Here is a 72089-nt window from a genome sequence, read left to right as displayed (position 1 = left end):
CTGTTCCCGATCCTTTCCCCTGATTAGAGTCCCTATTTATTCCTTTGTGTTCCGTTCCTGTCCCGTCGGTTCCTTGTTTAGTATTCACCATGCTGTGATTGCGTTTCGCCCTGTCCTGTCGTGTTTTTGCTGTGATTGTGTATCGCCCTGTCCTGTCGTGTTTTTTGCCTTCATCAGATGCTGCGTGTGAGCAGGTGTCTCTGTCTACTACGGCCTGCGCCTACCCGAAGCGACCTGCAGTCTGTGGCCGCTTCTCCAGTTATTCCCCTCTACAGACTAGAGGATTTCTGTTATTCCCTGTTTGGACTTAAATAAACTCTGTTTCTGTTAAGTCGCTTTTGGGTCCTCTTTCACCTGCATGACAGTCTGCCTACGGCGGCCTTTCTCAATAGCAAGGCTATGCTCACTGAGTCTGTACATAGTCAAAGCTTTCCTTAAGTTTGGATCAGTCACAGTGGTCAGGTATTCTGCCACTGTGTACTCTCTGTTTAGGGCCAAATAGCATTCTAGTTTGCTCTGTTTTTGTTAATTCTTTCCAATGTGTCAAGTAATTATATTTCTGTTTTCTCATGATTTGGTTGGGTCTAATTGTGCTGCTGTCCTGGGGCTCTGTGGGATGTGTTTGTGTTTGTGAACAGAGCCCCAGGACCAGCTTGCTTAGGGGACTCTTCTCCAGGTTCATCTCTCCGTAGGTGATTGCTTTGTTATGGAAGGTTTGTGAATCTCTTCCTTTTAGGTGGTTGTAGAATTTAACGTCTCTTTTCTGGATTTTGATCATTAGTGGGTATCGGCCTAATTCTGCTCTGCATGCATTATTTGGTGTTTTACGTTGTACACGGTGGATATTTTTGCAGAATTCTGCATGCAGAGTCTCAATTTAGTGTTTGTCCCATTTTGTGAATTCTTGGTTGGTGAGCAGAACCCAGACCTCACAACCATAAAGGGCAATGGGTTCCATAACTGATTCAAGTATGTTTAGCCAGATCCTAATTGGTATGTTGAATTTTATGTTCCTTTTGATGGCATAGAATGCCCTTCTTGCCTTGTCTCTCAGATCGTTCACAGCTTTATGGAAGTTACGTGTGGCGCTGATGTTTAGGCCAAGGTATGTATAGTTTTTGTGTGCTCTAGGGCAACAGTGTCTAGATGGAATTTGTATTTGTGGTCCTGGCGACTGGACCTTTTTTTGGAGCACCATTTTTTTGGTCTTACTGAGATTTACTATCAGGGCCCAGGCCTGATACTACTGATTTAATAATGTCACATGTTTTTTCCCCAACACCACTTTCCATCAATTTGTATAGCAGACCCTCATGCCAAATTGAGTCGAAGGCTTTTTTGAAATCAACAAAGCATGAGAAGACTTTGCCTTTGTTTTGGTTTGTTTGGTTGTCAATTAGGGAGCGCAGGGTGAATACATGGTCTGTCGTACGGTAATTAGGTAAAAATCCAATTCGACATCTGCTCAGTACTTTGTTTTCACTGAGGAAATGTATGAGTCCGCTGTTAATGATAACGATTTTCCCAAGGTTACTGTTGACACATATTCCACGGTAGTTATTGGTGTCAAATTTTTCTCCACTTTTGTGGATTGGGGTGATCAGTCCTTGGTTCCAAATATTGGAGAAGATGCCAGAGCTAAGTATGATGTTAAAGAGTTTTAGTATAGCGTATTGGAAGTTGTCTGTATATTTGATCATTTCATTGAGAATACCATCGACACCACAGGCCTTTTTGGGTTGGAGGGTTTTTATTTTGTCCTCTAGTTCATTCAAGGTAATTGGAGAATCCAGTGGGTTCTGGTAGTCTTTAATGGTTGATTCTAATATTTGTATTTGATCATGTATGTTTTGCTGTTTGTTCTTTGTTATAGAGCTAAAAAGATTGAAGAAGTGGTTTATCCATACATCTCCATTTTGAATAGATAATTCTTCGTGTTTGTTTAGTGTTTTCCAATTTTCCCAGAAGTGGTTAGAGTCTGTGGATTCTTCAATTACATTGAGCTGATTTCTGACATGCTGTTCCTTCTTATTACCGCTGTGTATTTAGTGATTCACCATAGTGAATGTGTTTTTGGTTGGACAGGTTTCTCACTTCTTTCTTAGATTTTTGCATTTTTGGTCAAACCATTTGTCATTGTTCATTTTTTTCATTTTTCTATTGGACATCTTTTAGATTTGATAGGGAAGCTGAGAGGTCAAATATACTGCTAAGATTTTCTACTGCTCAGTTTACACCTTCACTATTACAGTGGAACGTTTTGTCCAGGAAGTTATCTACAACGTATCCAATTGACAACCAGAGACATTCTTCAAAGGACTCGGTTGGGCAACACGGCCTTCCATCTACCACCAACCTACTGAAGCGCAGCTCAGAGTAAATATTTATTGCATTTCCTTTTCCAAATGGGCGGTAATTTAGAATGCATAAGATACTGTATTTACGATAGCACATCTTCACCTTTGTTCTTCAGTCTTCCCGCTCCTTCACTCAAACCCAGCCCCTTTTCTTTTGTGTAACAAGCTGTCATATTTGTTCCGCCCGCTAGGGACGTTTTCCTTTATGACGTAACTTGTAATCAAGTTATGATTAATTATGTGTATGTGTAATTCTGTGTGATTATTTAGTAAATAAATAATGAAACCCAATTTTGTATTGCTGATTCATCTTGTTAGCCAGGGTTCGTGAAGATAACCAAGAATTTACAACTTTCAGATGAGACTGAATTAAGGTGACGATTAATATTGACTGCTATTGAGGTAAAATATTACTAAGTCATTAAGAGTATATTCGGAAGATAACAGCTCTATAAATATTATTTTGTGGTGCCCGACTCTCTAGTTAATTACATTTACATGATTAGCTCAATTACAATTACAGAGAAATTATTTTACAGAATAGCATGTCATATCATTAATCCGGCATAGCCAAAGACACGACACTGTCTTCATTAAAGTATGGGGATTCTAGTGGGGGTATATAGGTAGGACATTTTTCTCTGTTAAGATCATTTCCTTTTGAATTTCTAGGCAAATATCAAATGTTCCTGTTTTGATTAATTTAATGGAGGTCTGATCTGAGGGGGCCTAAATAGGGTGTGGGCATTGTTGACTTGGGGGGTGATGATTGGTGGTGGTGTGTATATGGCTGGTGGTTTTGTGGCCTGGATGTAGGTCCTCTCAGCGTGGGTCCTCAAATTGTCGGTCCAGGGGAGGGTCCCGCATGTCTGGGAGAGTGTCTCGCTGGTTTGGGCGGGGTGTCTATTGATCTGTTGCTCCTGTGTGAAGTGTTGGGGCTACGTTTGAGAGCGATATCCTTTAGAGTCCTGGCGAATGTGGGCTCTGCTGCCTTGTAGTGGTGGACCTGGTCATAGAGGCTGTTCAAGTCCAGGGTGGAGTGGTGGGCACTGCTGCCTTGTAGAGGTGGACCTGGTCATAGAGGCTGTTCAAGTCCAGGGTGGAGTGGTGGACCAGGAAAACATTTAGTTTTGAGGAACAGTCACGGGAAATATTTGCGTTTACACGCTGTGTGGTAGCAGGGTGGACGTCTTTTCGTGGTAGAAGGGTGGAGATAACCACTTGTGAATTGGGGAAAGTAGAAGAAGCTTTTTCAATCACTCCCTTCAGTGCTGTGGCCACCCTTTCCTGCTGTGTTCTCAGGTCTTTTGTGCCTGTGTGTATTATTATGTGGCTGGGTGAACCTAGTTGGTCCTCAGACAGAAGGTATAGGGTGCGCTGGGTGAACCTAGTTGGTCCTCAGACAGAAGGTATAGGGTGCGCTGGGTGAACCTAGTTGGTCCTCAGACAGAAGGTATAGGGTGCGCTGGGTGAACCTAGTTGGTCCTCAGACAGACGGTCTAGGCTGCGCTGGGTGAACCTAGTTGGTCCTCAGACAGACGGTCTAGGCTGCGCTGGGTGAACCTAGTTGGTCCTCAGACAGAAGGTCTAGGGCTCTGGGTGTATTATTATGTGGCTGGGTGAACCTAGTTGGTCCTCAGACAGAAGGTCTAGGGCTCTGGGTGAACCTAGTTGGTCCTCAGACAGAAGGTCTAGGGCTCTGGGTGTATTATCATGTGGCTGGGTGAACCTAGTTGGTCCTCAGACAGAAGGTCTAGGGCTCTGGGTGTGTGGACACCTGAGTTTAGACACACTGTGTTGGGAAAAAGTGTATTTTCTTGTATATACTTCCTGTTTGAGTCCATATAGAGTACAATTTGTGTCTTGTGTTTGTCCTCAGTGGGTGTGGGGGGGTTGTCAGAAGGGCTATCAGGGTGGCTGACAGGGGAAGGGGGGTGCTCAGAGGGGGTGAGAGCCCCTGTGCGTGGGATTCTTCATTTTTCTGTTCTGCTGTGGTGTCGACTCTATGGTCAGGGTCTGAGGTGGACTGTTCTGCTGTGATGTCGAGGCTATGGTCAGGGTCTGGAGTGGACTGTTCTGCTGTGGTGTCGACTCTATGGTCAGGGTCTGAGGTGGACTGTTCTGCTGTGATGTCGAGGCTATGGTCAGGGTCTGGAGTGGACTGTTCTGCTGTGATGTCGAGGCTATGGTCAGGGTCTGAGGTGGACTGTTCTGCTGTGATGTCGAGGCTATGGTCAGGGTCTGGAGTGGACTGTTCTGCTGTGGTGTCGAGGCTATGGTCAGGGTCTGGGTGGACTGTTCTGCTGTGGTGTTGAGACTTTTGTCGGGAGCTGAGGTGGGCTGTTCTGCTGGCTTCTCTGTGGGGGTGGCCACCTCTCTAGTAGGTTGTTCTCTGTCACACACCATCCCCCTCAACCACTCCTCCAGCAGTCTGATCCTCTCCTCCAGCAGTCTGATCCTCTCCTCCAGCAGTCTGATCCTCTCCTCCAGCAGTCTGATCCTCTCCTTTAGTGCTCTGTTCTGCTCCTGCCCCTGCTCTTTCTCATGTTGAAGTTGTCTCACCATTGTCCAGAGTGCAGATATGTCTCTGTCCACCTCCAGCTCTCCGGGTCTGGTTGAGGGGTGTTGTTGTGCTGGACTGTTGTCTGGGTCTGTGCTAACTGGAGTGTGATCACCTGCTGTTCCAGCTCCACCTGCCTTCCCTCCAGCTGGGTGAATTTATCCTTCATTTCAATGAGGGAGTAGTACTGTGTGCTGGGAGGTTGACTTTCCGCTTGGGGTTGCTCGTCTGTGGGGTTATATAATGAAGAGGTCTGGTTTGACCCGCTGGGGGTGGGGGCATCTTTCTCAGGGGAGAGTTTCTGCTGCAGAGCTAATTCTTTGATTAGGTGAAAGTCCAGCTGAAACTGTTTGGGAGTTGTCCTGTACCATTACTGTTCCAGACTTATAGAGATTTGCATTAGCTGAGTCCTCGTTGTCTAGTATCCTGAGTTTCCACCCCTCGTTAACACACCCCCCTCCCACTGTGCCATGCCAGGGGATGGTCTGTGTGGAATATGAGTTTGCTAATGTTCCCATTTTTATAATAGTCAGCAAAAAGTGTCTCTTGATTTTCCATAAGGAGCTTAATTTTGTGATATTTTCTTGCCTTATCATTCTTTACATACAGAGGGTACTGTATTTTAATTACCTCTGAAAAGCGGCAGGGAGCTTCTAAGGCCTCTCCATTTGGTTGGAGTAGACTGTGTGACTCTCCTGCCATTGTTGGGCTTAAGGGCTTTGACACCTCTCACTTGACAAGTCATCTCTAATTGAAGTTGTATCAGGGTTGGCAGCCTTCATTTAGCATTCAGTCCTTATTAAAACATGTATTTTTCTTCTTTGCTTTTGGAAATAAAACATGGCTTCAGACTAAACACTATCCACTCAGTCCCAGGTTGGATGGTGTTTTCAGGTTTCTGTTGTTTTCCCAGAGCATTTGCTGTAAATTAATTAATCAATTATAAATTGGAATGATAATCTTTGGTTGTTGTAAGCCTTCCAGGTGATTCTGTAATTCCGTCCAAAATCAGGTTGCATATTTTTCAGTTTTGATTTGGAGTGAAGGTTATGTTGTAAAGGGTAGCATCCTGCATGTGTTCCTGACAAACAATCCCATTTAATTAACTCTAAATCTATCTCTTTTTAAGAACATGCTGAAAATTGCAGGAGCTCATCTGATCTCTCTCTCTCTCTCGCTCTCTCTCTCTCTCTCTCTCTCGCTCTCTCTCTCTCTCTCTCTCTCTGTATCTCTCTCTCTGTGTCTCTCTCTCTCTCTCTCCGTCTCTGTCTCTCTGTCTCTGTCTCTCTCTCTCTCTCTCTCTCTCTCTCTCTCTCTCTCTCTCTCTCTCTCTCTCTATCTCTCTCTCTGTGTCTCTCTCTCTCTCTGTCTCTGTCTCTCTCTCTCTCTCTCTCTCTCTCTCTCTCTCTCTCTCTCTCTCTCTCTCTCTCTCTCTCTCTCTCTCTCTATCTCTCTCTCTGTGTCTCTCTCTCTCTCTCTCTCTATCTCTCTCTCTGTGTCTCTCTCTCTCTCTCTGTCTCTGTCTCTCTCTCTCTCTCTCTCTCTCTCTCTCTCTCTCTCTCTCTCTCTCTATCTCTCTCTCTGTCTCTCTCTCTCTCTCTGTCTCTGTCTCTCTCTCTCTCTCTCTCTCTCTCTCTCTCTCTCTGTTCCTCTCTGCCTCTCTCTCTCTCTCTCTCTCTCTCTCTCTCTCTCTCTCTCTCTCTCTCTCTCTCTCTCTCTCTCTCTCTCTCTCTCTCTCTCTCTCTCTCTCTCTCAACATGAGGTTTTTATTAACTCAACTTTATTTGAAGAATAGTTTTTTTTACACATCTGACATTTTCAAACACAACCGTCAAACCTGAATAACAGCACGTTCATTAGTTACAACAGAATGAAGTCATTTCACCAACCCGTTCATTAGTTACAACAGAATGAAGTCATTTCACCAACCCCTTCATTAGTTACAATAGAATGAAGTCATTTCACCAACCAGTTCATTAGTTACAACAGAATGAAGTCATTTCACCAACCAGTTCATTAGTTACAATAGAATGAAGTCATTTCACCAACCAGTTCATTAGTTACAATAGAATGAAGTCATTTCACCAACCCGTTCATTAGTTACAACAGAATGAAGTCATTTCACCAACCAGTTCATTAGTTACAACAGAATGAAGTCATTTCACCAACCAGTTCATTAGTTACAATAGAATGAAGTCATTTCACCAACCAGTTCATTAGTTACAATAGAATGAAGTCATTTCACCAACCCGTTCATTAGTTACAACAGAATGAAGTGATTTCACCAACCAGTTCATTAGTTACAACAGAATGAAGTCATTTCACCAACCAGTTCATTAGTTACAATAGAATGAAGTAATTTCACCAACCAGTTCATTAGTTACAACAGAATGAAGTCATTTCACCAACCAGTTCATTAGTTACAACAGAATGAAGTCATTTCACCAACCCGTTCATTAGTTACAATAGAATGAAGTCATTTCACCAACCCGTTCATTAGTTACAATAGAATGAAGTCATTTCACCAACCCGTTCATTAGTTACAATAGAATGAAGTCATTTCACCAACCCGTTCATTAGTTACAATAGAATGAAGTCATTTCACCAACCCCTTCATTAGTTAGAACAGAATTATAACATTCCTGTGTGACAATACTGAGTCTAGTCCAGTTAGTCTGATTTCTAACAGTGATCCATAGTACAGTATTGTAGCAAACTGCTAACCACCACTCCAATAAGGGCTACCTCTTTTAGGGAGGGGGGTAACAGAACTAGGTTTACAGACTCTAACATATATATACATATATCCCCACACACACCCCCCTCTCCCGCTGGGGAGTATGTGAATGAATGTGTGTATTGTATCAGTGTTCTGTTTGAATGTGTGTATTTTATCAGTGTTCTGTGTGTATTGTAACAGTGTTCTGTCTGAATGTGTGTATTGTGTTCCAGTGTTCTGTCTGAATGTGTGTATTGTGTCAGTGTTATGTCTGAATGTGTGTATTGTAACAGTGTTCTGTCTGAATGTGTGTATTGTAACAGTGTTCTGTCTGAATGTGTGTATTGTGTGTCAGTGTTCTGTCTGAATGTGTGTATTGTGTCAGTGTTCTGTCTGAATGTGTGTATTGTGTTCCAGTGTTCTGTCTGAATGTGTGTATTGTGTTCCAGTGTTCTGTCTGAATGTGTGTATTGTGTGAGTGTTCTGTCTGAATGTGTGTATTGTGTTCCAGTGTTCTGTCTGAATGTGTGTATTGTAACAGTGTTCTGTCTGAATGTGTGTATTGCATCAGTGTTCTGTCTGAATGTGTGTATTGTAACAGTGTTCTGTGTGTATTGTGTCAATGTTCTGTCTGAATGTGTGTATTGTAACAGTGTTCTGTCTGAATGTGTGTATTGTAGCAGTGTTCTGTCTGAATGTGTGTATTGTAGCAGTGTTCTGTCTGAATGTGTGTATTGTGCCAGTGTTCTGTCTGAATGTGTGTATTGTGTCAGTGTTCTGTGTGTATTGTATCAGTGTTCTGTCTGAATGTGTGTATTGTGTCAGTGTTCTGTCTGAATGTGTGTATTGTGTCAGTGTTCTGTCTGAATGTGTGTATTGTGTGTCAGTGTTCTGTCTGAATGTGTGTATTGTGTTCCAATGTTCTGTCTGAATATGTGTATTGTGTCAGTGTTCTGTCTGAATGTGTGTATTGTGTTCCAGTGTTCTGTCTGAATGTGTGTATTGTGTTCCAGTGTTCTGTCTGAATGTGTGTATTGTATCAGTGTTCTGTCTGAATGTGTGTATTGTAACAGTGTTCTGTGTGTATTGTGTTCCAGTGTTCTGTCTGAATGTGTGTATTGTGTTCCAGTGTTCTGTCTGAATGTGTGTATTGTATCAGTGTTCTGTCTGAATGTGTGTATTGTAACAGTGTTCTGTCTGAATGTGTGTATTGTATCAGTGTTCTGTCTGAATGGGTGTATTGTAACAGTGTTCTGTCTGAATGTGTGTATTGTATCAGTGTTCTGTCTGAATGTGTGTATTGCATCAGTGTTCTGTCTGAATGTGTGTATTGTAACAGTGTTCTGTTTGTATTGTAACAGTGTTCTGTCTGAATGTGTGTATTGTATCAGTGTTCTGTCTGAATGTGTGTATTGTATCAGTGTTCTGTGTGTATTGTGTCAATGTTCTGTCTGAATGTGTGTATTGTAACAGTGTTCTGTCTGAATGTGTGTATTGTAGCAGTGTTCTGTCTGAATGTGTGTATTGTAGCAGTGTTCTGTCTGAATGTGTGTATTGTGTCAGTGTTCTGTGTGTATTGTGTCAGTGTTCTGTCAGAATGTGTGTATTGTAACAGTGTTCTGTCTGAATGTGTGTATTGTGTCAGTGTTCTGTGTGTATTGTATCAGTGTTCTGTCTGAATGTGTGTATTGTGTCAGTGTTCTGTCTGAATGTGTGTATTGTGTTCCAGTGTTCTGTTTGAATGTGTGTATTGTGTCAGTGTTCTGTCTGAATGTGTGTATTGTGTCAGTGTTCTGTCTGAATGTGTGTATTGTGTTCCAGTGTTCTGTCTGAATGTGTGTATTGTGTCAGTGTTCTGTCTGAATGTGTGTATTGTGTTCCAGTGTTCTGTTTGAATGCGTGTATTGTGTCAGTGTTCTGTCTGAATGTGTGTATTGTATCAGTGTTCTGTTTGAATGTGTGTATTGTGTCAGTGTTCTGTCTGAATGTGTGTATTGTGTATTGTGTCAGTGTTCTGTCTGAATGTGTGTATTGTGTCAGTGTTCTGTCTGAATGTGTGTATTGTATCAGTGTTCTGTCTGAATGTGTGTATTGTGCCAGTGTTCTGTCTGAATGTGTGTATTGTGTCAGTGTTCTGTGTGTATTGTATCAGTGTTCTGTCTGAATGTGTGTATTGTGTCAGTGTTCTGTCTGAATGTGTGTATTGTGTCAGTGTTCTGTCTGAATGTGTGTATTGTATCAGTGTTCTGTCTGAATGTGTGTATTGTGCCAGTGTTCTGTGTGTATTGTATCAGTGTTCTGTCTGAATGTGTGTATTGTGTCACTGTTCTGTCTGAATGTGTGTATTGTGTCAGTGTTCTGTGTGTATTGTATCAGTGTTCTGTCTGAATGTGTGTATTGTGTCAGTGTTCTGTCTGAATGTGTGTATTGTGTTCTAGTGTTCTGTCTGAATGTGTGTATTGTGTCAGTGTTATGTCTGAATGTGTGTATTGTGTCAGTGTTTTGTCTGAATGTGTGTATTGTATCAGTGTTCTGTCTGAATGTGTGTATTGTAACAGTGTTCTGTCTGAATGTGTGTATTGTGTCAGTGTTCTGTCTGAATGTGTGTATTGTGTCAGTGTTCTGTCTGAATGTGTGTATTGTGTCAGTGTTCTGTCTGAATGTGTGTATTGTGTCAGTGTTCTGTCTGAATGTGTGTATTGTATCAGTGTTCTGTCTGAATGTGTGTATTGTGTTCTAGTGTTCTGTCTGAATGTGTGTATTGTGTCAGTGTTCTGTCTGAATGTGTGTATTGTATCAGTGTTCAGTACTTTTCTAAAAACCAAGAAACCTTTACAGCAAAAACAGACCCAGTAAAATATAGGATAAAGAAAGACAATCAAAATAATATAATATTTGAAGCTAATTACCTTTAAAAGTAATATTTCAACAAAAACCTTTTAGTTTTTTTGCATTTTGCATCATATGATGTTGTGTTTTGCTGGGCTACGCTGAGGAGAAAGCCAGACTGAGGAGAAAGCCAGACTGAGGAGAAAACCAGACTGAGGAGAAAGCCAGACTGAGGAGAAAGCCAGACTGAGGAGAAAGCCAGACAGAGGAGAAAGCCAGACTGAGGAGAAAGCCAGACTGAGGAGAAAGCCAGACTGAGGAGAAAGCCAGACTGAGGAGAAAGCCAGACAGAGGAGAAAGCCAGACAGAGGAGAAAGCCAGACTGAGGAGAAAGCCAGACTGAGGAGAAAGCCAGACTGAGGAGAAAGCCAGACTGAGGAGAATGCCAGACTGAGGAGAAAGCCAGACTGAGGAGAAAGCCAGACTGAGGAGAAAGCCAGACTGAACAGGTGGGTTTGAATCTGGTTTTGAAGTGGTGATGTCATCAGAGGTGCAGGTCGCTAGGGGAAGAGTTGTAGAGTTTGGGGGCAGCTGAAAGCACGACCCCCCCCCATGGTGCACAGTCTTGTTTTGGGGATGGTGAGTAGACCAGCGGGAGAGGGGGGTGTGTGTGGGGAGACATCGGGCTTAGGAAGTCAGAGAGGTATGAGGGGGCAAGACCGTTGAGGGCCTTGTAGGCGATGTGTAGTTCCTTGTAGGTGAGGTGAAGTTTCTTGTAGGAGTGGTGTAGTTTATTGTAGGTGTGGTGTAGTTTATTGTAGGTGAGGTGTAGTTTATTGTAGGTGAGGTGTAGTTTATTGTAGGTGAGGTATAGTTTATTGTAGGAGTGGTGTAGTTTATTGTAGGTGAGGTGTAGTTTATTGTAGGTGAGGTGTAGTTTATTGTAGGTGCGGTGTAGTTTCTTGTAGGCGGGGTGTAGTGTCTTGTAGGTGTGGTGTAGTTTATTGTAGGTGAGGTGTAGGTGAGGTGTAGTGTCTTGTAGGCGGGGTGTAGTTTATTGTAGGTGAGGTGTAGTTTATTGTAGGTGCGGTGTAGTTTCTTGTAGGTGCGGTGTAGTGTCTTGTAGGCGAGGTGTAGTTTATTGTAGGAGTGGTGTAGTTTATTGTAGGTGAGGTGTAGTTTATTGTAGGAGTGGTGTAGTTTATTGTAGGTGAGGTGTAGTTTATTGTAGGAGTGGTGTAGTTTATTGTAGGAGTGGTGTAGTTTATTGTAGGAGTGGTGTAGTTTATTGTAGGTGAGGTGTAGTTTATTGTAGGAGTGGTGTAGTTTATTGTAGGAGTGGTGTAGTTTATTGTAGGAGTGGTGTAGTTTATTGTAGGTGAGGTGTAGTTTATTGTAGGAGTGGTGTAGTTTATTGTAGGTGAGGTGTAGTTTATTGTAGGTGAGGTGTAGTTTCTTGTAGGAGTGGTGTAGTTTATTGTAGGTGAGGTGTAGTTTCTTGTAGGTGAGGTGTAGTTTATTGTAGGTGAGGTGTAGTGTCTTGTAGGCGAGGTGTAGTTTGACTGGGAGCCAGTTAAGGTGGTGCAGGGAAGGGCATTTCCTTCCTGGCCACATCAAGACATCTCTCCTCCATGCAACTTAAAGGGGACATCTGCAGTTCAAACATCAATGTGTTCACACCACCACTAAAAGTGTCTAGAAGATGGATGTAGCAATCACAGATTGTCCCCCTTTAACTGTGTGATCTTTTTCCCGGTTACATGAACACTGCTCCCCTCCAGGTACACCTTCTGCCTTAACCAATCAATTGGATATGGCAAGACAAGAGAGAGGACCGAGTTGAATTGCATCAGGGATGCAGGTCAACGTTTATTGTCATGAGTCCTTTCCTGGAGGCAGAACGAAGTGATTTTCCCCATAGATAGGCCAGCTGCAAAGTCAAAATTGTAAAGATTCAAGAAAACATGTTTTTTTTTTCTCCCTCCATCCTCCTGCTTCTCTCGCTCCCTCTCTTTCCTCCTCCCTCTCTTTCCTCCTCCCTCTCTCTTATCCTCCCTCTCTTTCCTCCTCCCTCTCTTTCCTCCTCCCTCTCTTTCCTCCTCCCTCTCTCTTATCCTCCCTCTCTTTCCTCCTCCCTCTCTTTCCTCCTCCCTCTCTTTCCTCCTCCCTCTCTCTTATTCTCCCTCTCTTTCCTCCTCCCTCTCTTTCCTCCTCCCTCTCTCTTATCCTCCCTCTCTCTCCTGCTCCCTCTCTCTCCTCTTCACTCTCTCTCCTCCTCCCTCCCTCTCCTCCTCCCTCCCTATTATCCTCCCTCTCTTTCCTCCTCCCTGTCTCTCCTCCTCCCTGTCTCTCCTCCTCCCTGTCTCTCCTCCTCCCTCTCTCTCCTCCTCCCTCTCTTTCCTCCTCCCTGTCTCTCCTCCTCCCTCTCTTTCCTCCTCCCTGTCTCTCCTCCTCCCTGTCTCTCCTCCTCCCTGTCTCTCCTCCTCCCTGTCTCTCCTCCTCCCTCTCTCTCCTCCTCCCTCTCTTTCCTCCTCCCTCTCTCTTATTCTCCCTCTCTCTCCCTCCTCCCTCTCTTTCCTCCTCCCTCTCTCTTATTCTCCCTCTCTTTCCTCCTCCCTCTCTTTCCTCCTCCCTCTCTTTCCTCCCCCCTCTCTCTCCTCCTCCCTCTCTCTTATTCTCCCTCTCTCTCCTCTTCACTCTCTCTCTCCTCCCTCCCTCTCCTCCTCCCTCCCTATTATCCTCCCTCTCTTTCCTCCTCCCTCTCTCTCCTCCTCCCTCTCTTTCCTCCTCCCCTCTCTCTCCTCTTCACTCTCTCTCCTCTTCACTCTCTCTCCTCCTCCCTCCCTCTCCTCCTCCCTCTCTTTCCTCCTCCCCCTCTCTCTCCTCTTCACTCTCTCTCCTCCTCCCTCCCTCTCCTCTTCACTCTCTCTCCTCCTCCCTCCCTCTCCTCCTCCCTCCCTATTATCCTCCCTCTCTTTCCTCCTCCCTCTCTCTCCTCCTCCCTCTCTTTCCTCCTCCCCTCTCTCTCCTCTTCACTCTCTCTCCTCTTCACTCTCTCTCCTCCTCCCTCCCTCTCCTCCTCCCTCTCTTTCCTCCTCCCCCTCTCTCTCCTCTTCACTCTCTCTCCTCCCCCTCCCTCTCCTCTTCACTCTCTCTCCTCCTCCCTCCCTCTCCTCCTCCCTCCCTATTATCCTCCCTCTCTCTCCTCCTCCCTCTCTCTCCTCTTCACTCTCTCTCCTCCTCCCTCCCTCTCCTCCTCCCTCCCTATTATCCTCCCTCTCTTTCCTCCTCCCTCTCTCTCCTCCTCCCTCTCTTTCCTCCTCCCCTCTCTCTCCTCTTCACTCTCTCTCCTCTTCACTCTCTCTCCTCCTCCCTCCCTCTCCTCCTCCCTCTCTTTCCTCCTCCCCCTCTCTCTCCTCCTCCCCCTCTCTCCTCCTCCCCCTCTCTCTCCTCCCCCTCCCTCTCTCTCCTCCTCCCTCTCCCCCTCCCTCCATGTCTCATAATTTCAGTTCCTGTCTCTGTGTAGTGATGGTTCTGCAGGCCAGCAGGAAGCCTCCTCCCTCTCACCTCCTCCCTCTCTCTCCTCCTCCCTCTCTCTCCTCCTCCCCCTCTCTCTCCTCCTCCCTCTCCCCATCCCTCCATGTCTCATAATTTCAGTTCCTGTCTCTGTGTAGTGATGGTTCTGCAGGCCAGCAGGAAGCCTCCTCCCTCTCTCTCTCTTCCTCCCTCTCCCCCTCCCTCCATGTCTCATAAGTTCAGTTCCTGTCTCTGTGTAGTGATGGTTCTGCAGGCCAGCAGGTAGCCTCCTCCCTCTGTCTCCTCCTCCCTCTCCCCCTCCCTCCATGTCTCATAAGTTCAGTTCCTGTCTCTGTGTAGTGATGGTTCTGCAGGCCAGCAGGAAGCCTCCTCCCTCTCTCTCCTCCTCCCTCTCCCCCTCCCTCCATGTCTCATAAGTTCAGTTCCTGTCTCTGTGTAGTGATGGTTCTGCAGGCCAGCAGGAAGCCTCCTCCCTCTCACCTCCTCCCTCTCTCTCCTCCTCCCTCTCACCTCCTCCCTCTCACCTCCTCCCTCTCTCTCCTCCTCCCTCTCTCTCCTCCTCCCCCTCTCTCTCCTCCTCCCTCTCCCCATCCCTCCATGTCTCATAATTTCAGTTCCTGTCTCTGTGTAGTGATGGTTCTGCAGGCCAGCAGGAAGCCTCCTCCCTCTCTCTCTCTTCCTCCCTCTCCCCCTCCCTCCATGTCTCATAAGTTCAGTTCCTGTCTCTGTGTAGTGATGGTTCTGCAGGCCAGCAGGAAGCCAGCAGAGGTGAATAGCTGTGTTCCACTAGAGATCCAGGACAGGACCAGAGACCAGCCAAACAGGATCTGGACCCCCTCCATATTGACCCCCATCTGCTCAGCCAGACACAGAGCCTCCTGGAAGACTGCAGCAGAGTAGGCCATGTACACACTCACCCCTGTTAGTGAGGACAGAGCTGGAGGGAGGGAGGGAGGGAGGGAGGGAGGGAGGGAGGGAGGGAGGGAGGGAGGGAGGGAGGGAGGGAGGGAGGGAGGGAGGGAGGGAGGGAGGGAGGGAGGGAAATGGGGGAAAGGAGTGTGTTTACTGAAACGGTGTGTTTACTGATAAAATACCAAATGGAGACACAGGGACAAACTGACCACTAGGGAGACACAGGGACATACTGACCACTAGGGAGACACAGGGACAAACTGACCACTAGGGAGACACAGGGACAAACTGACCACTAGGGAGACACAGGGACAAACTGACCACTAGGGAGACACAGGGACAAACTGACCACTAGGGAGACACAGGGACATACTGACCACTAGGGAGACACAGGGACAAACTGACCACTAGGGAGACACAGGGACAAACTGACCACTAGGGAGACACAGGGACAAACTGACCACTAGGGAGACACAGGGACATACTGACCACTAGACACAGGGAGACCACTAGGGAGACACAGGGACATACTGACCACTAGGGAGACACAGGGACATACTGACCACTAGGGAGACACAGGGACAAACTGACCACTAGGGAGACACAGGGACAAACTGACCACTAGGGAGACACAGGGACATACTGACCACTAGGGAGACACAGGGACAAACTGACCACTAGGGAGACACAGGGACAAACTGACCACTAGGGAGACACAGGGACATACTGACCACTAGGGAGACACAGGGACAAACTGACCACTAGGGAGACACAGGGACAAACTGACCACTAGGGAGACACAGGGACATACTGACCACTAGGGAGACACAGGGACATACTGACCACTAGGGAGACACAGGGACAAACTGACCACTAGGGAGACACAGGGACAAACTGACCACTAGGGAGACACAGGGACAAACTGACCACTAGGGAGACACAGGGACATACTGACCACTAGGGAGACACAGGGACATACTGACCACTAGGGAGACACAGGGACAAACTGACCACTAGGGAGACACAGGGACAAACTGACCACTAGGGAGACACAGGGACATACTGACCACTAGGGAGACACAGGGACAAACTGACCACTAGGGAGACACAGGGACAAACTGACCACAGGGACAAACAAACTGACCACTAGGGAGACACAGGGACAAACTGACCACTAGGGAGACACAGGGACAAACTGACCACTAGGGAGACACAGGGACAAACTGACCACTAGGGAGACACAGGGACATACTGACCACTAGGGAGACACAGGGACACACTGACCACTAGGGAGACACAGGGACAAACTGACCACTAGGGAGACACAGGGACAAACTGACCACTAGGGAGACACAGGGACAAACTGACCACTAGGGAGACACAGGGACAAACTGACCACTAGGGAGACACAGGGACAAACTGACCACTAGGGAGACACAGGGACATACTGACCACTAGGGAGACACAGGGACACACTGACCACTAGGGAGACACATACTGACCACTAGGGAGACACAGGGACATACTGACCACTAGGGAGACACAGGGACATACTGACCACTAGGGAGACACAGGGACATACTGACCACTAGGGAGACACAGGGACACACTGACCACTAGGGAGACACAGGGACACACTGACCACTAGGGAGACACAGGGACATACTGACCACTAGGGAGACACAGGGACATACTGACCACTAGGGAGACACAGGGACAAACTGACCACTAGGGAGACACAGGGACACACTGACCACTAGGGAGACACAGGGACATACTGACCACTAGGGAGACACAGGGACATACTGACCACTAGGGAGACACAGGGACAAACTGACCACTAGGGAGACACAGGGACAAACTGACCACTAGGGAGACACAGGGACAAACTGACCACTAGGGAGACACAGGGACAAACTGACCACTAGGGAGACACAGGGACAAACTGACCACTAGGGAGACACAGGGACAAACTGACCACTAGGGAGACACAGGGACAAACTGACCACTAGGGAGACACAGGGACATACTGACCACTAGGGAGACACAGGGACAAACTGACCACTAGGGAGACACAGGGACAAACTGACCACTAGGGAGACACAGGGACAAACTGACCACTAGGGAGACACAGGGACATACTGACCACTAGGGAGACACAGGGACAAACTGACCACTAGGGAGACACAGGGACAAACTGACCACTAGGGAGACACAGGGACATACTGACCACTAGGGAGACACAGGGACAAACTGACCACTAGGGAGACACAGGGACAAACTGACCACTAGGGAGACACAGGGACATACTGACCACTAGGGAGACACAGGGACATACTGACCACTAGGGAGACACAGGGACAAACTGACCACTAGGGAGACACAGGGACAAACTGACCACTAGGGAGACACAGGGACAAACTGACCACTAGGGAGACACAGGGACAAACTGACCACTAGGGAGACACAGGGACATACTGACCACTAGGGAGACACAGGGACATACTGACCACTAGGGAGACACAGGGACAAACTGACCACTAGGGAGACACAGGGACATACTGACCACTAGGGAGACACAGGGACAAACTGACCACTAGGGAGACACAGGGACAAACTGACCACTAGGGAGACACAGGGACAAACTGACCACTAGGGAGACACAGGGACAAACTGACCACTAGGGAGACACAGGGACAAACTGACCACTAGGGAGACACAGGGACAAACTGACCACTAGGGAGACACAGGGACAAACTGACCACTAGGGAGACACAGGGACAAACTGACCACTAGGGAGACACAGGGACAAACTGACCACTAGGGAGACACAGGGACAAACTGACCACTAGGGAGACACAGGGACAAACTGACCACTAGGGAGACACAGGGACATACTGACCACTAGGGAGACACAGGGACAAACTGACCACTAGGGAGACACAGGGACAAACTGACCACTAGGGAGACACAGGGACAAACTGACCACTAGGGAGACACAGGGACAAACTGACCACTAGGGAGACACAGGGACAAACTGACCACTAGGGAGACACAGGGACAAACTGACCACTAGGGAGACACAGGGACATCCTGACCACTAGGGAGACACAGGGACAAACTGACCACTAGGGAGACACAGGGACAAACTGACCACTAGGGAGACACAGGGACATACTGACCACTAGGGAGACACAGGGACATACTGACCACTAGGGAGACACAGGGACAAACTGACCACTAGGGAGACACAGGGACATACTGACCACTAGGGAGACACAGGGACAAACTGACCACTAGGGAGACACAGGGACAAACTGACCACTAGGGAGACACAGGGACAAACTGACCACTAGGGAGACACAGGGACAAACTGACCACTAGGGAGACACAGGGACAAACTGACCACTAGGGAGACACAGGGACAAACTGACCACTAGGGAGACACAGGGACAAACTGACCACTAGGGAGACACAGGGACAAACTGACCACTAGGGAGACACAGGGACAAACTGACCACTAGGGAGACACAGGGACATACTGACCACTAGGGAGACACAGGGACACACTGACCACTAGGGAGACACATACTGACCACTAGGGAGACACAGGGACATACTGACCACTAGGGAGACACAGGGACATACTGACCACTAGGGAGACACAGGGACATACTGACCACTAGGGAGACACAGGGACACACTGACCACTAGGGAGACACAGGGACACACTGACCACTAGGGAGACACAGGGACATACTGACCACTAGGGAGACACAGGGACATACTGACCACTAGGGAGACACAGGGACAAACTGACCACTAGGGAGACACAGGGACACACTGACCACTAGGGAGACACAGGGACATACTGACCACTAGGGAGACACAGGGACATACTGACCACTAGGGAGACACAGGGACAAACTGACCACTAGGGAGACACAGGGACAAACTGACCACTAGGGAGACACAGGGACAAACTGACCACTAGGGAGACACAGGGACAAACTGACGACTAGGGAGACACAGGGACAAACTGACCACTAGGGAGACACAGGGACAAACTGACCACTAGGGAGACACAGGGACAAACTGACCACTAGGGAGACACAGGGACATACTGACCACTAGGGAGACACAGGGACAAACTGACCACTAGGGAGACACAGGGACAAACTGACCACTAGGGAGACACAGGGACAAACTGACCACTAGGGAGACACAGGGACAAACTGACCACTAGGGAGACACAGGGACAAACTGACCACTAGGGAGACACAGGGACAAACTGACCACTAGGGAGACACAGGGACATCCTGACCACTAGGGAGACACAGGGACAAACTGACCACTAGGGAGACACAGGGACAAACTGACCACTAGGGAGACACAGGGACATACTGACCACTAGGGAGACACAGGGACATACTGACCACTAGGGAGACACAGGGACAAACTGACCACTAGGGAGACACAGGGACATACTGACCACTAGGGAGACACAGGGACAAACTGACCACTAGGGAGACACAGGGACAAACTGACCACTAGGGAGACACAGGGACAAACTGACCACTAGGGAGACACAGGGACAAACTGACCACTAGGGAGACACAGGGACAAACTGACCACTAGGGAGACACAGGGACAAACTGACCACTAGGGAGACACAGGGACAAACTGACCACTAGGGAGACACAGGGACAAACTGACCACTAGGGAGACACAGGGACATACTGACCACTAGGGAGACACAGGGACAAACTGACCACTAGGGAGACACAGGGACAAACTGACCACTAGGGAGACACAGGGACAAACTGACCACTAGGGAGACACAGGGACAAACTGACCACTAGGGAGACACAGGGACAAACTGACCACTAGGGAGACACAGGGACAAACTGACCACTAGGGAGACACAGGGACATCCTGACCACTAGGGAGACACAGGGACACACTGACCACTAGGGAGACACAGGGACAAACTGACCACTAGGGAGACACAGGGACAAACTGACCACTAGGGAGACACAGGGACAAACTGACCACTAGGGAGACACAGGGACAAACTGACCACTAGGGAGACACAGGGACAAACTGACCACTAGGGAGACACAGGGACATACTGACCACTAGGGAGACACAGGGACACACTGACCACTAGGGAGACACATACTGACCACTAGGGAGACACAGGGACATACTGACCACTAGGGAGACACAGGGACATACTGACCACTAGGGAGACACAGGGACATACTGACCACTAGGGAGACACAGGGACACACTGACCACTAGGGAGACACAGGGACACACTGACCACTAGGGAGACACAGGGACATACTGACCACTAGGGAGACACAGGGACATACTGACCACTAGGGAGACACAGGGACAAACTGACCACTAGGGAGACACAGGGACACACTGACCACTAGGGAGACACAGGGACATACTGACCACTAGGGAGACACAGGGACATACTGACCACTAGGGAGACACAGGGACATACTGACCACTAGGGAGACACAGGGACATACTGACCACTAGGGAGACACAGGGACATACTGACCACTAGGGAGACACAGGGACATCCTGACCACTAGGGAGACACAGGGACATACTGACCACTAGGGAGACACAGGGACATACTGACCACTAGGGAGACACAGGGACATACTGACCACTAGGGAGACACAGGGACATACTGACCACTAGGGAGACACAGGGACATACTGACCACTAGGGAGACACAGGGACAAACTGACCACTAGGGAGACACAGGGACATACTGACCACTAGGGAGACACAGGGACATACTGACCACTAGGGAGACACAGGGACATACTGACCACTAGGGAGACACAGGGACAAACTGACCACTAGGGAGACACAGGGACATACTGACCACTAGGGAGACACAGGGACAAACTGACCACTAGGGAGACACAGGGACAAACTGACCACTAGGGAGACACAGGGACATACTGACCACTAGGGAGACACAGGGACATACTGACCACTAGGGAGACACAGGGACAAACTGACCACTAGGGAGACACAGGGACATACTGACCACTAGGGAGACACAGGGACATACTGACCACTAGGGAGACACAGGGACATACTGACCACTAGGGAGACACAGGGACAAACTGACCACTAGGGAGACACAGGGACATACTGACCACTAGGGAGACACAGGGACACACTGACCACTAGGGAGACACATACTGACCACTAGGGAGACACAGGGACATACTGACCACTAGGGAGACACAGGGACATCCTGACCACTAGGGAGACACAGGGACAAACTGACCACTAGGGAGACACAGGGACATACTGACCACTAGGGAGACACAGGGACATACTGACCACTAGGGAGACACAGGGACAAACTGACCACAAGGGAGACACAGGGACATACTGACCACTAGGGAGACACAGGGACAAACTGACCACTAGGGAGACACAGGGACAAACTGACCACTAGGGAGACACAGGGACATACTGACCACTAGGGAGACACAGGGACATACTGACCACTAGGGAGACACAGGGACAAACTGACCACTAGGGAGACACAGGGACATACTGACCACTAGGGAGACACAGGGACACACTGACCACTAGGGAGACACAGGGACACACTGACCACTAGGGAGACACAGGGACAAACTGACCACTAGGGAGACACATACTGACCACTAGGGAGACACAGGGACATACTGACCACTAGGGAGACACATACTGACCACTAGGCAGACACAGGTGCATATTGACCACTAGGGAGACACAGGGACAAACTGACCACTAGGGAGACACAGGGACATACTGACCACTAGGGAGACACATACTGACCACTAGGGAGACACAGGGACAAACTGACCACTAGGGAGACACAGGGACATCCTCAGGTGGAAGGTAGCCTAGTGGTTAGAGTGTAGAGGCAGCAGGTAGCCTAGTGGTTAGAGTGTAGAGGCTGCAGGTAGCCTAGTGGTTAGAGTGTTGGGTGGCAGGTAGCCTAGTGGTTAGAGTGTTGGGTGGCAGGTAGCCTAGTGGTTAGAGTGTAGAGGTGGCAGGAAGCGTAGTGGTTAGAGTGTTGGGTGGCAGGTAGCCTAGTGGTTAGAGTGTAGAGGTGGCAGGTAGCCTAGTGGTTAGAGTGTAGAGGCAGCAGGTAGCCTAGTGGTTAGAGTGTAGAGGCTGCAGGTAGCCTAGTGGTTAGAGTGTAGAGGCAGCAGGTAGCCTAGTGGTTAGAGTGTAGAGGTGGCAGGGTAGCCTAGTGGTTAGAGTGTAGAGGTGGCAGGAAGCCTAGTGGATAGAGTGTAGAGGTGGCAGGTAGCCTAGTGGTTAGAGTGTAAAGGTGGCAGGTAGCCTAGTGGTTAGAGTGTAGAGGTGGCAGGGTAGCCTAGTGGTTAGAGTGTAAAGGTGGCAGGTAGCCTAGTGGTTAGAGTGTAAAGGTGGCAGGTAGCCTAGTGGTTAGAGTGTTGGGTGGCAGGTAGCCTAGTGGTTAGAGTGTAGAGGTGGCAGGTAGCCTAGTGGTTAGAGTGTAGAGGTGGCAGGTAGCCTAGTGGTTAGAGTGTAGAGGCAGCAGGTAGCCTAGTGGTTAAAGTGTAGAGGCTGCAGGTAGCCTAGTGGTTAGAGTGTAGAGGTGGCAGGTAGCCTAATGGTTAGAGTGTAGAGGCAGCAGGTAGCCTAGTGGTTAGAGTGTAGAGGTGGCAGGTAGCCTAATGGTTAGAGTGTAGAGGTGGCAGGTAGCCTAGTGGTTAGAGTGTAGAGGTGGCAGGTGGCCTAGTGGTTAGAGTGTAGAGGCAGCAGGTAGCCTAATGGTTAGAGTGTAGAGGCAGCAGGTAGCCTAGTGGTTAGAGTGTAGAGGCAGCAGGTAGCCTAGTGGTTAGAGTGTAGAGGTGGCAGGTAGCCTAGTGGTTAGAGTGTAGAGGTGGCAGGTAGCCTAGTGGTTAGAGTGTAGAGGTGGCAGGTAGCCTAGTGGTTAGAGTGTTGGGTGGCAGGTAGCCTAGTGGTTAGAGTGTAGAGGTGGCAGGTGGCCTAGTGGTTAGAGTGTAGAGGCAGCAGGTAGCCTAATGGTTAGAGTGAAGAGGTGGCAGGGTAGCCTAGTGGTTAGAGTGTAGAGGTGGCAGCGTAGCCTAGTGGTTAGAGTGTAGAGGTGGCAGGGTAGCCTAGTGGTTAGAGTGTAGAGGTGGCAGGGTAGCCTAGTGGTTAGAGTGTAGAGGCAGCAGGTAGCCTAGTGGTTCGAGTCAAGAGGTGGCAGGGTAGCCTAGTGGTTAGAGTGTAGAGGTGGCAGGGTAGTCTAGTGGTTAGAGTGTAGAGGTGGCAGGGTAGCCTAGTGGTTCGAGTCAAGAGGTGGCAGGGTAGTCTAGTGGTTAGAGTGTAGAGGTGGCAGGGTAGCCTAGTGGTTAGAGTGTAGAGTTGGCAGGGTAGCATAGTGGTTAGAGTGTAGAGGCAGCAGGTAGCCTAGTGGTTCGAGTCAAGAGGTTGCAGGGTAGCCTAGTGGTTAGAGTGTAGAGGTGGCAGGGTAGTCTAGTGGTTAGAGTGTAGAGGTGGCAGGGTAGCCTAGTGGTTCGAGTCAAGAGGTGGCAGGGTAGTCTAGTGGTTAGAGTGTAGAGGTGGCAGGGTAGCCTAGTGGTTAGAGTGTAGAGTTGGCAGGGTAGCCTAGTGGTTAGAGTGTAGAGGTGGCAGGTAGCCTAGTGGTTAGAGTGTAGAGGTGGCATGGTAGCCTAGTGGTTAGAGTGTAGAGGTGGCAGGGTAGCATTAGTAGGTAAGCTCTGGAGGTAAGGGTGTAGGTTATAGGTGTAGGGTATAGGGTTTAGGGTATAGGGTATAGGGTGTAGGGTATAGGGTATAGGGTATAGGGTATAGGGTATAGGGTATAGGGTATAGGGTATAAAGTATAGGGTATAGAGTGTCGGTATAGGGTGTTGGTGTAGGGTGTAGGGTATAGGGTATAGAGTTTAAGGTATAGAGTATAGGGTGTAGAGTTTAAGGCATAGGGTGTAGAGATGAAGGTATAGGGTGTAGAATGTTGGGTATAGGGTATAGGGAATAGGGTATAGGGTATAGAATTTAAGGTATAGGGTATAAAGTATAGGGTATATGTTGTAGAGTATAAGGAATAGGGTATAAGGTATAGGGTATAAGGCATAGGGTATAGGGTATAGGGTATAGGGTATAAGGCATAGGGTATAGGGTAAAGGGTATAAGGTGTAGGGTATAGGGTATAGGGTATATGGTGTAGGGTATAAGGTGTAGGGTATAGGGTATAAGGCGTAGGGTATAAGGTGTAGGGTGTAGGGTGTAGAGTGTAGGGTATAGGGTGTAGGGTATAAGGTATAGTGTATAAAGTATCTTGTATAAGGTAAAGGGTATAAGGCATAGGGTATAAAGTATCTTGTATAGGGTATAGGGTGTAGGGTATAAGGTATAGGGTATAGGGTATACGGTGTAGGGTATAGGGTATAAGGTATCTTGTATAGGGTGTAGGGTATAAGGTATCTTGTATAGGGTATAGGGTGTAGCGTATAAGGTATAGGGTGTAAGGTATAGGGTATAGGGTGCTTACCTCCCAGTAGTAACAGTACACCAGTCATCAGCAGTAGTAGGTAAGCTCTGGCCAGCAGGCCGATGAACCCCATCAGTCCCCCAACAACCATGATGATCATGCTGAGAGGAAGCAACACCATGAATGTCCCGTGCATATCTGAGAGAGGGGAGGGAGGGAGGAGAGGAGAGAGAGAGAGAGAGAGAGAGAGAGAGAGAGAGAGAGAGAGAGAGAGAGAGAGAGAGAGAGAGAGAGAGAGAGAGAGAGAGAGAGAGAGAGGGAGAGAGGGAGAGAGGGAGAGCATGAGAGAGAGAGCGTGAGAGAGAGAGGGAGAGAGAGAGAGAGAGAGAGAGAGAGAGAGAGGGGAGAGAGGGAGAGAGGGAGAGCATGAGAGAGAGAGCGTGAGAGAGAGAGGGAGGGAGAGAGGGAGGGAGAGAGGGAGGGAGAGAGAGAGAGAGGGAGAGAGAGAGAGGTTGAGAGAGATAGCTTGAGAGAGAGAGAGAGAGAGAGAGAGAGAGAGAGAGAGAGAGAGAGAGAGAGAGAGAGAGAGAGAGAGAGAGAGAGAGAGAGAGAGAGAGAGAGAGAGAGAGAGAGAAGAGAGAGGTTGAGCGAGAGAGAGAGGATGAGTGAGAGAGAGAGAGAGAGAGAGAGAGAGAGAGAGAGAGAGAGAGAGAGAGAGAGAGAGAGAGAGAGAGAGAGAGAGAGAGAGAGAGAGAGAGAGAGAGAGAGAGGAGGGAGAGAAGGAAGCGATTCCCGGACCTTCCATAACAAAGCCATCCCCTACAGAGAGATGAACCTGGAGAAGAGTCCCCTAAGCAAGCTGGCCCTGGGGCTCTGTTCACAAACACAAATATACACCACAGAGCCCCAGGACAGCAGCACAATTAGACCCGACCAAATCATGAGAAAACAAAAAGATAATTACTTGACTCATTGGAAAGAATGAACAAAAAAAACAGAGCAAACTAGAATGCTATTTGGCCCTAAACAGAGAGTACACAGTGGCAGAATACCTGACCACTGTGACTGGCCCTACACAGAGAGTACACAGTGGCAGAATACCTGACCACTGTGACTGGCCCTACACAGAGAGTACACAGTGGCAGAATACCTGACCACTGTGACTGGCCCTACACAGAGAGTACACAGCGGCAGAATACCTGACCACTGTGACTGGCCCTACACAGAGAGTACACAGCGGCAGAATACCTGACCACTGTGACTGACCCTACACAGAGAGTACACAGCGGCAGAATACCTGACCACTGTGACTGGCCCTACACAGAGAGTACACAGCGGCAGAATACCTGACCACTGTGACTGGCCCTACACAGAGAGTACACAGCGGCAGAATACCTGACCACTGTGACTGGCCCTACACAGAGAGTACACAGTGGCAGAATACCTGACCACTGTGACTGGCCCTACACAGAGAGTACACAGTGGCAGAATACCTGACCACTGTGACTGACCCAAACTTAAGGAAAGCTTTGACTATGTACAGACTCAGTGAGCACAGCCTTGCTACTGAGAAAGGCTGCCGTAGGCAGACATGATGAGGTGGAAACTGAGCTGCACTTCCTAACCTCCTGTCCAATGTATGAAAACTTTAGAGACACATTATTGAAGGGAGACTTGATGACACACGCTCACAGGCATGCCGAATCTCCTTCCCTCCTTCCTCTCTGTCTGTCTATCCCCAAGGGCTTTACACAAATTAACATCTATTCTGTCTCATTCTGACAATGTCACTACCCAGACACACACACACACACACAGCAGGGATGCTTATCTGTCCCAGTACCGTGGGGTCTAATCTCATCTAGAAACCTGGGCTTGTGTTGCTGTGGTTATGTTTGTTTGATTAGATACTGATTAATTCTACAGTACCTGTTTGTGTTTCTGAGGTCAAATCATTGTCTGTGTAACTACGTGTGTGGGAGTATGAGTGTGTGTGTACTGTATCATTACTAACGATTAACTGGACTCAATCAACCCCCGTCTGTTGCTCACCTCTCTGTGTCTCTCTCTCTCTGTGTCTCTCTCTCTCTGTGTCTCTCTCTCTCTGTCTCTCTCTCTCTCTGTGTCTCTCTCTCTCTGTGTCTCTGTGTCTCTCTTTCTCTGTGTCTCTCTCTCTCTGTGTCTCTCTCTCTCTGTGTCTCTGTGTCTCTCTCTCTCTGTGTCTCTGTGTCTCTCTCTCTCTCTCTCTCTCTCTCTCTCTCTCTCTCTCTCTCTCTCTCTCTCTCTCTCTCTCTCTCTCTCTCTCTCTCTCTCTCTCTCTCTCTCTCTCCCATGGGGACAGCCAAATAAACCCTTTAGGTTGTAGATAACACCTTGCTTTCTAAGTATCATTTGCATGCCTTGTAGATCAGCGAGCAATAATTATAAAGTCATTTCATCCACTTTACATCGATTGTAAACCCCACAGTCCACCCTCCCCTTTCAGCCCACAGTCCACACTTCCCTTTCAGCCCACAGTCCACCCTTCCCTTTCAGCCCCCTCCCCTTTCAGCCCACAGTCCACCCTCCCCTTTCAGCCTACAGTCCACCCTCCCTCTTCAGCCTACAGTCCACCCTCCCTCTTCATAGTAGTGATGTTACTGCTGAGGGTTCCTGAAGTAGTGATGTTACTGCTGAGGGTTCCTGAAGTAGTGATGTTACTGCTGAGGGTTCCTGAAGTAGTGATGTTACTGCTGAGGGTTCCTGAAGTAGTGATGTTACAGCTGAGGGACCCTGAAGTAGTGATGTTACAGCTGAGGGTTCCTGAAGTAGTGATGTTACTGCTGAGGGTTCCTGAAGTAGTGATGTTACTGCTGAGGGACTCTGAAGTAGTGATGTTACTGCTGAGGGACCCTGAAGTAGTGATGTTACAGCTGAGGTGATGTTAAGGCTGAGGGACCCTGAAGTAGTGATGTTACTGCTGAGGGTTCCTGAAGTAGTGATGTTACTGCTGAGGGACTCTGAAGTAGTGATGTTACAGCTGAGGGTTCCTGAAGTAGTGATGTTACTGCTGAGGGGCCCTGAAGTAGTGATGTTACTGCTGAGGGGCCCTGAAGTAGTGATGTTACAGCTGAGGGGCCCTGAAGTAGTGATGTTACTGCTGAGGGTTCCTGAAGTAGTGATGTTACTGCTGAGGGTTCCTGAAGTAGTGATGTTACAGCTGAGGGGCCCTGAAGTAGTGATGTTACTGCTGAGGGTTCCTGAAGTAGTGATGTTACTGCTGAGGGACTCTGAAGTAGTGATGTTACAGCTGAGGGACCCTGAAGTAGTGATGTTACTGCTGAGGGGCCCTGAAGTAGTGACGTTACGTGTTAAATACTGCAGTTCCCGGAGGCGTTGAAATCTCCAAGCAGCGAACTTCAAAAGCAGTATTCCGATGCGTGTATCACTTTATCACAATTACGTCGTCAACGATGTCCGAAGCTTCGTTTGAGCACGTTCTTTTTCAAACCATGTGTTGCAACAACAACAAAAATGTGAGATCCAACTGATTTCCTACAGGTTCCGGTGCTTTCTTTGATGACGTTGCTTTCAAACATCGACCTTTTACTGGTTATCGTACTTATCCACCTAGTTAGGGTTTTGCACATGTAATTACACCTGACTGGTAGCTAAGCAGGTAGAGCAGCTAACTGTGGAACATTCAAGAACGTTTGGGTGTGAGGTTGAATCCCATTGAAGGCACACTATTTAGAAAATAGTTATGTGAAACTACACTGCACTGTTCAAATAATGTGTTGTGTTTAGTATAAGCTTCAGTCTAAATCATCCTAAATAATGTGTTGTGTTTAGTATAAGCTTCAGTCTAAATCATCCTAAATAATGTGTTGTGTTAGTGGTCCTTCTGTAGCTCAGTTGGTAGAGCATGGCGCTTGTAATGCCAGGGTAGTGGGTTCGATTCCCGGGACCACCCATACGTAGAATGTATGCACACATGACTGTAAGTCGCTTTGGATAAAAGCGTCTGCTAAATGGCATATATTATTATTATTATATTATCGTATAAGCTTCAGTCTAAATCATCCTAAATAATGTGTTGTGTTTAGTATAAGCTTCAGTCTAAATCATCCTAAATAATGTGTTGTATTTAGTATAAGCTTCAGTCTAAATCATCCTAAATAATGTGTTGTATTTAGTATAAGCTTCAGTCTAAATCATCTAAATAATGTGTTGTATTTAGTATAAGCTTCAGTCTAAATCATCCTAAATAATGTGTTGTATTTAGTATAAGCTTCAGTCTAAATCATCCTAAATAATGTGTTGTATTTAGTATAAGCTTCAGTCTAAATCATCCTAAATAATGTGTTGTATTTAGTATAAGCTTCAGTCTAAATCATCCTAAATAATGTGTTGTATTTAGTATAAGCTTCAGTCTAAATCATCCTAAATAATGTGTTGTATTTAGTATAAGCTTCAGTCTAAATCATCCTAAATAATGTGTTGTATTTAGTATAAGCTTCAGTCTAAATCATCCTAAATAATGTGTTGTATTTAGTATAAGCTTCAGTCTAAATCATCCTAAATAATGTGTTGTATTTAGTATAAGCTTCAGTCTAAATCATCCTAAATAATGTGTTGTATTTAGTATAAGCTTCAGTCTAAATCATCCTAAATAATGTGTTGTATTTAGTATAAGCTTCAGTCTAAATCATCCTAAATAATGTGTTGTATTTAGTATAAGCTTCAGTCTAAATCATCCTAAATAATGTGTTGTATTTAGTATAAGCTTCAGTCTAAATCATCCTAAATAATGTGTTGTATTTAGTATAAGCTTCAGTCTAAATCATCCTAAATAATGTGTTGTATTTAGTATAAGCTTCAGTCTAAATCATCCTAAATAATGTGTTGTATTTAGTATAAGCTTCAGTCTAAATCATCCTAAATAATGTGTTGTATTTAGTATAAGCTTCAGTCTAAATCATCCTAAATAATGTGTTGTATTTAGTATAAGCTTCAGTCTAAATCATCCTAAATAATGTGTTGTGTTTAGTATAAGCTTCAGTCTAAATCATCCTAAATAATGTGTTGTGTTTAGTATAAGCTTCAGTCTAAATCATCCTAAATAATGTGTTGTATTTAGTATAAGCTTCAGTCTAAATCATCCTAAATAATGTGTTGTATTTAGTATAAGCTTCAGTCTAAATCATCCTAAATAATGTGTTGTATTTAGTATAAGCTTCAGTCTAAATCATCCTAAATAATGTGTTGTATTTAGTATAAGCTTCAGTCTAAATCATCCTAAATAATGTGTTGTATTTAGTATAAGCTTCAGTCTAAATCATCCTAAATAATGTGTTGTGTTTAGTATAAGCTTCAGTCTAAATCATCCTAAATAATGTGTTGTGTTTAGTATAAGCTTCAGTCTAAATCATCCTAAATAATGTGTTGTGTTTAGTATAAGCTTCAGTCTAAATCATCCTAAATAATGTGTTGTGTTTAGTATAAGCTTCAGTCTAAATCATCCTAAATAATGTGTTGTGTTTAGTATAAGCTTCAGTCTAAATCATCCTAAATAATGTGTTGTGTTTAGTATAAGCTTCAGTCTAAATCATCCTAAATAATGTGTTGTGTTTAGTATAAGCTTCAGTCTAAATCATCCTAAATAATGTGTTGTGTTTAGTATAAGCTTCAGTCTAAATCATCCTAAATAATGTGTTGTGTTTAGTATAAGCTTCAGTCTAAATCATCCTAAATAATGTGTTGTATTTAGTATAAGCTTCAGTCTAAATCATCCTAAATAATGTGTTGTGTTTAGTATAAGCTTCAGTCTAAATCATCCTAAATAATGTGTTGTATTTAGTATAAGCTTCAGTCTAACAGTTTTTAACCATCGCTAGGACCCATTTCTCATCACTCTTTCATAACTCTTTGCACAACAGCAGTCTATGTGGACTAAAACTGCGGATCTTCTTTCATTGTTTTGGCACAAAATGCATTCAATGACTACATCTTTCAAATGTCGTGAATTATTTTTTCACTCAGACACAACCACCACCAGAACTCTATGTACCTACAGGCCAATTTGCACGGTATCATACTCTTTTCAAAACTTTTCAAAACATAATAAGACAGCAATTTACTACGTTTCTACTTTAATGCCGTAGTGAATTATATTCCAAATCTAAAAAATGAAATACTATCAAAACAATTAGACCAACCACATCCATCTGACTCCCATTGTAGCTGAACACCCAGGTGTTGGTCTTTCAATGTCATTACCATCTATACAAAAGGAGACATCTTAGGAATAATGCTGTACTGTAATATAAACATGGACCCAGCCAGAGATAGAGAAGTGGCTGGGAGAGGGAGAGGAGTGGCTGGGAGAGGAAGAAGAGTGGCTGGGAGAGGAAGAAGAGTGGCTGGGAGAGGAAGAAGAGTGGTTGACAGAGGAAGAAGAGTGGCTGGGAGAGGAAGAAGAGTGGCTGACAGAGGAAGAAGAGTGGCTGGGAGAGGAAGAAGAGTGGCTGGGAGAGGAAGAAGAGTGGCTGACAGAGGAAGAAGAGTGGCTGACAGAGGAAGAAGAGTGGCTGACAGAGGAAGAAGAGTGGCTGACAGAGGAAGAAGAGTGGCTGGGAGAGGAAGAAGAGTGGCTGGGAGAGGAAGAAGAGTGGCTGGGAGAGGAAGAAGAGTGGCTGACAGAGGAAGAAGAGTGGCTGACAGAGGAAGAAGAGTGGCTGACAAAGGAAGAAGAGTGGCTGGGAGAGGAAGAAGAGTGGCTGGGAGAGGAAGAAGAGTGGCTGACAGAGGAAGAAGAGTGGCTGGGAGAGGAAGAAGGGTACGTATACGTGGTGGAAGAAGACTGAGAGGAAGATCAAGAGCTGTAGTCTCAGATGAGATTAGGGCTGATATTATTGATCCTGTAATAAATCATGGTCTATCAATGAGAGAGGCTGGTCTGAGAGTGCAGACAAATCTGCAACGCTCAACAGTGGCATCTATTGTGAGACATTTCCGGCAAAACACCAGGTAAGATGTGCATTCTGCATCTGACTGAACTGTACATTACAGAAGTCAATTGAGCCTCCAAACCCGCTTGTGTCTGATTGTTTTAGTATTTCTGCTGAGGTCCCAACGGTTACCTCCCACAGGAAGGAGAGGTAGGACTTCCACTGCTGTGCAGGAAACTACAATCGTTGATAAGGTCATCAGTAACGATGGCATAAAACTCACAGAAGATTCAGGACAGAGTGTTTGGGCAGACAACATTACATTTGGAAATATTCACAACGTAACCAGAACAACTATCTTTCTAGAGTCCTGAAACAACATCAAGTCAGGATGAAGCAGTTGTACACTGTCCCCTTTGAGAGGAACTCTGATTGAGTCAAGCAACTCAGGAACCACTATGTCCAGGTAAGATGACTATAAAATACAGAACTGGTTTTGAACAAAACCAAAACAGGGCAGAGGCACACGATGGCATATTGTTTAGGTATGATGTAAACTACCGTCATAGCCTAACTCTTATGTTGCCTTGGGGATTTATTTTAGAGAGTCATGGAGATTGAAACCAGGCAATCACCCCACATATTCATCTTTGTGGACGAGGCTGGTTTCAACTTGGCCAGAACACGACGGCGGGGAAGGAATGTGATTGGGGAAGAAGAGTCACAGTGGATGTCCCGGGCCAGATGGGTGGATGTCCCGGGCCAGAGGGGTGCCAACATCACAATCCTCTGTTGGATTGCTGTTACACAAACCACTAATTGGGCCATACAACACCGAGCGTCTCCGTACATTCCTGGAGGACCTCTATGAAAGGATTGGGCCGTACAACACCGAGCGTCTCCGTACATTCCTGGAGGACCTCTACGAAAGGGTTGGGCCATACAACACCGAGCGTCTCCGTACATTCCTGGAGGACCTCTACGAAAGGGTTGGGCCATACAACACCGAGCGTCTCCGTACATTCCTGGAGGACCTCTACGAAAGGATTGGGCCGTACACAACACAGAGCGTCTCCGTACATTCCTGGAGGACCTCTACGAAAGGGTTGGGCCGTACAACACCGAGCGTCTCCGTACATTCCTGGAGGACCTCTACGAAAGGGTTGGGCCATACAACACCGAGCGTCTCCGTACATTCCTGGAGGACCTCTATGAAAGGATTGGGCCATACAACACTGAGCGTCTCCGTACATTCCTGGAGGACCTCTATGAAAGGATTGGGCCGTACAACACCGAGCGTCTCCTTACATTCCTGGAGGACCTCTATGAAAGGATTGGGCCGTACAACACCGAGCGTCTCCTTACATTCCTGGAGGACCTCTATGAAAGGATTGGGCCGTACAACACCGAGCGTCTCCTTACATTCCTGGAGGACCTCTATGAAAGGATTGGGCCGTACAACACCGAGCGTCTCCGTACATTCCTGGAGGACCTCTATGAAAGGGTTGGGCCGTACAACACCGAGCGTCTCCGTACATTCCTGGAGGACCTCTATGAAAGGATTGGGCCGTACAACACCGAGCGTCTCCTTACATTCCTTATCGACCTCTATGAAAGGATTGGGCCGTACAACACCGAGCGTCTCCTTACATTCCTGGAGGACCTCTATGAAAGGGTTGGGCCGTACAACACCGAGCATCTCCTTACATTCCTGGAGGACCTCTATGAAAGGATTGGGCCGTACAACACCGAGCGTCTCCTTACATTCCTTATCGACCTCTATGAAAGGATTGGGCCGTACAACACCGAGCGTCTCCAAACATTCCTGGAGGACCTCTATGAAAGGATTGGGCCGTACAACACCGAGCGTCTCCGTACATTCCTGGAGGACCTCTATGAAAGGGTTGGGCCGTACAACACCGAGCGTCTCCGTACATTCCTGGAGGACCTCTATGAAAGGATTGGGCCGTACAACACCGAGCGTCTCCGTACATTCCTGGAGGACCTCTATGAAAGGATTGGGCCGTACAACACCGAGCGTCTCCTTACATTCCTTATCGACCTCTATGAAAGGATTGGGCCGTACAACACCGAGCGTCTCCTTACATTCCTGGAGGACCTCTATGAAAGGGTTGGGCCGTACAACACCGAGCATCTCCTTACATTCCTGGAGGACCTCTATGAAAGGATTGGGCCGTACAACACCGAGCGTCTCCGTACATTCCTGGAGGACCTCTATGAAAGGGTTGGGCCGTACAACACCGAGCGTCTCCGTACATTCCTGGAGGACCTCTATGAAAGGATTGGGCCGTACAACACCGAGCGTCTCCGTACATTCCTTATCGACCTCTATGGGAGGGTTGTACCAGGTGAGGAAAGGGTCACAGTGAGGCGAAATCGGCCAAAGTTTTTAATTGTATGGAACAATGTGGCATTTCACCAGTCCCGTGCAGTCACAGGGCGGTATCCAGTCACAGGGCGGTATGCAGTCACAGAGCGGTATGCAGTCACAGAGCGGTATTCAGTCACAGAGCGGTATGCAGTCACAGAGTGGTATGCAGTCACAGAGCGGTATCCAGTCACAGAGCGGTATGCAGTCACAGAGCGGTATGCAGTCACAGGGCGGTATGCAGTCACAGGGCGGTATGCAGTCACAGGGCGGTATGAAGTCACAGGGAGGTATGCAGTCACAGGGCGGTATGAAGTCACAGAGCGGTATTCAGTCACAGGGCGGTATGCAGTCACAGGGCGGTATGCAGTCACAGGGCGGTATGCAGTCACAGAGCGGTATCCAGTCACAGAGCGGTATGCAGTCACAGGGAGGTATGCAGTCACAGAGCGGTATGCAGTCACAGGGCGGTATGAAGTCACAGGGCGGTATGAAGTCACAGGGAGGTATGCAGTCACAGAGCGGTATGAAGTCACAGGGCGGTATGCAGTCACAGGGCGGTATGCAGTCACAGGGCGGTATGCAGTCACAGGGCGGTATTCAGTCACAGGGCGGTATGCAGTCACAGAGTGGTATGCAGTCACAGGGCGGTATGAAGTCACAGGGCGGTATGCAGTCACAGGGCGGTATGCAGTCACAGAGCGGTATGCAGTCACAGAGCGGTATGCAGTCACAGGGCGGTATGAAGTCACAGGGCGGTATGAAGTCACAGGGCGGTATGCAGTCACAGGGCGGTATGCAGTCACAGAGCGGTATTCAGTCACAGAGCGGTATGCAGTCACAGGGAGGTATGCAGTCACAGGGCGGTATGCAGCCCATCCCAGGACGGTGTCACTTTTCCTCACGGAGCTGGAAGGTGAATGACCACCATCCACATGATCAAACCTATTAGGGCATTTAGCATCCTGTCTGATTTGTTCCTGTAACATAAACTGCAGTGAATTATAAACAGTAGAGAGGTTTCATTCTTGTTTGGAAAAGACATTTGACAAAAGAAAACATCGTTGTTAGTGGTGTTTAGGTCGGTGTTTTATTGAGTGACAACGTGTGCTTGTTGGGGACAATCTTTGCCCGTGTGATGGAAGAATGTGCTGTTTTATTGAGTGACAACGTGTGCTTGTTGGGGGACAATCTTTGCCCGTGTGATGGAAGAATGTGCTGTTTTATTGAGTGACAACGTGTGCTTGCTGGGGGACAATCTTTGCCCGGAAGAATGTGCTGATTTGAGACGTGTGTGAAGAGTTTTGGTAGTTTTAGTGCATTTATGGATGTGAAATGAACTGCTGTGCCAAGCTGAAAGTCGGGTAGGAGAACAGTGTGAAGAGTTTTGAAAAAGTGACCTAAGTTTTGGGAAATGGGTCCGAGCGATTGTAAAAAAAACTTTAAAAAAAAAACTGTAATCATTCTAAATAATACCATAGATTCTGTTTTACAACCATAGTAAAGTTGAAGGTAACAAGGGAAGAGGGATGTAAAATGTGACTCTGCCATTTCCAACAGACTGTAGGCTAAAGACAACCATTTACCACTCTGCACCACAGAGTTAGGATGAATGACAAAAACAACTCTTGATTATCACACGCTGCTATTTGCTGCTGACTCGCAGACGCCCCTAATGTGCATCGGGGACGGATAACGAACCTCTGAAATAGCAAAGCTATTTGAATGGAAATACTTCAGGAAGCTTGATTTCCTCCACAACCACCCTGGAGAGATAATTGAGAACCATTGATTGAGACATCATTTCTCAATAGACACAAGACCAAACAATATGTGGAGTCTTTCACAAGAGACACCATCACTGGAAACACATGGAAATGGCATCACACCACAGATCAGACCGACTGGAATGACGTCACACCACAGATCAGACCGGCTGGAATGATATCACACCACAGATCAGACCTACTGGAATGACATCACACCACAGATCAGACCGACTGGAATGTCATCACACCACAGATCAGACCGACTGGAATGTCATCACACCACAGATCAGACCGACTGGAATGACATCACACCACAGATCAGACCGACTGGAATGACATCACACCACAGATCAGACCGACTGGAATGACATGTAATGACATCACACCACAGATCAGACTGACTGGAATGACGTCACACCACAGATCAGACCTACTGGAATGACGTCACACCACAGATCAGACCGACTGGAATGACGTCACACCACAGATCAGACCGACTGGAATGACGTCACACCACAGATCAGACCTACTGGAATGACGTCACACCACAGATCAGACCGACTGGAATGACGTCACACCACAGATCAGACCGACTGGAATGACGTCACACCACAGATCAGACCGACTGGAATGACGTCACACCACAGATCAGACCGACTGGAATGACATCACACCACAGATCAGACCTACTGGAATGACATGTAATGACATCACACCACAGATCAGACCGACTGGAATGACATCACACCACAGATCAGACCGACTGGAATGACATGTAATGACATCACACCACAGATCAGACCGACTGGAATGACATCACACCACAGATCAGACCTACTGGAATGACATGTAATGACATCACACCACAGATCAGACCTACTGGAATGACATGTAATGACATCACACCACAGATCAGACCGACTGGAATGTCATCACACCACAGATCAGACTGACTGGAATGACATCACACCACAGATCAGACCGACTGGAATGACATCACACCACAGATCAGACCGACTGGAATGACGTCACACCACAGATCAGACCTACTGGAATGACATCACACCACAGATCAGACCGACTGGAATGACATCACACCACAGATCAGACCGACTGGAATGACATCACACCACAGATCAGACCGACTGGAATGACATCACACCACACCGCCTTCACTCATAAAACCATCACATTTTTTTGCACCAATATGTTTACATCCCTGTTAGTGAGCATTTCTCCTTTACCAAAATAATCAATCTACCTTACAGGTGTGGCATATCAAGAAGTTGATTAAACATAATCACAGGTGCACCTTGTGCTGGGGGAAATAAACGGCCACTCTAAAATGTGCAGTTTTGTCACACAACACAATGCCACTGATGTCTCAAGTTTTGAGGGAGCGTGAAATTGGCATGCTGAATGTAGAAATGTCCACCAGAGCCGTTTTAGAGAATTTGGCACTACGTCCAAAGTATAGATATAGGGTATAGGATGTAGGATATAGGGTGCTTACCTGCCAGTAGTAGCAGTACACCAGTTATCAGAAGTAGTAGGTAAGCTCTGGTGGTAAGAGTGTATAGGGTATAAGGTATAGGGTATAGGATGTAGGGTATAGGGTGCTTACCTGCCAGTAGTAGCAGTACACCAGTTATCAGAAGTAGTAGGTAAGCTCTGGTGGTACGAGTGTATAGGGTATAAGGTATAGGGTATAGGATGTAGGGTATAGGGTGCTTACCTGCCAGTAGTAGCAGTACACCAGTTATCAGAAGTAGTAAAATGTGTGTGTGTGTGTGTGTGTGTGTGTGTGTGTGTGTGTGTGTGTGTGTGTGTGTGTGTGTGTGTGTGTGTGTGTGTGTGTGTGTGTGTGTGTGTGTGTGTGTGTGTGTGTGTGTGTGTGTGTGTGTGTGTGAGTGGTGGTGAGTGAGTGAGTGAGTGGTGGTGGTGGTGGTGGTGGTGAGTGGTGGTGGTGAGTGGTGGTGGTGAGTGAGTGAGTGAGTGAGTGAGTGGTGAGTGGTGGTGGTGGTGGTGGTGGTGAGTGAGTGAGTGAGTGAGTGAGTGAGTGGTGGTGAGTGGTGAGTGAGTGGTGAGTGGTGAGTGAGTGAGTGAGTGAGTGAGTGGTGGTGAGTGGTGAGTGAGTGGTGGTGAGTGGTGGTGGTGGTGGTGGAGTGAGTGGTGGTGAGTGGTGGTGAGTGAGTGGTGAGTGGTGGTGGTGGTGAGTGAGTGAGTGAGTGAGTGAGTGGTGGTGGTGGTGGTGGTGGTGGTGAGTGAGTGGTGAGTGGTGAGTGAGTGAGTGGTGAGTGAGTGAGTGAGTGAGTGAGTGAGTGGTGAGTGAGTGAGTGAGTGAGTGAGTGAGTGAGTGGTGGTGGTGGTGAGTGAGTGAGTGAGTGAGTGAGTGAGTGAGTGAGTGAGTGAGTGAGTGAGTGAGAGAGAGAGAGAGACTTGTACCCCAACTGAAATTGTCCAAGAATTTCATTTGGGAATTGTCCAATTCCATTTGGGCTAGCAAGTTAAATGATATGTAATGAGGTGATGTACAACATGATTAGATGTTGCGTGCAATTTCAATGTTGTTTGCTTGAGATAATCACACAGCTCACTGAGTCCATGTTGCTTGATACAGGTGTTTTCTACCTCACAGAACTCCCACTCAGCATACTAGCTCCCACTCAGCATACTAGCTTCCACTCAGCATACTAGCTTCCACTCAGCATACTAGCTTCCACTCAGCATACTAGCTTCCACTCAGCATACTAGCTCCCACTCAGCATACTAGCTTCCACTCAGCATACTAGCTCCCTGCCCTCCCACTCAGCATACTAGCTCCCTGCCCTCCCACTCAGCATACTAGCTCCCTGCCCTCCCACTCAGCATACTAGCTCCCCACCCACTCAGCATACTAGCTCCCCGCCCACTCAGCATACTAGCTCCCCACCCACACAGCATACTAACTCCCCACCCACTCAGCATACTAGCTCCACGCCCACTCAGCATACTAGCTCCCCCTCCCACTCAGCATACTAGCTCCCTGCCCTCCCACTCAGCATACTAGCTCCCTGCCCTCCCACTCAGCATACTAGCTCCCTGCCCTCCCACTCAGCATACTAGCTCCCCACCCACTCAGCATACTAGCTCCCCGCCCACTCAGCATACTAGCTCCCCACCCACTCAGCATACTAGCTCCCCACCCACTCAGCATACTAGCTCCCCGCCCACTCAGCATACTAGCTCCCCGCCCACTCAGCATACTAGCTCCCCTCCCACTCAGCATACTAGCTCCCCACTCACTCAGCATACTAGCTCCCCGCCCACTCAGCATACTAGCTCCCCGCCCACTCAGCATACTAGCTCCCCGCCCACTCAGCATACTAGCTCCCTGCCCACTCAGCATACTAGCTCCCCGCCCACTCAGCATACTAGCTCCCCTCCCGTCCCACTCAGCATACTAGCTCCCCGCCCAGTCAGCATACTAGCTCCCCTCCCGTCCCACTCAGCATACTAGCTACCCGCCCACTCAGCATACTAGCTCCCCTCCCACTCAGCATACTAGCTCCCCGCCCACTCAGCATACTAGCTCCCTGCCCACTCAGCATACTAGCTCCCCGCCCACTCAGCATACTAGCTCCCCTCCCGTCCCACTCAGCATACTAGCTCCCCGCCCAGTCAGCATACTAGCTCCCCTCCCGTCCCACTCAGCATACTAGCTACCCGCCCACTCAGCATACTAGCTCCCCGCCCACTCAGCATACTAGCTCCCCACCCACTCAGCATACTAGCTCCCCACCCACTCAGCATACTAGCTCCCCACCCACTCAGCATACTAGCTCCCCGCCCACTCAGCATACTAGCTCCCTGCCCTCCCACTCAGCATACTAGCTCCCTGCCCTCCCACTCAGCATACTAGCTCCCTGCCCTCCCACTCAGCATACTAGCTCCCCACCCACTCAGCATACTAGCTCCCCGCCCACTCAGCATACTAGCTCCCCACCCACACAGCATACTAACTCCCCACCCACTCAGCATACTAGCTCCACGCCCACTCAGCATACTAGCTCCCCGCCCACTCAGCATACTAGCTCCCTGCCCTCCCACTCAGCATACTAGCTCCCTGCCCTCCCACTCAGCATACTAGCTCCCTGCCCTCCCACTCAGCATACTAGCTCCCCACCCACTCAGCATACTAGCTCCCCGCCCACTCAGCATACTAGCTCCCCACCCACTCAGCATACTAGCTCCCCACCCACTCAGCATACTAGCTCCCCGCCCACTCAGCATACTAGCTCCCCGCCCACTCAGCATACTAGCTCCCCGCCCACTGAGCATACTAGCTCCCCACTCACTCAGCATACTAGCTCCCCGCCCACTCAGCATACTAGCTCCCCGCCCACTCAGCATACTAGCTCCCCGCCCACTCAGCATACTAGCTCCCTGCCCACTCAGCATACTAGCTCCCCGCCCACTCAGCATACTAGCTCCCCTCCCGTCCCACTCAGCATACTAGCTCCCCGCCCAGTCAGCATACTAGCTCCCCTCCCGTCCCACTCAGCATACTAGCTACCCGCCCACTCAGCATACTAGCTCCCCTCCCACTCAGCATACTAGCTCCCCGCCCACTCAGCATACTAGCTCCCTGCCCACTCAGCATACTAGCTCCCCGCCCACTCAGCATACTAGCTCCCTCCCGTCCCACTCAGCATACTAGCTCCCCGCCCAGTCAGCATACTAGCTCCCCTCCCGTCCCACTCAGCATACTAGCTACCCGCCCACTCAGCATACTAGCTCCCCTCCCACTCAGCATACTAGCTCCCCGCCCACTCAGCATACTAGCTCCCCGCCCACTCAGCATACTAGCTCCCGCCCACTCAGCATACTAGCTCCCCTCCCACTCAGCATACTAGCTCCCCGCCCACTCAGCATACTAGCTCCCCTCCCCTCCCACTCAGCATACTAGCTCCCCTCCCACTCAGCATACTAGCTCCCCGCCCACTCAGCATACTAGCTCCCCGCCCACTCAGCATACTAGCTCCCTGCCCACTCAGCATACTAGCTCCCCTCCCACTCAGCATACTAGCTCCCCGCCCACTCAGCATACTAGCTCCCCGCCCACTCAGCATACTAGCTCCCCGCCCACTCAGCATACTAGCTCCCCTCCCACTCAGCATACTAGCTCCCCGCCCACTCAGCATACTAGCTCCCCTCCCCGCCCACTCAGCATACTAGCTCCCCTCCCGTCCCACTCAGCATACTAGCTCCCCGCCCAGTCAGCATACTAGCTCCCTTCCCGTCCCACTCAGCATACTAGCTACCCGCCCACTCAGCATACTAGCTCCCCTCCCACTCAGCATACTAGCTCCCCGCCCACTCAGCATACTAGCTCCCCGCCCACTCAGCATACTAGCTCCCCGCCCACTCAGCATACTAGCTCCCCTCCCACTCAGCATACTAGCTCCCCGCCCACTCAGCATACTAGCTCCCCTCCCTCCCACTCAGCATACTAGCTCCCCTCCCACTCAGCATACTAGCTCCCCGCCCACTCAGCATACTAGCTCCCCGCCCACTCAGCATACTAGCTCCCTGCCCACTCAGCATACTAGCTCCCCGCCCACTCAGCATACTAGCTCCCCTCCCGTCCCACTCAGCATACTAGCTCCCCGCCCAGTCAGCATACTAGCTCCCCTCCCGTCCCACTCAGCATACTAGCTCCCTCCCACTCAGCATACTAGCTCCCCACTCACTCAGTCTGTGTTTTCAGACTTCCTGGTAATTTTTCTTTCTATTCTGAGCATTTATCGCAGGGGGGTTATTAAGGGTAATGTGTCTGTCACTCAAAAGGCTATTTTACATGGGAATTAGAATGACTTTGAAGGGCAATGTTTAATGCTGAGTGCCAAGCAGAGGGGCATCAGGTTCCTTACAAAACTAGTGGTTAAGTGTTTTGGCCACAGAGCCTGAGTGACCAGTACCTGTTCAATGATGCACCTGTGGTCCTGGTAAACATAAGCTGGTAATCAGCCCTAGACTGGCACCAATCAGCATCCTTTGTCTCTCAGTGGGAGAACTCTGATCCCAAACAGCTGCTGCATATCACACAGATAACGTCCTCCTCTACCTACGCAATATACACGCACACACATAAATGCATGCACCCACACACACACACACACACACACACACACACACACACACACACACACACACACACACACACACACACACACACACACACACACACACACACACACACACACACACACACACACACACAGAACAATAAATTGAAGATATGTGCTCAGCAGGAAATCATAGTCTAGTTATACAACCATTCCCTCCTTCCTCCATCCAGTAACATGGTGGGGGAGGAGCTGGTGGGGGAGGAGCTGGTGGGGGAGGAGCTGGTGGGGAGGAGCTGGTGGGGGAGGAGCTGGTGGGGGAGGAGCTGGTGGGGGAGGAGCTGGCTCCAATGGTAAATAAAGCTGTGTTTGCTGAGAGACTTACTGTGTAACCTGCATTTACCCCATGGGTGACAGCATCTGACCACACAATCAATGGGGAGGAAGAGAGCTGAGGGAGAGGTTGAGCACTGGAGGGATTGTGTGTGTGTGTGTGTGTGTGTGTGTGTGTGTGTGTGTGTGTGTGTGTGTGTGTGTGTGTGTGGTGAGTGAGTGAGTGAGTGAGTGAGTGAGTGAGTGAGTGAGTGAGTGAGTGAGTGAGTGAGTGAGTGAGTGAGTGAGTGAGTGAGTGAGTGAGTGAGTGAGTGAGTGAGTGAGTGAGTGAGTGAGTGAGTGAGTGAGTGAGTGAGTGTGTGTGTGTGTGTGTGTGTGTGTGTGTGTGTGTGTGTGTGTGTGTGTGTGTGTGTGTGTGTGTGTGTGTGTGTGTGTGTGTGTGTGTGTGTGTGTGTGTGTGTGTGTGTGTGTGTGAGAGGGAGTTCAATGTTGGATAAATTAACCAGCATGGTCTGATAACCAGGTTATTGCAGGACTATAATTAAAAGGGGAAGGAGGAGGGAGACTGATTCTAACTCAGATCAATGAGATGCATGTTTGCCCTTCCATTCTGTCCAGATAGACTACATCCAGAATGCTTACCCCTCCATTCTGTCCAGATAGACTAGATCCAGAATGCTTACCCCTCCATTCTGTCCAGATAGACTACATCCAGAATGCTTACCCCTCCATTCTGTCCAGATAGACTACATCCAGAATGCTTACCCCTCCATTCTGTCCAGATAGACTACATCCAGAATGCTTACCCCTCCATTCTGTCCAGATAGACTAGATCCAGAATGCTTACCCCTCCATTCTGTCCAGATAGACTACATCCAGAATGCTTACCCCTCCATTCTGTCCAGATAGACTACATCCAGAATGCTTACCCCTCCATTCTGTCCAGATAGACTAGATCCAGAATGCTTACCCCTCCATTCTGTCCAGATAGACTACATCCAGAATGCTTACCCTCCATTCTGTCCAGATAGACTACATCCAGAATGCTTACCCCTCCATTCTGTCCAGATAGACTACATCCAGAATGCTTACCCCTCCATTCTGTCCAGATAGACTACATCCAGAATGCTTACCCCTCCATTCTGTCCAGATAGACTACATCCAGAATGCTTTCCTCTCCATTCTGTCCAGATAGACTACATCCAGAATGTTTTCCTCTCCATTCTGTCCAGATAGACTACATCCAGAATGCTTTCCTCTCCATTCTGTCCAGATAGACTACATCCAGAATGCTTACCTCTTCATTCTGTCCAGATAGACTACATCCAGAATGCTTACCCCTCCATCCTTTCAAAATCACATGAAATCACATTTTATTAGTCACATGCGCCAAGTACAACAGGTGTAGAACGTACAGTGAAATGCTTACTTACGAGCCCCTAACCAACAATGTAGTTTTAAAAAGTATGGATAAGAATAAGAAATAAAAGCAGCAAGTAATTAAAGAGCAGCAGTAAAATAACAATAGAAAGACTATATACAGGGGGGTACCGGTACAGAGTCAATGTGCGGGGGCACCTGTGGGTTGAGGTAATATGTACATGTAGGTGGAGTTATTAAAGTGACAATGCATAGATGATAACAACAGAGAGTAGCAGCGGTGTAAAGAGGGGAGGGGGGCAATGCAAATAGTCTGGGTAGCCTTGTGATTAGGTGTTCAGGAGTCTAATGGCTTGGGGGTAGAAGCTGTTTTGAAGCCTCTTGGACCTAGACTTGGTGCTCCGGTACAGCTTGCCGTGTGGTAGCAGAGAGAACAGTCTATGTCTAAGGTGGCTGGAGTCTTTGACATTTTTTAGGGCCTTCCTCTGACCCCTCCATCATGTCCAGACAGCCTTAGACTACATCCTATTGACTACATAGAGCACGTCTCCATTGAGTTAGTAGAGTGGAGAGGCTAACCATCCCCCCGGTATTTCCACCTGCTTTCGTCCACCCAGTCCAAAGCTTGTTGACTAACGTGCCGACCAAGGGGTAGATGAATCAACTCATTCCTAACAAAGCTTGTTGACTAATGTACTGACCAAGGGGTAGATGAATCAACTCATTCCTAACAAAGCTTGTTGACTAATGTACTGACCAAGGGGTAGATGAATCAACTCATTCCTAACAAAGCTTGTTGACTAATGTACTGACCAAGGGGTAGATGGATCAACTCATTCCTAACAAAGCTTGTTGACTAACGTACTGACCAAGGGGTAGATGAATCAACTCATTCCTAACAAAGCTTGTTGACTAATGTACTGACCAAGGGGTAGATGAATCAACTCATTCCTAACAAAGCTTGTTGACTAACGTACCAACCAAGGGGTAGATGAATCAACTCATTCCTAACAAAGCTTGTTGACTAATGTACTGACCAAGGGGTAGATGAATCAACTCATTCCTAACAAAGCTTGTTGACTAAAAAATGTGATCATATTACTCCAGTGCTAGCCTCTCTACACTGGCTTCCTGTCAAAGCAAGGGCTGATTTCAAGGTTTTACTGCTAACCTACAAAGCATTACATGGGCTTGCTCCTACCTACCTCTCTGATTTGGTCCTGCCGTAAATACCTACACGTACGCTACGGTCACAAGACGCAGGCCTCCTAATTGTCCCTAGAATTTCTAAGCAAACAGCTGGAGGCAGGGCTTTCTCCTATAGAGCTCCATTTTTATGGAACGGTCTGCCTACCCATGTCAGAGACGCAAACTCTGTCTCAACCTTTAAGTCTTTACTGAAGACTCATCTCTTCAGTGGGTCATATGATTGAGTGTAGTCTGTCCCAGGAGTGGGAAGGTGAACGGAAAGGCTCTGGAGCAACGAACCGCCCTTGCTGTCTCTGCCTGGCCGGTTCCCCTCTTTCCACTGGGATTCTCTGCCTCTAACCCTGTTACGGGGGCTGAGTCACTGGCTTTCTGGGGCTCTCTCATGCCGTCCCTGGGGGGGGTGCGTCACCTGGGTGGGTTGATTCATTATTGTGGTCAGCCTGTCTGGGTTGGCGCCCCCCCCTTGGGTTGTGCCGTGGCGAAGATCTTTGTGGGCTATACTCGGCCTTGTCTCAGGATGGTAAGTTGGTGGTTGAAGATATCCCTCTAGTGGTGTGGGGGCTGTGCTTTGGCAAAGTGGGTGGGGTTATATCCTTCCTGTTTGGCCCTGTCCGGGGGTGTCCTCGGATGGGGCCACAGTGTCTCCTGACCCCTCCTGTCTCAGCCTCCAGTATTTATGCTGCAGTAGTTTATGTGTCGGGGGGCTAGGGTCAGTTTGTTATATCTGGAGTACTTCTCCTGTCCTATTCGGTGTCCTGTGTGAATCTAAGTGTGCGTTCTCTAATTCTCTCCTTCTCTCTTTCTTTCTCTCTCTCGGAGGACCTGAGCCCTAGGACCATGCCCCAGGACTACCTGACATGATGACTCCTTGCTGTCCCCAGTCCACCTGGCCATGCTGCTGCTCCAGTTTAACTGGCCTGGGCCCTAGGACCATGTCCCAGGACTACCTGACATGATGACTCCTTGCTGTCCCCAGTCCACCTGGCCATGCTGCTGCTCCAGTTTCAACTGTTCTGCCTTACTATTATTCAACCATGCTGGTCATTTATGAACATTTGAACATCTTGGCCACGTTCTGTTATAATCTCCACCCGGCACAGCCAGAAGAGGACTGGCCACCCCACATATGCTCTCTCTAATTCTCTCTTTCTTTCTCTCTCTCGGAGGACCTGAGCCCTAGGACCGTGCCCCAGGACTACCTGACATGATGGCTCCTTGCTGTCCCCAGTCCACCTGACTGTGCTGCTGCTCCAGTTTCAACTGTTCTGCCTTATTATTATTCGACCATGCTGGTCATTTATGAACATTTGAACATCTTGGTCATGTTCTGTTATAATCTCTACCCGGCACAGCCAGAAGAGGACTGGCCACCCCATATAGCCTGGTTCCTCTCTAGGTTTCTTCCTAGGTTTTGGCCTTTCTAGGGAGTTTTTCCTAGCCACCGTGCTTTTACACCTGCATTGTTTGCTGTTTGGGGTTTTAGGCTGGGTTTCTGTACAGCACTTTGAGATATCAGCTGATGTACGAAGGGCTATATAAATACATTTGATTTGATTTGATTTGACTAACGTACTGACCAAGGGATAGATGAATCAACTCATTCCTAACAAAGCTTGTTGACTAACGTACTGACCAAGGGGTAGATGAATTAACTCATTCCTAACAAAGCTTGTTGACTAATGTACTGATCAAGGGGTAGATGAATTAACTCATTCCTAACAAAGCTTGTTGACTAATGTACTAACCAAGGGGTATAAGAAGCAGGTCAAGCCTATCAAAGCTTGTTGACTAATGTACTAACCAAGAGGTAGAAGAAGCAGGTCAAGCCTAACAAAGCTTGTTGACTAATGTACTGATCAAGGGGTAGATGAATTAACTCATTCCTAACAAAGCTTGTTGACTAATGTACTAACCAAGAGGTAGAAGAAGCAGGTCAAGCCTAACAAAGCTTGTTGACTAATGTACTGTTTTTATAGTCAACAGCTTGTGCAGTAAAGGGAATAATGAAGTAATCTATGGGACTTTAATGAGGACCAGCCAACCTTTTGATACAGGATACAGTGGTGAGTTTTAAAACTGTCACCTTGTGATAAAGCACCTGTCACCAGTGATAAAGCAAAGGGGTCTATGCTAGCAGGCATCCGAAGGCTGAAGAGTAGTGGCTGCTGCAATCTGGTAAATAGTTTCACCATAGTCAGGAACCAGCAGGAAGGTTGACTGTAAAATCTACCTCCTGCTATTAGGGAGAGGCAATATGTATTTTTTTTAAACTCAGGCCCACATTAAATTTGAGCTTTTTAACTAGATAATCCTTCTTTTGTTAAACATTCAATCTTTGTCAAATCAAATACCCATATATGTACAGGCGGAAACCTGACCGATGGGAGAACCAACCAATGAATAAATATGTAGTCCATCTTTAGCCTTTCGAACACATTATTAAGTACACATTTTCAAACCAACCCGGGCTTTCTGTAAGGTAACGAGGTCAGATTGCAACTCTAACTCTGCCTGAGCAACAGTGAGGTCATTGGCATACATCACAGTGTCATCTGCATACAGATGAATATAAAAATGTTTTAACAGATAGACCAATGTTATTGATTATAAATATTAAACAGAGCAGGTCCCAATACAGACCCCTGCTGTACACCTTCTTTAATAGCCAGGAAACTAAACTTGATACACATGATTGTCATGTTAAAATGTAGGTTAATTAATCTTCAATAAGCAGAGAGATTAATAAAGAAGGGATTGAGAGAATTGTAAAAAAAGAAAAAAAATGACGTAGATTTTTTTAGCAAGTCACTTACTTACATCATAAGTATAAAATGGTTGAAATAGAGAAGATCTCTATGAAAAGAGCTATCGATCTGCAGCTCAGGCAGCGTGTGCTCTGTGAAGACAGCTGTCCCTCCTCTCCGTCCACTAGGAAGTGCAGGCTAAGGAGCTGTGTGACTCCCTGTCGTACGGCGGCACCGTCGACCAGGAGAAGCTAATGGCGCCTGAGCCATGAAATGACGATTGGAATAAGCAGGAAATCCGGGAATCCTACAAACAGGATTTCTGGGAAAACAAGGGAATTTTCTTCTTCTTCTTCTTCTTCTTCATCTTCTTCAGACTGTGTTTCTTGCCTGGAAAACTCCGGTCTATAAAGGACCTTGGTTTGGGCTGTTGGAGGTGTTATGGACAGGGAGCCTTGGATCAATAACTCAATAGAAACACATGCTGTGAGCTCAGGAAAGAGTTGTATTATTAAGGAGTGTAACTGGGGGTTCAGTCACTGTCTACTGCTTTCCTCCTGTAATGAAGGTGTGCATCCCGAATGGCACACTTTTTACGATGTAGTGCACTACTTCCGACCAGAGCCCTTATGGTCCCTGGTTAAAATAGTGCTCTATATAGGGAATAGGGTGCCATTTTGGAACGTAGACCAGGAGTGCGTATGAAGGCGCCAGCAGCCTCAGCTGTTAATATCAGCTAAGTCCACAAACTGCCTATAGAAGCAAACACTGAGCCGCTGCTCATTTTCTCTTGTACATCATGAGTAATGGGTTTGCCCACCTCCACTGTCTGCATCACAAAGGGCGACCTTTTCGTCATCTTATTGGATGAGGGGTGTGTCTACGGGCCTCTCTGGAGAGACCTTTACAGTTTGTGGTGTTAGCTGACACTACAGACTGGTGTTTTGATAAGACGGTATATTAGACTCTACAGAGTGGTGTTTTGTTAAGACGGTATATTAGACTCTACAGAGTGGTGTTTTGTTAAGACGGTATATTAGACTCTACAGAGTGGTGTTTTGATAAGACAGTATATTAGACTCTACAGAGTGATGTTTTGATAAGACAGTATATTAGACTCTACAGAGTGGTGTTTTGTTAAGACGGTATATTAGACTCTACAGAGTGGTGTTTTGATAAGACAGTATATTAGACTCTACAGAGTGGTGTTTTGATAAGACAGTATATTAGACTCTACAGAGTGGTGTTTTGTTAAGACGGTATATTAGACTCTACAGAGTGGTGTTTTGGTAAGACAGTATATTAGACTCTATCGACTGGTGTTTTGTTAAGACAGTATATTAGAATCTACAGAGTGGTGTTTTGATAAGACAGTATATTAGACTCTACAGAGTGGTGTTTTGATAAGACAGTATATTAGAATCTACAGAGTGGTGTTTTGATAAGACAGTATATTAGAATCTACAGAGTGGTGTTTTGATAAGACAGTATATTAGACTCTACAGAGTGGTGTTTTGGTAAGACAGTATATTAGACTCTACAGAGTGGTGTTTTGTTAAGACAGTATACAGGACTCTATAGAGTGGTGTTTTGTTGAGACAGTATATTAGACTCTACAGAGTGGTGTTTTGTATATTGGACTCTACAGAGTGGTGTTTTGTTAAGAAAGTATACAGGACTCTATAGAGTGGTGTTTTGTTGAGACAGTATATTAGACTCTACAGAGTGGTGTTTTGTAAATTGGACTCTACAGAGTGGTGTTTTGTTAAGAAATTATACAGGACTCTATAGAGTGGTGTTTTGTTGAGACAGTATATTAGACTCTACAGAGTGGTGTTTTGTATATTGGACTCTACAGAGTGGTGTTTTGTATATTAGACTCTACAGAGTGGTGTTTTGTATATTGGACTCTACAGAGTGGTGTTTTGTTAAGACAGTATACAGGACTCTATAGAGTGGTGTTTTGTATATTGGACTCTACAGAGTGGTGTTTTGTATATTGGACTCTACAGAGTGGTGTTTTGTTGAGACAGTATATTAGACTCTACAGAGTGGTGTTTTGTATATTGGACTCTACAGAGTGGTGTTTTGTTGAGACAGTATATTAGACTCTACAGAGTGGTGTTTTGTATATTGGACTCTACAGAGTGGTGTTTTGTTGAGACAGTATATTAGACTCTACAGAGTGGTGTTTTGTATATTGGACTCTACAGAGTGGTGTTTTGTTGAGACAGTATATTAGACTCTACAGAGTGGTGTTTTGTATATTGGACTCTACAGAGTGGTGTTTTGTTGAGACAGTATATTAGACTCTACAGAGTGGTGTTTTGTATATTGGACTCTACAGAGTGGTGTTTTGTTGAGACAGTATATTAGACTCTACAGAGTGGTGTTTTGTATATTGGAATCTACAGAGTGGTGTTTTGTTGAGACAGTATATTAGACTCTACAGAGTGGTGTTTTGGAAACAGGCTGTAATACGGACTGACTGCTGGGAACATGTCTACAACTTCATCAGCAAGCTGTCAAACTATCCTACATTAAGTAACACGCTGCATGCTGTTCAGCCCAACATCATTAGTTGACTGTGTTTGTCAGTGGAGCTACAGTAGCTAGCAGACGACAGGCTACAACAAGCTAACTCAGCTGATGGAATCACTGGTGACCGATATACTTACACATATTTTGTGCAGGAGTAGAGAGATGTCGTTTTTGTTTTTACAACTTTCTCACTGTCTATCAGAGTGTGTGTCTTGTGTCTGCTGCAGGTCCCCGGTGCCCATGTTTTATAGCAAGTGAGTCATGCTTCAAGGTATATTAGTACCTGGCTTGCTCGCAAAAGTGTCAGATGGGTCATCAATGCTCCTTTTGACTAAACCACTTTAGGGCGGCAGGTAGCCTAGTGGTTAGAGTGTCGAGGTGGCAGGGTAGCCTAGTGGTTAGAGTGTCGAGGTGGTAGGTAGCCTAGTGGTTAGAGTGTAGAGGTGGTAGGTAGCCTAGTGGTTAGAATGTAGAGGTGGTAGGGTAGCCTAGTGGTTAGAGTGTAGAGGCGACAGGTAGCCTAGTGGTTAGAGTGTAGAGGTGGTAGGGTAGCCTAGTGGTTAGAGTGTAGAGGTGGTAGGGTAGCCTAGTGGTTAGAGTGTAGAGGCGGCAGGGTAGCCTAGTGGTTAGAGTGTAGAGGTGGCAGGGTAGCCTAGTGGTTAGAGTGTAGAGGTGGCAGGTAGCCTAGTGGTTAGAGTGTAGAGGTGGCAGGGTAGCCTAGTGGTTAGAGTGTAGAGGGGGCAGTGTAGCCTAGTGGTTAGAGTGTAGAGGCGGAAGGGTAGCCTAGTGGTTAGAGTGTAGAGGCGGCAGGGTAGCCTAGTGGTTAGAGTGTAGAGGGGGCAGTGTAGCCTAGTGGTTAGAGTGTAGAGGCGGAAGGGTAGCCTAGTGGTTAGAGTGTAGAGGCGGCAGGGTAGCCTAGTGGTTAGAGCGTTGGACTAGTAACCGGAAGGTTGCAAGTTCAAACCCCTGAGCTGACAAGGTACAAATCTGTCGTTCTGCCCCTGAACAGGCAGTTAACCCACTGTTCCCAGGCCGTCATTGAAAATAAGAATTGGTTCTTAACTGACTTGCCTGGTTAAATAAAGGTTAAATAAACAATAAAATAAAAGTTGTAGACTCAAGTGGTCCCTTGTGGTGATGTGTGTTTTGTCCTATATACATTTATTTAATGCCCCGTCCCCTCAGGAGGCCTTATTGCCTTCTGGTAGGCCGTCAATCTGAACAAATCTGTTGTTCTGCCCCTGAACAAGGCAGTTAACCCACTGTTCCTAGGCCAGTTAACCCACTGTTCCTAGACCAGTTAACCCACTGTTCCTAGACCAGTTAACCCACTGTTCCTAGACCAGTTAACCCACTGTTCCTAGACCAGTTAACCCACTGTTCCTAGACCAGTTAACCCACTGTTCCTTAGACCAGTTAACCCACCGTTCCCTAGACCAGTTAACCCACTGTTCCTAGACCAGTTAACCCACTGTTCCTAGACCAGTTAACCCACTGTTCCTAGACCAGTTAACCCACTGTTCCTAGACCAGTTAACCCACCATTCCCTAGACCAGTTAACCCACTGTTCCTAGACCAGTTAACCCACTGTTCCTAGACCAGTTAACCCACTGTTCCTAGACCAGTTAACCCACTGTTCCTAGACCAGTTAACCCCACTGTTCCTAGACCAGTTAACCCCACTGTTCCTAGACCAGTTAACCCACTGTTCCTAGACCAGTTAACCCACTGTTCCTAGACCAGTTAACCCCACTGTTCCTAGACCAGTTAACCCACTGTTCCTAGACCAGTTAACCCACTGTTCCTAGACCAGTTAACCCACTGTTCCTAGACCAGTTAACCCACTGTTCCTAGACCAGTTAACCCACTGTTCCTAGACCAGTTAACCCACTGTTCCTAGACCAGTTAACCCACTGTTCCTAGACCAGTTAACCCACTGTTCCTAGACCAGTTAACCCACTGTTCCTAGACCAGTTAACCCACTGTTCCTAGACCAGTTAACCCACTGTTCCTAGACCAGTTAACCCACTGTTCCTAGGCCCACTGTTCATTGTAAATAAGAATTTGTTCTTAACTGACTTGCCTAGTTAAATAAAAAATTAAATGAATCACTATCGAACACAACAGCAAGTGTCCACTCGATAATGTGCTTAGGGGCCAAGTGTTGGGTTTGACATTGTTTAACACTCACACTTGACGTCCCCCCCCCCCTTACTGGCACTGACTATGCTGATAGTAACTTTGATGAAAAATGAACTTGATATGACTGTGATACAGAGCCTTCAGGAAGTATTCACACCCCTTGACTGTGATACAGAGCCTTCAGGAAGTATTCACACCCCTTGACTGTGATACAGAGCCTTCAGGAAGTATTCACACCCCTTGACTGTGATACAGAGCCTTCAGGAAGTATTCACACCCCTTGACTGTGATACAGAGCCTTCAGGAAGTATTCACACCCCTTGACCTATTCCACATTTTGTTGTGTTACAACCTGATTTCAAAATGGATTGAATGGATTTTTTCTCACCTATTTACGCACAACATGGTGTTTTAAGTAATGTTCACAAATGTATTGAAAATTAAATACAGAAATATCTCATTTACATACCTATGTATTCACACCTCTGAGTCAATACAACACCCGTTCTGACCGTCGCATTCTGTTAAAGGTCCCCAAAGCACACACATCCCTGGTCGCTCGTCTTTTCAGTTCGCTGCAGCTAGCGACTGGAACGAGCTGCAACAAACACTCAAACTGAACAGTTTTTATCTCAATCTCTTTATTCAAAGACTCAGTCATGGACACTCATACTGACAGTTGTGGCTGCTGTGTGTGATCTATTGTTGTCTCTACCTTCTTGCCCTTTGTGCTGTTGGCTGTGCTCAATAATGTTAGTACCATGTTTTATCCTGCTACCATGTTGTGTTGCTACCATGTTGTTGTCATGTAGTGTTGCTACCATGCTGTGTTGTCATGTAGTGTTGCTACCACGCTGTGTTGTCATGTAGTGTTGCTACCATGCTGTGTTGTCATGTAGTGTTGCTACCACGCTGTGCTGTCATGTAGTGTTGCTACCATGTTGTGTTGTCATGTAGTGTTGCAACCACGCTGAGTCGTCATGTAGTGTTGCAACCACGCTGTGTTGCTACCATGCTGTGTTGTCATGTAGTGTTGCTACCACGCTGTGTTGTCATGTAGTGTTGCTACCACGCTGTGTTGTCATGTAGTGTTGCTACCATGTTGTGTCGTCATGTAGTGTTGCTACCATGCTGTGTTGCTACCATGCTGTGTTGTCATGTAGTGTTGCTACCACGCTGTGTTGTCATGTAGTGTTGCTACCACGCTGTGTTGTCATGTAGTGTTGCTACCACGCTGTGTTGTCATGTAGTGTTGCTACCATGCTGTGTTGTCATGTAGTGGTGCTACCACGCTGTGTTGTCATGTAGTGTTGCTACCATGTTGTTGTCATGTAGTGTTGCTACCATGCTGTGTTGTCATGTAGTGTTGCTACCATGCTGTGTTGTCATGTAGTGTTGCTACCACGCTGTGTTGTCATGTAGTGTTGCTACCATGCTGTGTTGTCATGTAGTGTTGCTACCATGCTGTGTTGTCATGTAGTGTTGCTACCATGCTGTGTTGTCATGTAGTGTTGCTGCCATGCTGTGTTGTCATGTAGTGTTGCTGCCTTGTTATGTTGTTGTTATATTGTGTTGCTACCGTGTTGTTGTCATGTAGTGTTGCTACCATGCTGTGTTGTCATGTAGTGTTGCTGCCACGCTGTGTTGTCATGTAGTGTTGCTGCCTTGTTATGTTGTTGTTATATTGTGTTGCTACCGTGTTGTTGTCATGTAGTGTTGCTGCCTTGTTATGTTGTTGTTATATTGTGTTGCTACCGTGTTGTTGTCATGTAGTGTTGCTACCACGCTGTGTTGTCATGTAGTGTTGCTACCACGCTGTGTTGTCATGTAGTGTTGCTACCACGCTGTGTTGTCATGTAGTGTTGCTACCATGCTGTGTTGTCATGTAGTGTTGCTACCATGCTGTGTTGTCATGTAGTGTTGCTACCACGCTGTGTTGTCATGTAGTGTTGCTGCCTTGTTATGTTGTTGTCATGTAGTGTTGCTACCACGCTGTGTTGTCATGTAGTGTTGCTGCCACGCTGAGTCGTCATGTAGTGTTGCTACCATGCTGTGTTGTCATGTAGTGTTGCTACCACGCTGTGTTGTCATGTAGTATATATATATATATATAAAATATATGCCATTTAGCAGACGCTTTTATCCAAAGCGACTTACAGTCATGTGTGCATACATTCTACGTATGGGTGGTCCCGGGAATCGAACCCACTACCCTGGCGTTACAAGCGCCATGCTCTACCAACTGAGCTACAGAAGGACCACGTTGCTACCACGCTGTGTTGTCATGTAGTGTTGCTACCACGCTGTGTTGTCATGTAGTGTTGCTACCACGCTGTGTTGTCATGTAGTGTTGCTACCATGTTGTTGTCATGTAGTGTTGCTACCATGCTGTGTTGTCATGTGTTGATACCACGCTGTGTTGTCATGTAGTGTTGCTACCATGCTGTGTTGTCATGTAGTGTTGCTACCACGCTGTGTTGTCATGTGTTGATACCACGCTGTGTTGTCATGTAGTGTTGCTACCATGCTGTGTTGTCATGTAGTGTTGCTACCATGCTGTGTTGTCATGTGTTGATACCACGCTGTGTTGTCATGTAGTGTTGCTACCATGCTGTGTTGTCATGTAGTGTTGCTACCACGCTGTGTTGTCATGTCGTGTTGCTACCACGCTGTGTTGTTATGTAGTGTTGCTAACACGCTGTGTTGTCATGTAGTGTTGCTACCACGTTGTGTTGTCATGTAGTGTTGCTACCACGCTGTGTTGTCATGTAGTGTTGCTACCATGCTGTGTTGTCATGTAGTGTTGCTACCACGCTGTGTTGTCATGTAGTGTTGCTACCACGCTGTGTTGTCATGTAGTGTTGCTGCCTTGTTATGTTGTTGTTATATTGTGTTGCTACCATGCTGTGTTGTCATGTAGTGTTGCTACCATGCTGTGTTGTCATGTAGTGTTGCTGCCACGCTGTGTTGTCATGTAGTGTTGCTACCACGCTGTGTTGTCATGTAGTGTTGCTGCCTTGTTATGTTGTTGTTATATTGTGTTGCTACCATGCTGTGTTGTCATGTAGTGTTGCTGCCTTGTTATGTTGTTGTTATATTGTGTTACTACCATGCTGTGTTGTCATGTAGTGTTGCTGCCACGCTGTGTTGTCATGTAGTGTTGCTACCACGCTGTGTTGTCATGTAGTGTTGCTACCACGCTGTGTTGTCATGTAGTGTTGCTGCCTTGTTATGTTGTTGTTATATTGTGTTGCTACCATGCTGTGTTGTCATGTAGTGTTGCTGCCTTGTTATGTTGTTGTTATATTGTGTTGCTACCATGCTGTGTTGTCATGTAGTGTTGCTACCATGCTGTGTTGTCATGTAGTGTTGCTGCCACGCTGTGTTGTCATGTAGTGTTGCTACCACGCTGTGTTGTCATGTAGTGTTGCTGCCTTGTTATGTTGTTGTTATATTGTGTTGCTACCATGCTGTGTTGTCATGTAGTGTTGCTGCCTTGTTATGTTGTTGTTATATTGTGTTACTACCATGCTGTGTTGTCATGTAGTGTTGCTGCCACGCTGTGTTGTCATGTAGTGTTGCTACCACGCTGTGTTGTCATGTAGTGTTGCTACCACGCTGTGTTGTCATGTAGTGTTGCTACCACGCTGTGTTGTCATGTAGTGTTGCTGCCACGCTGTGTTGTCATGTAGTGTTGCTACCATGCTGTGTTGTCATGTAGTGTTGCTACCATGCTGTGTTGTCATGTAGTGTTGCTGCCTTGTTATGTTGTTGTTTTAGGTCTCTCTTTATGCAGTGTTGTGTTGTCTCTCTTGTTGTGATGTGTGTTCTGTCCTATATTTATATGTTTTTTATTTTATTATTTATTTTTGAATCCCAGCCCCCGTCCCCACAGGAGGTCTTTTGTCTTCTGGTAGGCCGTCATTATAATTAAGAATTTGTTCTTAACTGACTTGCCTATTTAAATAAAGGTTAAATAAAATAAAGTGTTTTGTAGAAGCACATTTGGCAGCGATTACAGCTGTGAGTGTTTCTGGGTAAATCTCTAATAATAGAATGTCTGATAATAGAATGTCTGATAATAGAATATCTGATAATAGAATACATGATAATAGAATGTCTGATAATATAATATCTGACAATAGAATGTCTGATAATAGAATGTCTGATAATAGAATGTCTGGTAATAGAATGTCTGATAATAGAATGTCTGATAATAGAATGTCTGATAATAGAATATCTGACAATAGAATGTCTGATAATAGAATGTCTGATAATAGAATATCTGATAATAGAATGTCTGATAATAGAATGTCTGATAATAGAATATCTGACAATAGAATGTCTGGTAATAGAATGTCTGATAATAGAATGTCTGATAATAGAATGTCTGATAATAGAATATCTGACAATAGAATGTCTGATAATAGAATGTCTGATAATAGAATGTCTGATAATAGAATGTCTGATAATAGAATGTCTGATAATAGAATGTCTGATAATAGAATGTCTGATAATAGAATGTCTGATAATAGAATATCTGATAATAGAATACATGGATTGTTCAATACCTTCCCCAAAATTCTTATCAAAATTCTTTGATCTCTGTCAAATTGGATGTGGATCATTGCTCGACAACCATTTTCCAGACTTGCCATGGCTTTTCAAGTAGATCTGAGTCAAAACTGTCTTCTTTGTAAACAACACCAGTGTAGATTTGGCCTTGAGGTTATTGGTGTATTCAAGTCCGTGTCTGGTGGAAAACAGACAGAACCAAGTTTTCCTTGAGGATTTAGCTCCTTTTTATCATGTTTTTTTATCTGGAAAAACTCTCCAGCCCTTAACTATGACAAGTATACCCATAACATGATGCAGCCACCACTATGCTTGAAAATATGTGTGATACTCAGTAACTCAGTAATGAGTTGTATTGGATTTGCCTCAAACACAAAACTTTGTGTTCAGGACATAAAGTTAATTTCTTTGCCCCATTATTTGCAGTTTTTTTACTTTCGTTCCTTGTTGCGAACAGGATCCATGTTTTTATTTTGTACAGGCTTCCTTCTTTTCACTCTGTCAGTTAGGTTAGTATTGTGGAGTAACTACAATGTTGTTGATCTATCCTCAGTTTTCACCAGTCACAGCCATTAAACTCTGTCAGTGAGGTTAGTATTGTGGAGTAACTATAATGTAGTTGATCCATCCTCAGTGTTCTCCTATCACAGCCATTAAACTCTGTCAGTTAGGTTAGTATTGAGGAGTAACTACAATGTTGTTGATCCATCCTCAGTGTTCTCCTATCACAGCCATGTTTTAAAGTCACCATGGGTCTCTCCGGCAACTGAGTTGTATTGATTGGGTGTATTGATACACCATCCAAAGTGTAATTATTAACTTCACCAGAGGCTCAAAAGGGGATTTTCAATGTCTGCTTTTATCATTTTTACCCATCAACCAATAGGAGCCTTACTTTGTTAAACATTGGAAAACCTTCCTGATCTTTGTGGTTGAATCTGTGTTTGTAATTCACTGCTTGACTGAGGGACATTAGAGATAATTGTATGTGTGGGGTACAAAGATGAGGTAGTCATTAAAAAATTATGTTAAACACTATTATTACACACAGTGAGTCCATGCAACTTATTCTGTGACTTGTTAAGCACATTTTTACTCCTGAACTTATTTAGGCGTTTCCATAACAACGGGGTTGAATACTTATTGACTCAAGACATTTTAGCCTTACAATTTGTTATAATTTGTACAAATAAATGTAACATTTTAAAATGTAAAAATTCTTACATTTAAACCCGGCTAAATACTCACCAATATATCTTACATTTAAACACGGCTAAATACTCACCAATATATCTTACATTAACACACAGCAAAATACTGCCCAAAAGGTGGTAACCATGGTAATGATGAAGATGATGATAATGATAATTGCTTTAGTTACTGTAACTGTTCTTACTTAAAAGTTGTCTGTAAGAGTCTGTGAGGTTTTGTCCGCCTTCAAACGGGTTGACGAATGGCTGACAGAGCTTCTGGGCTGGGAGAGAAGACAGAACACATGGATCAGCCAATCACATCTTCCCTCCCTCATCCCCTCCCCCTCATATCCTCCCCCCCATCTTCTCCCCCTATTCCCCTCCCCCTCATATCCTCCCCTCATCTTCTCCCCCTATTCTCCTCCCCCTCATCTCTTCTCCCTCATCTCCTCTCCCTCATCTCCTCCCCTCATCTCTTCTCCCTCATCTCCTCTCCCTCATCTCCTCTCCCTCATCTCCTCTCCCTCATCTCCTCTCCCTCATCTCCTCCCCCTAATCTCCTCTCCCTCATCTCCTCCCCCTATTCTCCTCTCCCTCATCTCCTCCCCCTCATCTCCTCTCCCTCATCTCCTCTCCCTCATCTCCTCCCCTCATCTCCTCCCCTATTCTCCTCTCCCTCATCTCCTCTCCCTCATCTCCTCCCCCTCATCTCCTCTCCCTCATCTCCTCCCCCTCATCTCCTCCCCTCATCTTCTCCCCCTATTCTCCTCCCCTCATCTCTTCTCCCTCATCTCATCTCCCTCATATCCTCTCCCTCATCTCCTCCCCTCATCTCCTCCCCCTATTCTCCTCTCCCTCATCTCCTCCCCTCATCTCCCCCTATTCTCCTCTCCCTCATCTCCTCTCCCTCATCTCCTCCCCTCATCTCCTCCCCTCATCTCCTCCCCTCATCTTCTCCCCTCATCTCCTCCTCCTCATCTCCTCCCCTCATCTCCTCTCACTCATCTCCTCCCCTCATCTCCTCTCCCTCATCTCCTCTCCCTCATCTCCTCCCCTCATCTCCTCCCCCTCATCTCCTCCCCCTCATCTCCTCTCCCTCATCTCCTCATCTCCTCCCCTCCCCTCATCTCCTCCCCCTCATTTCCCTCCCAGTCTGTTTCTAAACACCACAGCAGTCCTAGCCTGGATGTCAGTCTGTTTCAAAACACCACAGCAGTCCTAGCCTGGATGTCAGTCTGTTTCAAAACACCACAGCAGTCCTAGCCTGGATGTCAGTCTGTTTCTAAACACCACAGCAGTCCTAGCCTGGATGTCAGTCTGTTTCGAAACACCACAGCAGTCCTAGCCTAGGTTGACTTTTATGTTATGACATTGTTACATTGACTGTTTTTGTTCCAGCCCAGTACTAATACACCTGTTCCACGTAATCAATGTCGTTACGATAAGTCTAATAAGTTGAATCAGCTGTATTAGTGCTGGGTTGGAACAAAACACTTGCACAGGACAAGGACTAAAGAACAGAACAGCAGAGAAAGGGGTTTTATTTGTAAAAGAGACCTGGGGCTCAATATAATGTCTGATAATAGAATGTCTGATAATAGAATGTCTGATAATATAATGTCTGATAATATAATGTCTGATAATATAATGTCTGATAATAGAATGTCTGATAATAGAATGTCTGATAATAGAATGTCTGATAATAGAATGTCTGATAATAGAATATCTGATAATAGAATGTCTGATAATATAATATCTGATAATAGAATGTCTGATAATAGAATGTCTGATAATAGAATATCTGATAATAGAATGTCTGATAATATAATGTCTGATAATAGAATGTCTGATAATAGAATGTCTGATAATAGAATATCTGATAATAGAATGTCTGATAATAGAATGTCTGATAATAGAATATCTGATAATAGAATGTCTGATAATAGAATGTCTGATAATAGAATGTCTGATAATAGAATGTCTGATAATAGAATGTCTGATAATAGAATGTCTGATAATATAATATCTGATAATAGAATGTCTGATAATAGAATGTCTGATAATAGAATGTCTGATAATAGAATGTCTGATAATAGAATGTCTGATAATAGAATGTCTGATAATAGAATACATGATAATAGAATGTCTGATAATAGAATGTCTGATAATAGAATGTCTGATAATAGAATGTCTGATAATAGAATGTCTGATAATAGAATACATAATAATAGAATGTCTGATAATAGAATGTCTGATAATAGAATGTCTGATAATATAATATCTGATAATAGAATGTCTGATAATAGAATGTCTGGTAATAGAATATCTGATAATAGAATACATGATAATAGAATGTCTGATAATAGAATGTCTGATAATAGAATGTCTGATAATATAATATCTGATAATAGAATGTCTGATAATAGAATGTCTGATAATAGAATATCTGATAATAGAATGTCTGATAATAGAATATCTGATAATAGAATACATGATAATAGAATGTCTGATAATAGAATGTCTGATAATAGAATGTCTGATAATATAATATCTGATAATAGAATGTCTGATAATAGAATATCTGATAATAGAATGTCTGATAATATAATATCTGATAATAGAATGTCTGATAATAGAATATCTGATAATAGAATACATGATAATAGAATGTCTGGTAATAGAATATCTGATAATAGAATGTCTGATAATAGAATGTCTGATAATAGAATGTCTGATAATAGAATGTCTGATAATAGAATGTCTGATAATAGAATGTATGATAATAGAATGTCTGATAATAGAATGTCTGATAATAGAATGTCTGATAATAGAATGTCTGATAATAGAATACATGATAATAGAATGTCTGATAATAGAATGTCTGATAATAGAATGTCTGATAATAGAATACATGATAATAGAATGTCTGATAATAGAATGTCTGATAATAGAATGTCTGATAATAGAATGTCTGATAATAGAATGTCTGATAATAGAATGTCTGATAATAGAATGTCTGATAATAGAATACATGATAATAGAATGTCTGATAATAGAATGTCTGATAATAGAATGTCTGATAATAGAATGTCTGATAATAGAATGTCTGATAATAGAATGTCTGATAATAGAATACATGATAATAGAATGTCTGATAATAGAATACATGATAATAGAATGTCTGATAATAGAATGTCTGATAATAGAATGTCTGATAATAGAATACATGATAATAGAATACATGATAATAGAATGTCTGATAACAGAATGTCTGATAATAGAATACATGATAATAGAATACATGATAATAGAATGTCTGATAATAGAATGTCTGATAATAGAATGTCTGATAATAGAATACATGATAATAGAATGTCTGATAATAGAATGTCTGATAATAGAATACATGATAATAGAATACATGATAATAGAATGTCTGATAATAGAATGTCTGATAATAGAATGTCTGATAATAGAATGTCTGATAATAGAATATCTGATAATAGAATACATGATAATAGAATGTCTGATAATAGAATATCTGATAATAGAATACATGATAATAGAATGTCTGATAATAGAATGTCTGATAATAGAATGTCTGATAATAGAATGTCTGATAATAGAATGTCTGATAATAGAATATCTGATAATAGAATGTCTGATAATAGAAGTCTGATAATAGAATACATGATAATAGAATACATGATAATAGAATGTCTGATAATAGAATGTCTGATAATAGAATGTCTGATAATAGAATACATGATAATAGAATGTCTGATAATAGAATGTCTGATAATAGAATACATGATAATAGAATGTCTGATAATAGAATACATGATAATAGAATACATGATAATAGAATGTCTGATAATAGAATGTCTGATAATAGAATGTCTGATAATAGAATACATGATAATAGAATGTCTGATAATAGAATGTCTGATAATAGAATACATGATAATAGAATGTCTGATAATAGAATATCTGATAATAGAATACATGATAATAGAATGTCTGATAATAGAATGTCTGATAATAGAATATCTGATAATAGAATATCTGATAATAGAATATCTGATAATAGAATATCTGATAATAGAATGTCTGATAATAGAATGTCTGATAATAGAAACTTTAGCTGACACTTATCCAAAGCATCTTAAAGCCATGTAGTACCAGCTGAGCTACAGGGGACTACACTATACATGTTATAACCTGGTAGTACCAGCTGAGCTACAGAGGACTACACTATACATGTTATAACCTGGTAGTACCAGCTGAGCTACAGAGGACTACACTATACATGTTATAACCTGGTAGTACCAGCTGAGCTACAGGGGACTACACTATACATGTTATAACCTGGTAGTACCAGATGAGCTACAGGGGACTACACTATACATGTTATAACCTGGTAGTACCAGCTGAGCTACAGGGGACTACACTATACATGTTATAACCTGGTAGTACCATGCTGTACCAGCTGAGCTACAGGGGACTACACTATACATGTTATAACCTGGTAGTACCATGCTGTACCAGCTGAGCTACAGGGGACTACACTATACATGCTATAACCTGGTAGTACCAGCTGAGCTACAGTGGACTACACTATACATGTTATAACCTGGTAGTACCATGCTGTACCAGCTGAGCTACAGGGGACTACACTATACATGTTATAACCTGGTAGTACCATGCTGTACCAGCTGAGCTACAGATGGTCACACTAAGCCACAAAGGACCAGTATCTGACTCCCTGCTAGAAGAAAAGTAAGACGCAGTGACTTACAGTTGCAGGTCCTCCACAGTCCTGAGTGTGAGTTGAGAGAGAGGTTGGAGATGTTTTCCCTCTGAGCGACATCTATCAGGTACCAGTAGTCTGTCCCTATGGCCACCCCCAGCAACACAAAACTGGACACTCCACACACAGCTACAAAAAGTGCCAGAGCTCCCAGAGTCATCCTCACCATACTGAGAAGAGGAGAGGAGAGAGGAGAGAGAAACAGAGAGAGTGATAGACCTGGTGAGGCAAATCAGAGCGAGAAAGAAAGAGGTGTACAGAGCATGAGGGAGTGAGAAAGAGAAATGAAGAGAAACACAGAGGGAGAGAGTAGGAGGACAAGAAGAGAGAGAGAGAGAGGAGGGGAGAGAGGAAAAGAGAGGGAAATGGAGAGAAACACAGAGAGAGGGATAGAGGAGGAGGACAAGAAGAGAGAGGAAGGAGGAGAGAGGGACAGGAAGAGAAACACAGAGGGAGAGAGGAAAAGTACAAGAAGAGAGAGAGAGGAACAGAGAGAGAGAGAGGAAGAGAGGGAGAGAAACAGAGAGAGAGAGAGAGAGAGAGAGAGAGAGAGAGAGAGAGAGAGAGAGAGAGAGAGAGAGAGAGAGAGAGAGAGAGAGAGAGAGAGGAACAGAGAGAGAGAGGAACAGAGAGAAAGAGGAACAGAGAGGGAGAGGAACAGAGAGAGAGAGAGAGAGAGGCAGAGAGGGAGAGGAACAGAGAGAGAGAGAGAGGAACAGAGAGAGAGAGGGAGAGGCAGAGAGGGAGAGAGAGGAACAGAGAGAGAGAGAGAGGAACAGAGAGAAAGAGGAACAGAGAGGGAGAGGAACAGAGAGAGAGAGAGAGAGGAACAGAGAGAAAGAGGAACAGAGAGGGAGAGGAACAGAGAGAGAGAGAGAGAGGCAGAGAGGGAGAGGAACAGAGAGAGAGAGAGAGGAACAGAGAGAGAGAGAGAGGCAGAGAGGGAGAGGAACAGAGAGAGAGAGAGAGGAACAGAGAGAGAGAGAGAGAGGAACAGAGTGAGAGATCAGAGTGTCAAACACACAGTGGAAGAGGGTGAATAAGAGAAGTATACAGGGGGTGAAAGATAAAGAGATGGAGCTGTAGTGGACTGTCTCTATGTCAGACTGTGTATCTGCCGTCTGTGGAGTGGAGGTGTATCTCTGTGTCCTGGTCTGGTACTGAAGTAGTCTACCTACCACAGGGTTTCCCAAACTCAGTCCCATGGGCCCCTCTGTGCACGTTTAGGTTTTTCCTCTAGCACCCCACAGCTGATTTAAATAACCAAGGCAAGGGGAAACATAAACATAAACGTGTGTGTGGGGGAGGTACAGGACCAAGAGGGGCCCAGGACCCAGAGGGTGGGCCAGGAACAAGTTTGGAAAACCCTGTCCTACCAGACGGTCGATCAGTAGGGTGTAGTACCATCATGGGCCAGATGAGGGTAGCGTGGGACAGACAATGTGCATTTTGAATGTTCGTTATGATCTCTGTGTCTGTATCAGCAACATCAGTAGTAACACTAGTATCAATAGTAGTATCAGTAGTAACACTAGTATCACTAGTATCACTAGTATCAATAGTAGTATCACTAGTATCACTAGTTGTATCACTAGTAACAATAGTAGTATCAGTAGTATCACTAGTAGTATCACTAGTATCACTAGTTGTATCACTAGTAACAATAGTAGTATCACTAGTAGTATCACTAGTATCACTAGTAGTATCACTAGTATCACTAGTAGTATCAGTAGTATCAATAGTATCACTAGTATCAATAGTAGTAACACTAAGTAGTATCAGTAGTATCAATAGTAGTATCAGTAGTATCAATAGTAGTAACACTAGTATCACTAGTAGTATCACTAGTAACAATAGTAGTATCACTAGTAACAATAGTAGTATCAGTAGTATCACTAGTAGTATCATTAGTATCACTAGTAGTATCACTAGTAACAATAGTAGTATCACTAGTAACAATAGTAGTATCAGTAGTATCACTAGTATCACTAGTATCACTAGTATCACTAGTAGTATCAGTAGTAACACTAGTAGTATCACTAGTATCACTAGTAGTATCAGTAGTAACACTGGTAGTATCACTAGTAACAATAGTAGTATCACTAGTATCACTAGTAGTATCAATAGCAGTATCACTAGTATCACTAGTAGTATCACTAGTATCACTAGTAGTATCACTAGTATCACTAGTGGTATCACTAGTAACAATAGTAGTATCAGTAGTATCACTAGTAGTATCACTAGTATCACTAGTAGTATCAATAGCAGTATCACTAGTATCACTAGTAGTATCACTAGTATCAATAGTAGTATCACTAGTATCACTAGTAGTATCACTAGTATCACTAGTAGTATCACTAGTATCACTAGTAGTATCAATAGCAGTATCACTAGTATCACTAGTAGTATCACTAGTATCACTAGTAGTATCACTAGTATCACTAGTAGCATCACTAGTATCACTAGTAGTATCACTAGTATCAATAGTAGTAACACTAGTATCAATAGTAGTATCAGTAGTATCACTAGTAGTATCACTAGTATCAATAGTAGTAACACTAGTATCAATAGTAGTATCAGTAGTATCAATAGTAGTATCACTAGTATCACTAGTAGTATCACTAGTATCAATAGTAGTAACACTAGTATCAATAGTAGTATCAGTAGTATCAATAGTATCACTAGTATCAATAGTAGTAACACTAATATCAATAGTAGTATCAGTAGTATCAATAGTATCACTAGTATCAATAGTAGTATCAGTAGTATCAATAGTAGTAACACTAGTATCACTAGTAGTATCACTAGTATCAACAGTAGTATCACTAGTATCAACAGTAGTATCAATAGTATCACTAGTATCAATAGTAGTATCACTAGTATCACTAGTAGTATCACTAGTATCAATAGTAGTATCAATAGTATCAATAGTATCACTAGTATCAATAGTAGTGTCAGTAGTATCACTAGTAGTATCACTAGTATCAACAGTAGTATCAGTAGTATCAATAGTAGTATCAGTAGTAGTATCACTAGTAGTATCAGTAGTATCAATAGTAGTATCACTAGTAGTATCACTAGTAGTAACACTAGTATCAATAGTAGTATCAGTAGTATCACTAGTAGTATCACTAGTAGTATCAGTAGTATCAATAGTAGTATCAGTACTATCACTAGTAGTATCGATAGTAGTATCACCAAACGTGCAAACGTGCACAACACAGTTCACAGACCGTGTCAATAATAATGGCACAGATACAAAGATGAGTCCTCTATCTATCTCTATGCAGCTGCCCAAGCTGTCACAGACGCTAAAATGGCACAGACACAAAGATGAGTCCTCTATCTATCTCTAAGCAGCTGCCCAAGCTGTCACAGATGCTATAATGGCACAGACACAAAGATGAGTCCTCTATCTATCTCTATGCAGCTGCCCATGCTGTCACAGACGCTAAAATGGCACAGACACAAAGATGAGTCCTCTATCTATCTCTATGCAGCTGCCCATGCTGTCACAGACGCTAAAATGGCACAGACACAAAGATGAGTCCTCTATCTATCTCTATGCAGCTGCCCATGCTGTCACAGATGCTAAAATGGCACAGACACAAAGATGAGTCCTCTATCTATCTCTATGCAGCTGCCCATGCTGTCACAGACGCTAAAATGGCACAGACACAAAGATGAGTCCTCTATCTATCTCTATGCAGCTGCCCAAGCTGTCACAGACGCTATAATGGCACAGACACAAAGATGAGTCCTCTATCTATATCTAAGCAGCTGCCCAAGCTGTCACAGACGCTATAATGGCACAGACACAAAGATTAGTCCTCTATCTATCTCTATGGGTTTTACAAAATATGTATTTTTGATTTTTTTTGCCATTTATTTGACCTGCTAGTGCTGGCTGCAATGAGTCCTACAGCAGGGTTAATACACACTGCTCTGGCTCAGAGGCTCCAAAGACGTGCTCTGACCATCATCTGTCTGCCATATGTGTGCAGGAATATACACTGAACAAATGTACAAACGCAACATGTACAGTGTTGGTCCCATGTTTCATGAGCTGAATTAAAAGATCCTAGAAATCCCACAAAAAAAAAAGCTTATTCCTCTCAAATGTTCTGCACACATTTGTTTTACATCCCTGTTAGTGAGCATCTCTCATTTTGTCAAGATAATCCATCCACCTGACAGGTGTGGCATACCAAGAAGCTGATTAAACAGTATGGTCATTACACAGGTGCACCTTGTGCTGTCACACAACATAATGCCACAGATGTCTCAAGTTTTGAGGGAGCGTGAAATTAGCAGGCCAACAGCAGAAATGTCCACCAGAGCTGCTGCCAGAGAATGTAATGTTAATTTCTCTCCACCTCTCCACCTCCAATGTCATTTTCGAGAATTTGGCTGTACGTCCATCCGGCCTCAGAACCGCAGACCCCGTGTAACCACGGCAACCCAGGAACTCCACACTGGGCTTCTTCACCAAATTGATTCTGTGTTTCTCTGAGACATGTATGGACCGTATCATCTCTCAAATTGATTATGTGTTTCTCTGAGACATGTATGGACCGTACCATCTCTCAAATTGATTGTGTGTTTCTCTGAGACATGTATGGACCGTACCATCTCTCAAATTGATTGTGTGTTTCTCTGAGACATGTATGGACCGTACCATCTCTCAAATTGATTGTGTGTTTCTCTGAGACATGTATGGACCGTACCATCTCTCAAATTGATTGTGTGTTTCTCTGAGACATGTATGGACCGTACCATCTCTCAAATTGATTGTGTGTTTCTCTGAGACATGTATGGACTCTCAAATTGATTGTGTGTTTCTCTGAGACAAGATATAACCAGCGCTGGAGGAGGCATGCCACAGACCAGCCAATCAGAATTACTTTTACCCAGCGCAGGAAGAGGCATGCTACAGACCAGCCAATCAGAATGACTTTTACCCAGCGCTGGAGGATGCATGCTACAGACCAGCCAATCAGAATGACTTTTACCCAGCGCTGGAGGAAGCATGCTACAGACCAGCCAATCAGAATTACTTTTACCCAGCGCTGGAGGAGGCATGCTACAGAACAGCCAATCAGAATGACTTTTAGCCAGTGCTGGAGGATGCATGCTACAGACCAGCCAATCAGAATGGCTATTACCCAGCGCAGGAGGAGGCATGCTACAGACCAGCCAATCCGAATGACTTTTACCCAGCGCTGGAGGAAGCATGCTACAGACCAGCCAATCAGAATGACTTTTACCCAGCGCAGGAGGAGACATGCTACAGACCAGCCAATCAGAATGACTTTTACCCAGCGCTGGAGGAGGCATGCTACAGACCAGCCAATCAGAATGACTTTTACCCAGCGCTGGAGGAGGCATGCTACAGACCAGCCAATCAGAATGACTTTTACCCAGCGCTGGATGAGGCATGCTACAGACCAGCCAATCAGAATGACTTTTACCCAGCGCAGGAGGAGGCATGCTACAGACCAGCCAATCAGAATGACTTTTACCCAGCGCTGGAGGAGGCATGCTACAGACCAGCCAATCAGAATGACTTTTACCCAGCGCAGGAGGAGGCATGCTACAGACCAGCCAATCAGAATGACTTTTACCCAGGGCAGGAGGAGGCATGCTACAGACCAGCCAATCAGAATGACTTTTACCCAGCGCTGGAGGAGGCATGCAGACCAGCCAATGAATGACTTTTACCCAGCGCTGGAGGCATGCTACAGACCAACCAATCAGAATTACTTTTACCTAGCCAATCAGACCAGCCAATCCGAATGACTTTTACCCAGCGCTGGAGGAGGCATGCTACAGACCAGCCAATCAGAATGACTTTTACCCAGCGCTGGAGGAGGCATGCTACAGACCAGCCAATCAGAATGACTTTTACCCAGCGCTGGAGGAGGCATGCTACAGACCAGCCAATCCGAATGACTTTTACCCAGCGCTGGAGGAGGCATGCTACAGACCAGCCAATCAGAATGACTTTTACCCAGCGCTGGAGAAACCTTTCTCTAAATGTTTAGATCTTCAATGTAAATGTTTTGATTGGTGATTTTAACACAACCACTCAAGTCAAAGACAAAACCGTTATGAAAGTTTCCATTTACCTTTTGACGGGGGTTTGATTTGCTTCAACTGATAAAATAGCCCACTAGAGTACGTAACGCCACTCAAACCATCATAGATGTGATCTTGGTGTCTGATACATCTAGGATTTGGTGTCATTCCCAATGGGATTAGGGACCATTCAATCATTTACTAAACAAAGAGAAGTAAAAAATAAAATTTTAAAAAGCTATGTAACTCAACACAATAACTGTTAAAATCTCTGAAACAATATAGCAAAGACACATGTATTGATCATTGACTAAAGTTCATTAGGACCAGGTGCGTACAGCACCTTCAGAAAGGGTTCACACACCGTGGCTTTCCCCACACGTCGTTGTATTACATTTAAAATGGATTACATTTACCCCATAATGTCAAAGTGGAATTCTGTTATTAGACATTTTTTTTAAACACATTTATTCAATTAAAATCTCAAATGTCTTGAGTCAATAAGTATTCAACCCCGTTGTTATGGAAACGCCTAAATAAGTTCAGGAGTAAAAAATGTGCTTAACAAGTTCAATAATGAGTTGCATAGACTCACTCTATGTGCAATAATAGTGGTTAACATAATTTTTGAATGATGACCTCATCTCTGTAGGGTTAGGGTTAGGGTTAGGGTTAGGGTTAGGGTGCCACCACCATGCTTCACAGTAGGGATCCTGACTAGTCTCCCAGTCCCTGCCCCTGAAAAACATCCCCGCAGCATGAAGCTGCCACCACCATGCTTCACAGTAGGGACCCTGACTAGTCTCCCGGTCCCTGCCCCTGAAAAACATCCCCGCAGCATGATGCTGCCACCACCATGCTTCACAGTAGGGATCCTGACTAGTGTTGATCACATTATGTTAATTTAATCAGAGTTTTAGAAATGTAATTATTTGAGTGAGGAAAAGTGTCTACAACACACACATGTAGATATTTAATCACAATCTAAGTGAAATTCTAACTATGTTTCAATTTGAATTCTTTGCCATTTAAATTCTTTCGGAGCAGGTTTACATATTGAGTGATTTCTAGATGCGTGTAGCACACGGAACGTTTTGAATGGCTTTTGTTTCCTTTGTTGGTGGGTGAAATAATAATGCGGCACCGCCTGTAATTCTGTACGTCTAGTGTTATTTCTGAACGGCTGATATTTTGAGACAATCTGCGCGTCGTCGTTGTAAGCTCAGAGTGAATGAAATGCGTGTTTATGTTATTAGACTGTATTGTGTTGGAAGTGTTTCATTTAAATGTGCCTCGTTTAGCTAGCGTCGTTGTTAGTGAGTTAGTTAGTTATTTAGTTAGTTAGTTAGTCTGCCCCTGGACCTGGCCAAGTCATTCATTATCAGAGTAGCTAGCATCAAGCTAGCTGTTTCTAGCAGGTTCCCTCCCACCCATTCAGTTACGTTTGTCAGCAGTTCCCACCGTAGAGAAAAGGCTAGTTTATTTGACCAAATGAAAACATGTTTACCAGACACACGTCTTGGCAGCATTTTCATTGACAACTTCTGGCTAGAAAAGTTAGCTAACTACCACTGGGAAAGGCGAGTGACCGCTAACAGTTATAAGTAACGTTGGCTGCTATAACTGCAGGGCATAACAACATACATTTTTAGCCACACCGACCAAGAAGATTGTGTTTCTAAGAACCATTTATGATGTCTCTTGTTGACATAATGAATACAGGGTCGTCAACACACCTTGGTCGGTCGCTATGGCGACGTCACTTGGTGCTTTTCCCAGCTATGAGGCGGATTGCTGCTACAACAGCTCACTGTGATGCTGGAGAGGACACTTTGCTGAGCTGCAGATGGCCTCTGGCTGAGGGTTGCTGTTGGCCTCGTCTTTTAGTTCTGTGTTCCCGGGACAGGCTGTGTTTTACCTGTCTAACAGATAACACGGCTGTATTTCACCTGTCTAACAGATAACAGAGACAGACTTTATTTCACCTGAAATACAGCCCATTTGGTAGTTTAAGCTCTTAAAAGTGTGTGTGTGTGTGTGTGTGTGTGTGTGTGTGTGTGTGTGTGTGTGTGTGTGTGTGTGTGTGTGTGTGTGTGTGTGTGTGTGTGTGTGTGTGTGTGTGTGACCTGTGTGCTTGCGACAAATGTATATATGCACCTGTGTGTCAGTTTGTGCTTGCAACGCGTGTGTGTGTGTGTGTGTTCCCCAGGTGTGCTGCAGGCAGGTAGATGACATGCAGGGTGAGCCATGGACCAGATCACCTTCCATTATGACACGGTGCTGTCTGACGTTCACCTGTTGCTGCCCAACTCTCGCCACCTCATGGCACGCCTCAACCGCGTAGGACAACCAGGTACTGGAGGGGTGTGGGTGTGTGAAATGACACAAAATTAAATTATGAAAATGTTTTAATTTAGTTTCAATGTAGGTCTTTCCTGAATGTGAACGGAACTGTGTCCCAATCCTCTATAGCTGTGTTTACACAGGAAGCACAGTTCTGGTAGTTTCCCCCCCCAATAATTGGTCTTTTTACCAATCACATCAGATCTTTTCACGTCAGATCTGTTTCAGAGCTGATCTGATTGGTCAAAATAGCAATGAGTGAAAACAAGATCAGAATTGGGGTGCCTGTCTAAACGCAGCCTGTGTGTTTAGTTTTCATCTCCCGGTTCAGAATCCTGTGGGACGGAACGAAGCAGCGCACCTGTGACCTCGGTTCCCCCTGCGGAGGGGAAGAGTTAGACCGCAACACCCAGGAGGAGAGTGGAAGGGGAGATGCTAAGGAGAGTGAGACTGGGGCTGACGGAGGAGTGGACAGGGATGAGGACGGAGGGGCTGACGGAGGAGTGGACAGGGATGAGGACGGAGGGGCTGACGGAGGAGTGGACAGGGATGAGGACGGAGGGGTAGACAGGGATGAGGACGGAGGGGTAGAACCACCCCTGGATGAAGATGGAGATTTAGAGGTACCACGCAGGTCAGTCAAACAGTCAAACCTTCCCTGCTACATCTCACCTCCACATCACCACAGTTATTACAGTCAAACCTTCCCTTCTACATCTCACCTCCACATCACCACAGTTATTACAGTCAAACCTTCCCTTCTACATCTCACCTCCACATCACCACAGTTATTACAGTCAAACCTTCTCTTCTACATCTCACCTCCACATCACCACAGTTATTACAGTCAAACCTTCCCTTCTACATCTCACCTCCACATCACCACAGTTATTACAGTCAAACCTTCCCTTCTACATCTCACCTCCACATCACCACAGTTATTACAGTCAAACCTTCCCTTCTACATCTCACCTCCACATCACCACAGTTATTACAGTCAAACCTTCCCTTCTACATCTCACCTCCACATCACCACAGTTATTACAGTCAAACCTTCCCTTCTACATCTCACCTCCACATCACCACAGTTATTACAGTCAAACCTTCC

The 72089-nt window shown here is 45.6% G+C and overlaps 2 protein-coding genes across 2 annotated transcripts in view; one reads left to right on the top strand and one right to left on the bottom strand.

Moving 5' to 3' along the window:
• Window positions 1–14706: 14706 nt before the first annotated feature.
• On the bottom strand, window positions 14707–62844 carry LOC124019826 (transmembrane protein 114-like). The gene is made up of 4 exons (XM_046335260.1): window positions 62549–62844; window positions 57954–58031; window positions 24501–24638; window positions 14707–14939 (listed from the first exon to the last, which is right to left on the bottom strand). Exons 1-4 carry the CDS (start codon window positions 62727–62729, stop codon window positions 14707–14709), a joined length of 630 nt encoding a protein of 209 aa, XP_046191216.1. The 5' UTR covers window positions 62730–62844.
• An 8003-nt stretch (window positions 62845–70847) lies between these two features.
• Window positions 70848–72089, top strand: part of LOC124019827 (methyltransferase-like protein 22) — a 26175-nt gene continuing 24933 nt past the window's right edge. The window contains exons 1-2 of the mRNA XM_046335261.1: window positions 70848–70991; window positions 71294–71615. Of these exons, the coding sequence (XP_046191217.1) occupies window positions 70886–70991; window positions 71294–71615 (428 nt within the window). The 5' untranslated portion in view covers window positions 70848–70885. The remainder of the gene's footprint in view (window positions 70992–71293; window positions 71616–72089) is intronic.

Source organism: Oncorhynchus gorbuscha, unplaced genomic scaffold (genome assembly GCF_021184085.1).
Source record: "Oncorhynchus gorbuscha isolate QuinsamMale2020 ecotype Even-year unplaced genomic scaffold, OgorEven_v1.0 Un_scaffold_691, whole genome shotgun sequence".
Classification (NCBI taxonomy): domain Eukaryota; kingdom Metazoa; phylum Chordata; class Actinopteri; order Salmoniformes; family Salmonidae; genus Oncorhynchus; species Oncorhynchus gorbuscha.
Note: the sequence above shows the minus strand (reverse complement) of the source record. Positions and strands in the feature narration are given on the sequence as shown.

Excerpts from the sequence above, each read along its gene's own strand:
- LOC124019826 (XM_046335260.1), bottom strand. The coding sequence starts at position 62,729 with ATGGTGAGGATGACTCTGGGAGCTCTGGCACTTTTTGTAGCTGTGTGT. Across the intron at positions 24,639-57,953 it reads CTCTTACAGACAACTTTTAA|ATATGCACGGGACATTCATG; the intron begins GTAAGAACAGTT and ends CCCCTCTCTCAG. Across the intron at positions 14,940-24,500 it reads TGTACTGTTACTACTGGGAG|CTCTGTCCTCACTAACAGGG; the intron begins GTAAGCACCCTA and ends CCCTCCCTCCAG.